The sequence below is a fragment of the Mchenga conophoros genome, linkage group LG18, assembly GCF_057382185.1.
Source record: "Mchenga conophoros isolate Kocher_MC1m ecotype Shallow Benthic linkage group LG18, M_conophoros_male_GT1.1, whole genome shotgun sequence".
In the NCBI taxonomy this organism is placed as follows: domain Eukaryota; kingdom Metazoa; phylum Chordata; class Actinopteri; order Cichliformes; family Cichlidae; genus Mchenga; species Mchenga conophoros.
Window position 1 is genome coordinate 25,715,789 of NC_140543.1, and position 70,643 is coordinate 25,786,431.

Here is a 70,643-nt window from a genome sequence, read left to right on the forward strand (position 1 = left end):
AAAACAAATCCATCTTCATAATGCAATCTAATGTGTGCTGTATTACAAAGTGAATTGTTTGAATGTGACAAACGAATGCCCCCATTTAAGTCTTACACACCGGGGTGACGACACCAGGTGAGATGTCTATTACACAGTATTTAGTACTGCCTTTGTTACACTGCATTTCCCGGTTACCACTAACAATGGTGTTTGAGTGGAACACTTTAATTCTCACACGTGTTCGTAACCCGACCGCCACAACACAGTAATGTGTGGGTAATTACCAGCGACTGGTCATTAGTCACAGCTAAATAGAGTTCTGCCAAAGCTGCCGCATCATCTGTAACCAAAGCAGCGCTGATAATACAGCAGTAGTGTAGTATTTGCATGTAATCAGAAGGAAGCCGTGTGAAACGGGCATTCATTTGTATCTTATTAACTGTGTAGCTGAGAGATGGATTTGCCTGTAGCAGATAAAGTATGATAGTGCAGTGCTTTTTTTTTTTTTTACTCCCCAGCCTCTGAGCAGTTTGATCCTCCCACTCAATAATCTCAGAGCTCGTCTTGTCCATTTGAAAATTCCTTTCCAATACCTTATGCCATGCATTCACATGTATGTATGGGTTGATAATATGTAACAAGACTTTTAAGTGCAGAAGATATTAGATTCGAGATGCACTGATATAGCAACTTAATACTGATAGCGACAGATAGTGGCCAGATTGACTGAAGCTATTTTCACCTATCCTTCTTCACAAGAGGTCCCCAGAGCAGATAGCGATGCACATTTGATTTGGTAGATTTTAACACTGTGTGCCCTTCCTGTCACAACCCCTAAGGGATTTGTGTGTCCCCTCATGATTAAACCAGGGGTTGTTTGCTTGGCAGAGCAATCATACAAATCACTACGCTACGGATCCACTATTAGCCAAATAGACTGATATTGATATGTCGGTGGCCAATATTTATTGTTGTGTTGTGTTACTGGGTATGTGGAGAAAAAAATGTAAAAAACAAACAAACAATAAATACATTTTTGTTTATATAGCTCCCAAATCCCAACAATAATCACCTCATGCTTCTTTATCTTGCAAGGTAATGGAGAGAAAACCTCAAGAGTCAGACGACTATCTACAAGCGAGCACTTGGTGACAGTGGAAAAGAAAAACTCTCTATTAACAGGAAGAAAGCTCCAGCAGAAGCAGTAGGCATTTGTCGTGACTGATTGGTGTAGAGGGGAGGCCAAGCAGAAAAACCTATTGTTTGCTTGCAATAAAAATGCAAATATCACCATCACCCGAGGTTCCGGGTGATGGTTGGTGTTGTGGTTAGCACTGCCACTTCACAATATAAGCTTCCAGGATCAAACCCATTTTCTTCACACCTAAGCAGAAGAAAACTGATGGATGGACAGTATCAGCCCAGAGCTGATGCATCCCCAGTCGAGATGGAGCTCCACGAGGAAAAACAAAGGACCACAACACAAAACTTTGCTATAAAATCTCACAAAACATGGCACCAGTGCTGTTTGTCTCCATTAGTTAATTTCCGAGTGATTTCCCACGTTCTGCCTCTGGTGCTCTCTCCTCGAGCCATGAGAAACAGAAATATGTGCTCCATCACTCCCACTGTGTGAGGGTGTTTTGGCTGCCAAGTGAAGAAATGTGAAGCAAATTCCTCATCTCCAGCGCCAGCCTTTACGCAATACATGATTCACTCCAGAGGCAAATATTGTGAATCGACTCACCTTTTTCTGCAAGTGTAAATCCTGCTCACCCATTTTCACCTGACCCACGTGCACATACTCTATACTGTATGTGAATATATAGATATATATGTACGGTATTTCTGCATGCATGTGTGCAGAAACCCCTGGTTTACAAAGTCTGCTTGTGTTTCAGCTGTTACCCCTTAAAACAGGGTTAGCACAGCTTCCCTCTATAATTGTGAGACTAGGAGTGTGTGTGTGGGCGGGAAACTAATCTGCAGGACAATAACAAGACCAGGCTTTATCAAGTGCCTTAGCAACTGCAGTATGCCTTTTTCTTGTGTGTGTGTGTGAAAGATCATGAACAGAAGATTAGTGGGTATATTTTAGATAAGGACAAATAATTTGACACTAGTGGGTCAGTTTTTCTTTCTTTGTTTCTTCTGTTTTTTGGTGTTTGCAAACCTGTCAGAACAAGCAACGCCTGCTTCTGACCGCTTTCTGAAGAGTTCACATGCAGAACTTTGAGCAGCTGATGTTAATGTGTACATTGGAGGATCCCAACCTTTAGACTGGAGTCTCATGTTGCCATTTCTTTCAGCGGATGGATGCACAGGTGACACGCCAGTCAGCACATAAATATTAAAACCGGGCCCTGCGTCCAAAGGTGCTCTGTGTTGACAGCAATTTAAAGACAGGGGTGGAACAGCTTGGCCCAAAACGCCGCTCCGCGCTGGCTCTCCAAGCCACCTCCCGTGCACCGTTAGGGTGATGCATTGTTGTGTGTGAGAAAGTGAGAGATGGAATAAGAATGAAAAAAGGGAGCAAGAGAAGGGACTGCAGCTCAGCTTCACTGCCTGCTCAGCATGAGCTATTTTTAGATCCAGAGAAACAAAGACGCAGAATCGCCTTTCATCCCCCCCCCCCCCCCCCCACACACACACACACCCACCCATCCACCCCCCTGTTAGCATGTTATTTCACCTCCAAATGTGGTGCTTGAAGACAGCCTGCACTTTGTAGCTAAGTTTAGATATAACCTCAAATAAATACAAACGCCTTTCCATCTGCCCTTGAGCATTTTTCCCCCTCATCCTGCTATATCTATGCACAAATTCTTCCTGCTGTCTTACAGAAGGGACCATTATTTTTAAGGACCAAATCCAAGGCCAGGGTATAATTACAGCAGCAAGCATGTGAGCTGAGTGGCAGGAAGGAGCTCTGTGGTTCTTCTGGGAGGTTGTCTTGTGTTACACTGTACAGTGTACACTGTTAATCAGCTGGACGATGCAGAGAAAGTCAAGTAGTGAGCAGTGACAGTATCAGATCTTGTGCTATAACTGAAAAGGGCAGACGTTCGCTCAATCGCTCAAAACCAAACGGGATGAGGAGAGATTGCAGTCAAGATGGCTCATCAGCTAGGGTCGGTGAAGTAAAATCCACCATCTGGTCAGGCTGTTGAGGAAATTACTGTTTAAAGGGAAGTGGTAAAAACAGGTTAAAAACCCTCCCAAAAAACTCTACAGATTTAATCTGCAAATTGTGTTTTATTTTCAAGCTTAAAAAAGCATTTGTGTACAAAATCTCTACTCATGGTTACTTGAAACAGTAAAAGCCTTATAAAATACATCACATGTGATTACATCACTCAAGATTTAGAAATTTCGCAGATTAAATTCTGAGCGAATGTTTGCTGTCACTCTTTCTTTCTTGCTATCTTTAGTCTTTATTTTTTAAGTGGATTTAATTGTCATTTTTGCTTTTAATGAAGAGAGCCAGAAGTTTAAAAAGCAATAAGATTCCCCCGTATAGAATAAAAGCAGGGATATCCCAGCGATGTGGTTTGCCTGATCAGCATGATCTTTTCACACACGTAATAATAAATATATCCCTACAAAAAATAAATAAATCACACTTTAACACCCATGTCTCCACCAGAGTGAAAGCATCACCCCTCATAATGAATTGAGTTACACGTTTAATGTTCAATCAGTGGATGGAGAGCCACCCTCCACGTTTATCTTTTTCCACTTTTTGAGGTTGCAGAGACACCTTGTGGCCACAATGTAGCTGCAACTTCTTTTTTTGTCTTGTCACAGCATTTGACTTTGAATTTGCCTAAACGTCCTGTAAATGGGGAAGCACTATGGTGCAGTGTGTAGCACTGTTGTCTTACAGCAAGGGTTCAAATCCACCATCTGTGTGGTTTTTGCATATCCAACCCGTATCTGTGTGGTTTTTATCCAGGCGCTCCAGCTTCCTCCCACAGTCACAAAGACATGCAGTCAGTGGTTAACTGTGATTGTAATAGGTGTGAATGTGAGTGTGAGTGGTTGTCTGTCTCTGAGCGTTAGCCATGTAACAGACTAGTGACCTCTCCAGGGTGTAGCCTGCCCCTGAACTGGATAAAGGAAAGTAAATGGATATAGACATATGTACAATATAAGGCCAGAAGCGTTTGAAGTAACTGCTGCGCACAAACATAGTAACAGGCCCAGTCAGAGGTCTGATCATTGTGCTGCCCAACACATTTTAAGGCATTGTAAAGGGAACTCAAATTACTGACCCAGGTATGGCAGGCATCCTGTTCACTTGGGGGTAAGAGTTTAAATAAGACGTAGCCAGCTGCTGTCCCCAGGAGCCTGGGCAGCATTTGGAAGAGCTTCTGCTGACAGTTGTACACCAAAGACTGGATTATCACAACAAGCCCCCCCATCACGAGCGACAAAAGGTAGGACTTCACAGAATTGACATGTTATCGCTGCGGTTTCAATTCAGCATAAGCTAATTCAAAAGTTGGGGCTTACTTCACTTCGGCTGTGAAAAGAAAGAGATTATCACGGACACTGGGGGAGAAACACAGGCCATGTGTGCTTAAAAAAAGAACCGGCACACAGCGGAAAGCTGACATTTAGCACAAAACGGATACAAAAGAGTTTGAATCTTTTACAGATCTGGTGCATGTGCTATTTATTTCTAAGCGATCAGATTTAGATGCAGTGCATTGATCTGTTGAATGGAGCACACTGTGATTTTCCTCCTGGAGTGGCCTAATGAATCATATGTTTTTTACTCAGTCGGAGGAACAGCGCTGCAACCTTCACAACTGCTGCAATAATAAATAGCTGATTTAGTTAACATGCAGCTCACTTTCCCCTGCATATTATACAGCATTACTCTGTGGCCCTCTGTAAAGCGCTTATACTGTACCTATGTGGGCTGCTGAGGGGCAGGACCAGCACTGGGACACATGATGGGAAAGCAATAATCACTGGAAGGACAACATGAACATACCTTTGTTGTCATCTCTTCACTGCCTCCGTTTTGTGCACCTTTGCAATCTTTCTAAATCTCTCTTTTCTCATTTTTTATTTTTTGGTCACTTGTGTTTCTTTTTTGTGGCTCCACAATTACGCGAGCTACCACGTGCCAGCTCTGTTCACTATCATTCAGTCTCGCTCGCGCTCACGAGATTGAAGCGAGGCAGCTGGATGAAACATGAACTAAGGACACACCCGTGAAAACATGAGGGGACGCTGGCTGATCGTATCGGCCTCTGGCTCAGGATGTTCATTAAAATGATAACAGGAAAGTGTGAACAATACGTTCCTGCTGCTGTAAGCATTTCCACACCAGCACTCGGTGCTGGAAAATCTCTTCAAGCACGCAAAAACTGTCACCCTGCAGAGCTTTGTGGGGTTGGACAGTATGCAGACCAAGTAGACTTTAAAAAAAAAAAAGCAGAGACATGAAGAAATTCGTGTTTTTCGAAACTGTCGACAGGCTCTTTGAGCCTCTAACACTATTTCACTGCAGTTTGAGACATTTCACATAAATAGCACATTTCCAGACATCTCTAGAAATATATTTGAGTTAACATCACTTTTAAATAAACCTCATCAGCTGCATTTTTGGTTAGCCTCACTTACCAGCGAGAACAGTCGAGGCCCATTCCTCACAGGCTGTTGTGCTGCCAGTGTAAATCAAACCTGCACTGAGCACAAGTCTCAGCTGCCAACACGTTTACAGCTTTCAAAGCCTTTAAAATGTTTTGCTTGACAGTTAAGTAGACACATGGAGTTAGGGGGTCTCTCTCTGAAATTGTGTGTGCGGGTGTCCACGTTTAGCTGAAATCAATACAGTTATGCACCGAGCTTGAGGCCCTCGAGGGGCAACGGCAGGGTGTGTGTGTGTGGGGGGCTGGTTAAAAGTAATAAGACACAGCGTAAAATTTGTGTGAGTGACTCCCTTTGTTGTGGGGATGCATGCAAATTCGTGTGGAGTGTTTGGAGAGAAGCGCATTTTGTTGATAACATTAATGGTTTCCTTCAGATGTCTTGTGTCACACTGGAGCTGTCTCTCAGCTACATTTCCCCTAAGCAGCTGGGAATGTGATACAATAAGGAAATTACTCATCTAAGAGGAACTTGCTGGCTTGTTTTCTAACTATTCTGGTCCCAGCATTCTGGCAGGGTTGTTATCCCCTCACAAACAAAAAAGAAAAAAAAAGAAAGAAAAGAAAGAGGCCGTGTTCATTCTGCTTCCATTTTGAGCCTTGAATGAAGCTAATGTTTTCTTTGGAGGGCTGTTGGGGCGTAAATAGAAGCTTTTTCTAAATAAATTCCAGCCTGCGGAGGAACTGATTTTTGATTTTCAAATAAAAGCAGTGACAATATGGGAAATTCACCCCAAGTTACAGCGTGCACATGCAGTCTTAATAGTGTTTTAAGAACTTAAAGATGACCAATTACTCCTAATGTCTCAGGTGCTTATGATATTAAAGAAGCTGTACGTACAGCGGCACTGAATGCTGCATGTTTTCTTGCAGTGGTAGGACCTGTGGAGGAGGCCCATGCAAGGTGTTGCTCTTGTGTCTCAATAGGTGCAAATGACTTTGTGTTGACAGTGTTCAGAAAACAGCAGGTAGGTTTTTTCTTTTTTTCTTTTCACGTGTGCCACGTCAGCATGAACGCCTTTCATCAGTGGCAGTCCGTCATCTTGTAGAATTCTTTGTGTTCAAAATGAGATGTTTACCTGGCGGGGCGTGCCATATCAAGTGCAGCATAATGAGGAACTGTTGTTCGAGGGCTATTTGAAGTAGTGTTTACTTTATCCGGAACGTAGTGCGTTTTGACAGCCAATATGCACCAGAGGTAAAGCGTGATTTGCGATTCTCACGTCTTACAAATCTCCCTTGGAACCACCGACTCGGGATTTGTGCTCTGTTTAGGACAGCGGTTCTTAACCTGGGTTCGATTGAACCCTAGGGGTTCGGTGAGTCGGTCTCAGGGGTTCGGCAGAGCCTCCACCGTGACATGCACGGCTCATTTTGAGCACCAATAAAAAACAAATCTATGTCTTGAATTTGAAAAAAATCATATTTTATTTTTCACTAAAGAGGGGTTCAGTGAATGCGCATATGAAACTGGTGGGGTTCGGTACCTCCAACAAGGTTAAGAACCACTGGTTTAGGATCTTAAAAATAAAACCGGCTGCACTCTTTCACAGGTCTTTCCAGCAGCCTTTCCATTCTGCTTCATCAGACACAGGCGGACGTGCATCACCATCATTGTCGTCGCCAGGAAAGATGTTCTTTGTGGCAGGGGCCAGAAATACAGCAGGATCGGGAAGAGGAAATGAAAGGAGGTAACAGATTCTCATCATTTCAGGCTTGAAAAAGTATGAAATGTCAAGAGGACTTCGATTGCCAAAAGTATTTCAGCTACAGCTTTAAAAAAAAAACTTAACTCCTTCTAATTTTCCATCATCAGGACAATTTACCAGAAATTTCGAGAGGTAGATATATTGGACAAGAAGAAGACGGTGACCGCTCTGAAGCCCGGAGAAGATCGGGCCATTCTTCTGGGACTTGGGATGATCCTCTCTTCAGTCATGATGTACTTTGTCCTGGGTATCACCATATTGCGGTCCTATGCAGACAGGTACAGGCCTGCTAGTGTTTGGAGGAGGCGGCTCTGATATTTCTTTCAGAAACATGTTTTATTCATCAGATGTGCTTGTTGGCAAACTGTTTCTTTGCTCGTTCAAGCGGGAAAAATGCAAAAATGAATAATTTATGAAACCAGATCTCCAGGAGCAGATTACACTTTCCAAACTGAGCTCGTTTCATGGCATAACATCCCGAATGCTGTCTTTCTTTCCTCTTCTTCTTTTTTGTTGTCGTAATAAATTGGATCTTCCTTTAAATGTCAACACAGCGTGTGGACGGAGGAGGGTGTGTGTATTGTTCTCAACTCCACGGTCACAGCAGACATGAACTGTTCCTACAGCTGTGGGTCAGACTGCTGGAGGATATCCAGATACCCTTGCCTGCAGGTCTATGTGAGCGTCAATAACACAGGCCGTGTCAGCCGTTTATCTCACAATGAAGAGACCCGTGATGCCAGCTCTGAAGTGAGTACGGTGCCAGAGAGAAAATACTGGGAATTACTGAACTGTTTCAAATGTTGACAATGGCTGTCAGATGTTGGCCCGGCGATAGATGCCCAATTCAGAAATGTCAGATAGCGTGTTGTGAAATAAAACAAAAGTAGCTCTGAGTGCCAAAAAACAAAAAAGTATGACTGGCTGATTGCCCTCTGGATGACCTCTGTGTCCCTCACTCCTGTCCTTGCAGTGTTTCTATGTGCCCAGGTGTCAGAAGGACAGCACAGCCATGCACGCCATGATTTTGAACATTTCTGAGCGACTGAAGGCGAACCAGCAGGTCCCGTGTTACTACGACCCCAGCGAGCAGCAGGAGATGACTCTCTTGATTCGCCTGTACGATCACAGCGCCGTCTTCCACTCGCTGCTCTGGCCGTCTTGCACGCTCGCAGGAGGGGCCCTAATCATCATGATGGTGAAGCTAACGCAGTACCTCTCCAGACTGTGTGAAGAGATAGGGAAGCTCAAGACATGAAAAAATCAAAATAAACCAAGAAATTGATGGTTTGTGAGGGACGCACGACATAAAGGAATTGCTGGGAACCAAATGAATGTTTTGTTGCATCTCGCAAACCGTTCTCTTCAGCTGAGACATTCAGAGCAGCTGATTTTCACCTCAGAGCAAGTGTATAAATGTGAATGAACTGTCAGCTGTATAAAGATCTGAGCGCGGTTGGGAAGATGTTAAAGCATGGTAAAAATGTCTGAGAGTGCTTGTTTACAAGTGTTACATACCCGACGAAAACGAATCAATATTTGAACCGATGGAGAAAAACATCGCTGTCTGAGCAGAAGTGTCTGTGGCTGATGATGTCGAACAATGTGACAATGATAGGAAAGCATTTTGATAAACATGTGCCGCTTCTTCTTTTGTTCATCAGTTGTCCAGTTTCTTCAGATTTTTTTAAGGCTACACTCCACAGCATACCATGATAAGTGAAGTTTTCAGCTAATAGCTTTTTTGTTGGTTGTATTGTTTTATGCCTGTCAAACTGTGTTTGGCAACTAAAGAAATGGGAGCAAATTGTGTGTTTTTGTGACAGACTACTAGTAACAACATGGCAGCGCTGCCAGGTTGTCTGTTCTGTGGTGAATGATTCATAGATGTTATGTGGCTTAACAAACAAATAGAACATTGTTTTGAAAATGTTCATGTACAAGGACTGGACTGAAAATGAGTGAAAAATCAGAGACATCATGACACAGCGTACATGTGCGCTGACTCAGCCTACCAGACTAAATAAATTGATTTTGTATTCCAGGATCACAATTTTTATTGATTACATCTCTATAATAATTTTCTATTTGAAATTACATCTTACATTGTGGTAGTTCGCTGGCTGTGTCTGGCTTGTAACTGTAACAAATGATCAATCCCTCAGCATTTACAAGGTAGAAAACAAATACAGATGCACCTCTGCTAAATGTTCACAGCTTTTTTATAATGAAAGAGAACCTGATTTTTAAAACCTGCATCACAAACACAGGCGGCTGCCTGACTGCATATCCATATGCTTGAATATGGCTTCTTCAATTATCAATTTTTCAAAGTTTTAAGCTGCTCACACTCTAATCACTCAGTAATCTTGACCATTTAATCTATTCCTTTGCTTATTGAATATAGACTGTTTGTTTTACAGATACTCGAGAAATGTGTGGAAATATAATGCCCTGAGTGTACATATATAATTAAATAAAATAGTGCTGCAATCGTATTTTGTAGGCTTGTTCACTTCACGTTTCTATAAAGGGTTTGGACTCTGCATGTGCAATCTGATAGCTTTTCTTTGGAGACATTTCATTTCAAGAAAACAGCGAGCAGGCAGTTTCCCGTCAATTCCCCAGTCTTATCTCATGACAAACTCCTCCACCAGCTCGGTCAGTGTGGGAAGGCGGTCCGAGACGATGAGCCTGTTAGCATCCCTCGAACAGGCTAGCTGTGTGGAGCTAGCGTGTTACCAAGCAGTGCAGTATATTTTCGGGACGGCACGATGACGAACAACAAGAAGTGTTATAGACTTACTCCACTACAGAATATTGACAACCTCGGTGGGAGCTAGGGACGTGTTTCCTTCTGAAAAGCGGTACTGTCCCGACCACCCCGTGTCACTCTTCGGATGGACTAAAGTAGCGCGGCTGCTTGGGAGTTCTGGAGCGGATGGGATTTACTCAGCTAGCCGCGGCTAATGATTGAGCAGTCCGACTAGCTTTACGGCTAACCGGTTGCCGTTAGCTGACACAGGTAAACCTAACATGTTAATTTTGTTGTTGTTTTGTTTTTTTGCAGTGTGTTTGGTTTTGCTGTTGATCGATAAAGCTATCCAGTTACTCACACAACACTGTTCACTCTTACCCTTTAATTACATTAGGGCCAGCGTGAAAATAGCGTGTGCATGAGGAGAGGTCTTCATACTGTATATGACATTGATCTTCTTGGTGAACTTGGCTAGCGTGGCTAGCTAGCTCGTCAAAGAAACATTATCTAAAGTTAAACCACCAGACAGCAGTACACATCCAACCAGTCAATGTGTATGTCAAGTTCAAGGCTTAGCTGTGTTAGCCGTGATAAACCAATATACGGGGAAATTTGCTAGCTAACAAGTTTGTTTACATGATTCTCAAAGACCTTTTGAGTCCACAGCCCTGCATCAGTTCATTTCTGTCCACTTTAACTTGAGCTAATTCAACACCAGCTGACACATGTGGTCGATTTTGCGCATCTGATGAGTTGACAATTTTTGTTATCATTGGATCAGTTTGTAACGTCAAGTTGTTGGCATATGTTGTGCTGCCGCTCTTGTGCTAACCGAGCCAAAGAAACATCTGTTATATAAGTAGCACACAAATACTAAAGAGTGACACTACAGGTATTCTACAATTATTTTTGTTCGCAATTCTTCTAAAATTCTTCATAATCAGTTAAAGTTTGATGTTTCCAACTCCCTTGGATATAGTTACATTTTTGTATATCCTGTCACTGAGAAGCAGCTGCCATAACTGTAGTGAAATATTTACCACAGGCGTAATTCTGCTCCTTTCTGTTTCTCAGTTGGTCGAAATTGCTCATCTGGTAATTACTGGGCTCAGAATAGAGAGGATCTGCTGGCGAAGCCATGGCTCCCAGACCATCATCGGGAGAACTATGGGGGATGCACTTGATGCCCCCCAGCATTCTAGTGGACTGCCTTCTGCCAAATGGCATGATTCTCACGTTGGAGTGCCTCCGGGAGGCCACACTTACTACAGTCAAGCATGAGCTTTTCAAAGAGGCCAGGAAGTACCCTCTCTACCATCTGCTGCAGGAGGAGAGCTCCTACATCTTTGTTAGTGTCACCCAGGAAGCAGAGCGGGAGGAGTTTTATGATGAGACCAGGAGGTTATGTGATCTTAGGCTTTTCCAGGCCTTCCTCAAGGTTATTGAGCCAGTAGGCAACAGAGAAGAGAAGATTCTCAACAGAGAGATAGGTACAGTTCCTGAGTTACTATGCAGTTAAAAACAGCCCATATTTATTTGGTTATACTGTGTGTTATATACACTGTATTGTGTTGTCGTTGGCTCTCCTTTTTAATACATAATAACAAAACGCAATTGCTTTTTTTCCCTTTCAGGTTTTGCTATTGGTATGCCTATATGTGAGTTTGATTTGGTGAAAGACCCTGAGGTGCAGGACTTCAGAAGGAACATTTTAAACGTTTGCAAAGAAGCCGTGGACCTCAGAGACAGCAACGGACCCCACAGCAGAGCATTGTACGTCTACCCTCCCAATGTTGAATCCTCAGCAGAGCTTCCCAGGCACATCTATAGCAAGCTAGACAAAGGTGAGGCATTTTACTCCGAGGTGGGCAGCACCCCTCACTGTGCTGGAACTGTTTTGCCAATGCTTTTGCCCTCCGTTTCATCTGTTACTTTATTTCCCTCAGGTCAAATCATTGTGGTCATTTGGGTCATTGTTTCGCCCACCAATGACAAACAGAAGTACACCCTGAAGATCAATCATGATTATGTACCAGAGCAAGTGATTGCAGAAGCCATTCGGAAGAAGACGCGCAGCATGCTGCTCTCCCAGGAGCAGTTAAAGATGTGTGTGCAGGAGTATCAGGGAAAGTACATCCTCAAAGTCTGCGGCTGTGATGAGTACTTACTGGAGAAATACCCTCTGAGTCAGTACAAGGTAATCTAATTAAATCTTAGCTTAGCTGCAGCTGATTCTATTGTACTTAGAGGGGGAGAGACAGATCCACCTCACATCAAATTATCATCCAACACAAATGTGTTCGACACTTAGGGCATGAAATTAAATTTCTGAGGAAATGTTCGGCCAGTCAAGTGTGCACGTTCGAGAAAAGCCCCACACACATCACACAAGTACAAAGTGCTGAGTGCGTCAGTTATTGCTGAGCTGCAATTATAAATTCTTGGAATTTACATTTTGATAGGCCCAGATGTGTACGAATGGCTTCAAAATGTCAAAATGACACGAGCGGCGTCAAAATGTCACAATCGCATCTACTTCAAAATGTCACTTTTATCTGTCCTCAACAGTATGTGCGCAGCTGTATCATGCTGGGAAGAATGCCTAACCTGATGCTAATGTCAAAAGACAGCCTGTATTCCCAACTGCCCATGGATTTCTTCACCATGCCGTCATATGCAAGGCGAATATCCACAGCAACACCCTACATGAATGGGGAAACAGCCACCAAGAATCTGTGGACTATCAACGGAACGCTAAGGATTAAGATACTGTGCGCCACTTATGTCAATGTCAACATCAGAGACATTGACAAGGTACAACTGCAGTACATTGTTGTCATCTTGTTTTTCTTTAAAGCTCATCTGGCTTGTTTCTCATTTGAGTAAAATTTATTCTGACTGTAATATTCCATCTCAGTAGCTTGGAGATTATTAAAAGATGTTGCACTGCGTCTAGCCGTCTCTCTCAGTCAGAAATGTGCTGAAAGAAATCGTTATCGCTTAGATTACTTTATAAATCTTTTGATTTGTTGCTGATCTAGATCTATGTCAGGACTGGGATATACCATGGTGGAGAGCAGCTGTGCGACAATGTCAACACGCTACGTGTGCCGTGCTCAAACCCCAGGTTGTGCATAATCAAAGTGTTTTGTACTCTATGATTTTACTGAGCTTTGTGGCACTAATGTGACTGATTCATATCTGTGGTTATGTTCCTGTTTGTGGCAGGTGGAACGAGTGGCTGACTTACGACATGTACATTCCAGAAGTCCCCCGAGCTGCCCGACTCTGCCTCTCCATTTGCTCTGTCAAAGGACGGAAGGGAGCTAAAGAGGTTAGCACTGAAATGTCAGCATTTTATATTAAAATCTTCAAGGTATTGTCGTAAAATTCGCATATTTTCTTTTTAAAAAATCCTGAAATTGAATCAGTCACGGCACAGTAAGTGAAGTTGGCCCTTATAATGGTCCAGTAGCCAAAGATGGTTGTTGACAGTAAGGCATTGTTAGAAATTAATCTTTCATCAACTGCTTCTGGGACCTGTGTTCGCCAGTCAGCCAACTGGAATGCAACTACAACTCATGCCCCGATCTACTCGACACGGGCACTTGTTAAAAAACACAAACCGAATTGATGGAAGTAAAATGTGCCAAAAAAAATGTTTGGGATGCCAACCAAGAAAAAAATGTAGCTGATCTTTTAAAATGACATGCTCTTTAACTATGATCGTGTCTGTGCCAAGGAGGGTGTAGCAGAGAAAGAAACAGCGTCGATGTTGCGTTGGTGTGTCATAGCCTGTGATTCAGTAGGCATTGTCAATCACGCAACCTCATGCATCGAACTCGACTGGTTTATTCTATCCGTGTCTCATCGTGTGACTTACAAGGGTTGAAAAACAGCCTCAAAAATGGTCTTTGCTCCTCTTGAATCAAACCTTTAATATGGAGAGTGAATAACAGCCTAATATAAACCAATCAGTGCCTCAGATGTTATCGAAACTGTTCTCAAAATTATTCTCTGCACCTCCACTGAATTTGGTGCAACAGAAATGAAGCACATTAATTGTAGCTATTGTGTTTTTCTTGTACCATCTCATTAGCCACAGAGTGGTTGTTTTGTTTTGTTTGCCCCCTCCGGGGTGAAAGAGGCCACGATTTAACACCTTGTTGATTTTGGCCAACAAGTGTGTTTTAATATTACAGCAAGCACTCGTGGAGAAATTATTCTGTCAGAAATGTATCAAAAGCACAAGTGGTGTATCTGCCCGACAGCCAAACAAACTAGCATGGTTTTAATTAAGAAGTCAATCAGTAATTGGCCCTTTTCCCAGCAGACCAGCAGCAGATGCGATTAAGTTTCATGGTGCGCGTGGTTTAAATGGATTTCCATACAGGAGCAGGGCAGGAGTTGGAGCTGTGCAGTCTGCCTGCTGCAGCTATTTTTTCTCTTCTTGCGGTTTTTTGTTTAAAAACCATGTTTCTATTAACAGTTATGATCAGCCAAACCAATGATGCACATGTACTTTGGACATTTCATTATCGTCTTACCTGTTCTTACCTTATTATCACCAACTTCCCTGTTTGTTTTTATTCCACTGCACCTGTCTGCTCCGTATCCACCAGATGTTGCCTTGCTGATGATTTTCACATGGATCCTTTTTACTCGTTTCCTGTAGGAACACTGTCCCCTCGCCTGGGGCAACATTAACCTGTTTGACTACACCCACACACTAGTAGCAGGGAAGATGGCTCTCAACCTGTGGCCTGTCCCACATGGCCTGGAAGACCTGCTCAATCCTATCGGTGTCACGGGCTCCAACCCTAACAAGGCAAGTGGCAAAACTTTCTTTGTTGTTTGCACTTCCAGTGTTTCTCTGTTCTGTATATACAAACATGTTGATAATAGTAGCATTGTATCTTTAATTTGCATAAACCTGAATGAATCAGGATGCAGTTTATAAACACTTGAGTTTTTGCCAGCATCTGAAGCTTTTCACATACACGCATTATGCATAATAATAACTTTTAAGCCTCGTGACCCAGTTATAGCAAAGCTGGCGACACCTTGTACAGTTTCAGTAATGCAGCAGCTGCTGCTTAAGATGCTCGATTTAAGCAACCAAGCTCCTTATCCCAATTAATTAATTACTCATTGACACGGGCGCCTTAATTTGATTACAATAAACACCTTGAATGACCTTTTCCCCTCTTTACCGTTTTCTAAACATACAGGAAACCCCATGTCTGGAGCTGGAGTTTGACCATTACAGCTCCCCTGTCAAGTTTCCTGATATGTCTACCATTGAGGATCATGCAAACTGGAACATATCCAGAGAGCTTGGCTTTAATTACTGCCACACTGGTTTGGTAAGAGTAAACACGTGTTTGTTGGTTTCTGTTTTGCTTTGCTGGTCAGATACATGAACACATTATCTGACGTGATTTTCATTGAAGAGCTGCCTCATCATAGTTCATGTGCACTCTACACAGAAAGTATGGGGGCCTATAAGGTTTATCTTTCTGTTAAATATATACACAGTTATATAATAAGGTCATTTTCTTCGCCTCTTGGCTCTGTGATGTGATTGAGAGTGGATATCCCTAATAATGTCATCTCAGGGACTCAATCAGGTGCAGCCAATCAGAAGAAAGGTTTTCCTTAAAGGGAGAGGAGCTGAAACGGATCGTTTTAGACAAAGGATGAACCGATGGGCCTCACCAAGGCTCAGTACAAGATAGACTTAGACTATTTTGAACTGTGAATCATGCAGTCACTATAGCAAATGTGGAGCTGGAAATGAGAATAATCATCCCGCTGTTATATGACAAGTGGCTCTAGAACCGACTCTGACCTCCTTGGTTTGTTTTGCTAAACTGTGTTATTTTGGTGTCATAGAGTAACAGACTGGCACGGGACAACCCCCTGACTGACGGCGACAATGAGCAGCTACGGCAAGTGTGTAACAGAGACCCGCTTTCTGAAATCACTGAGCAGGAGAAGGACTTCCTGTGGAGACACAGGTAATGATGTGTGCTGGTATGCTTTTATAAAGGGCTTTTGAGCTAGTACCCACTCGGGGCGATTCGTCTTTACTCTGCTTCAGTCTTTTTCCATTACAATTGAATAGCACCTAATGTGCCGACATCATTTGTATGCAACACAACAATGGAGGATGTAGAGGAGAGGGTACACCTGAAGCTCAGTGTATGGCTTTTTCTCAGACTGGGGTAGCACGATTTTGTTTTTTGTGTAGCCGTTGCCGGCTCTCACGACGCCACTGTCCAGTCTAATCAGTGGCATGCAGCCTGTTGATGTCACGTTTTCAGATTGACTCAGTTCGCTTGGATCCCTGGAAGAGTAGGCAATACAATACACCACCAGTACCACCTAATGGAAAACTCTAATGACAAAATGAGCAGTAGGACGAGTAGGTACTAGTGGAAGAGTTGGCCCCTGGTTATCAAAGCTGCTAGATTTGTACACAGAAGTCTTTAATGCTGATGGTGGAAAAAGTTATAACTTATTTGTTTTGTCACCAATTTTATTTTAGACATGACTGCATCAATATGCCAGAGATCCTTCCCAAGATCCTCCTGGCTGTGAAGTGGAACTCCAGAGATGAGGTTGCACAGGTGAGTGCGGGGTTTCTACAGCTCATACACCTTGATATCACTTTTTAACAGTGATTGAATATGCTTACTCAAGTTCTCGACCTGTTTTTGCACATGAGCCACAGCATGACTTTTCTAGACCCAGCAGGGCTTGATGCGAGAACCTAAATGTCATACTCAGATGGATTGAACTCGAGCAGTCTTCACCCTGCCAGCTCCCTAGTACAAAGTCTGTGTGATGTCAGATTGAGCCAGTGTGAGAATAGAGCAGGCAGGCTGGAGATTTCACGGGGAGTGAGTGAGTGTAATGTGTCCTGCCTCCTTCAGCAGCTACCTAGGGAACACTACACACCTAAATCTATAGGAGAACTTTGCAGTGGTGAGAATACAACTCTGACACAGAGAATCTGTTGTCTGCAACATGTATGAAGGGGCAACTTCTCATAGTCCTTATACAGCTGTGTATTACAGGGTTGTTCAAAATCTGTGTTCTGTATTTAGCTGCCTTTTCTCATTTCAGATGTATTGCCTTCTAAAGGACTGGCCTGCTATCAAACCAGAACAAGCCATGGAGTTGTTGGATTGCAACTTCCCCGATCCTATGGTCAGAGAGTTTGCTGTGAAGTGCCTTGAGAAATACCTAACTGATGACAAACTCTCCCAGTATCTCATTCAGCTGGTTCAGGTGTGTTTAGATCAAACTAAGCCGTGGGAGCCATTTTCATTCTGCCATGTTTTGCTGATGAGTCACATGTTTTGCTTGATGGACTGAAGGTATTTTCAATATATTCTCTGTGGCCGTGTCTTAGGTTCTGAAGTACGAGCAGTACCTTGATAACCCACTCGCACGGTTCCTGCTGAAAAAGGCGTTAACCAATCAGAGGATAGGACATTTCTTCTTCTGGCATTTAAAGTGAGTTTATTTAAAAGGATTTTCTTTCAGGAAGTTGGAACTGTTTGTAAGCGAAAGGTTAAAGTCTTGTTTGAGTGTTTGGCCTCGGGTACGGATGAATTTAAAAAACATACTTTGAAGATGCCTCACATTGGTTTATGTTTTAGGATTTCCAGGGAGGCAGAATGTATTTTCTTTGGGACAGAACCTCTTAAACTTTTTTTCTTTCCTTGTTTTTATGCGTGAAGGTCAGAGATGCACAACAAGACAGTGAGCCAGCGGTTTGGTCTGCTTCTGGAGTCCTACTGCCGGGCCTGTGGCATGTATCTGAAGCACTTGAGCAGACAGGTGGAGGCCATGGAGAAGCTCATCAATCTCACTGACCTCCTCAAACAGGAGAAAAAAGATGAGGCTCAGAAGGTAATCTGACAGCTGGCAGCTGTTTTGAATGTGATCCACTGAATCGTTTGGTTTAATCTTGACAACATCTGGACCGGCCTGGCCGCAGGGACACCACATTAGAGTGCAGTGATAGAATTTGGAGCTTTGCTTTTTCTCTCTTTTTTTTTTTCCCTCTTAATTGCTTGTAGTAAAATATTCAGCCACACTGGCATAAGATATTTCATCTTTTTAAAAAGCTTTTTGTAATCACTCATTCAGTGTATTTTTTGTTATCATTATTATTATTATTATTATTATTATTATTATTATTATTATTATTATTATTATTTTGCTTTTGGGTCTTTATGACATCAGTGAGAGTGAAAAACCTCAATCATCTCAGAAACATAGATAACAGAAGCCCCACCCACCTGCTGTTCCAATTTTCTGTTTGTGAGGGGTAGCCAATCAGAAGAAGGGATGCTGGACTTAATCAGCAACCTCCTCGTTTAAGACAGAGGATGACCCGAGGGACTCCACAAAGGCTCAGCATGAAATAAACAAGGATTATTTTAAACTGTGACTCATGCAGAGCAAACCCAGAAGAGTCAAATGAAAATATTTCATTGAAATGAGAACAATGGGTCTCTTATCCTTATAGTACTAGTTCCAGTTAAATATGGAACTTAAGGTTAGCAGTCGTTAGTAGTTAGTGAACTTAATATGTAGCTACAGGCTATAAAAATGTTTTGCTACTAGTTGCTATGCCAGTCACAGGGGTTAGCTTGGATGGCTTGGTCATGTATTAAACCAGTATGAAATGCCCAGTGCCCATCCAATCTAAATCTACCTGGTGCTTCTTAGATGGTTCAGCATGGCCACCAGAGGGTGTATGTCATTGCCTGAAAGCCCTCAGTGAAGGAGCATTACCTCATTGTGAGAGATTTTGCTGAAGAGAAGCAGCAGAAAGTTGACTGTGATTGCTGCATATGAACTTAGGCCAGCCCGTTTATCCAGTTGCTCAGCACCTGAGGAAACTAACTGTCACATTTGTTTAATCCCCTCTAAGGTTCAAATGAAGTTTCTGGTGGAGCAGATGAAAAGACCTGACTACATGGATGCACTGCAAAGCTTCACCTCTCCGCTGAATCCGGCACATCAGCTGGGAAACCTCCGGTACTTCAGCACTCTTATCTAACGCAGTCCGCTCAAATGGTTGGCATTTGATTTTTATTCCCCCTGCAGGTGATGCTTTCGCCCTCTCCTCTCCGAGGCTTGAAGTATTACCAGATGTGATAAGAGCTGAACAGTTTGGTTCATATCAAGCACATTAGGACCATTATGAACTGAATGCTTGTAGAGCTCTGTTGCTGTGATGAACACAACCACAATTACAGAGGGCTTTCCTCCTTTCCTTTTATATACATGTATGTGTATTTTTCCTGCTAAAACATATCCATGTCTTTACTTTAGCCTGGAGGAATGCAGGATGATGTCGTCAGCAAAGAGACCTCTGTGGCTTAACTGGGAAAACCCAGATATGATGTCGGAGCTGCTCTTTCAGAACAATGAAATCATCTTCAAAAATGGAGATGGTGAGTTGTGCCTCTACCTCCGCCTGTCTGTCCTCTCCTCAGCGCTGACACTCTCAGCACACACACACACACACAGACCTGCCGAGCATGCGCACAGTTCAGCCTGCGCTGCGTCGTTTCATGCTACATAAATACAACTATAACTGCGCTCTTAACGCAGAACTCAGAAGGAGCAGTGCTCGTATTTGACCCCCGCTTCACGGCAGCAGGTTGTGCTTTTTTGCTGCAGCGTCTGTGACCAACATGACTTTGAAAGCTCTGCTCCATAATGCATCATGGAGTTGATCAAAGCAGCTCAGCAGCTCATATTCACCTCACCGTTATCCACCTCCTTGTCTCTCTTTGCCTCTGCAGATCTGAGGCAGGACATGCTGACGCTACAGATCATTAGGATAATGGAGAACATCTGGCAGAACCAAGGCCTTGATCTCAGGTAGGCTCCTCACTTCGTCATGACAGCAGGGATGCAGGTATCCATTAACAGGCACCGGACCTTTCATGTTCTGCGAGCCATACTTGAATGCAGATTAGCAGGCAGACCCTGCCAGCCACCTCACGTCATTTAATATAAAGTCCATCAGTGCTGTCTTGATATATATATATTTTTTTCTTTATCGCCTTGCCTCTCATGTTTTCTACGCTTCCTCTTCCAGGATGCTGCCCTATGGCTGTTTGTCTATCGGCGACTGCGTGGGTTTGATCGAGGTGGTGAGGAACTCTCACACCATCATGCAGATCCAGTGCAAAGGAGGCCTAAAGGGGGCGCTGCAGTTCAACAGCCACACTCTACATCAGTGGCTCAAGGATAAGAACAAGGGAGAGATGTGAGCTCAGTAGAGATGTTAATTAATGTTAATTATTAATGCCAAGCCTTTTTTTTCTATTTCTACTTCCTTTGTGACGACATCTGCATAAATTTCCTAGACTGCCTCAAATGATTTTGCCTTTTTTTTTTTTTTTTTTTTGCCGTCTCAGGTACGACCAGGCCATCGATCTGTTCACACGGTCGTGCGCAGGCTACTGTGTAGCTACATTTATCCTGGGCATAGGAGATAGGCACAACAGCAACATCATGGTTAAAGATGATGGGCAGGTAATGATTACAGCCGCTTCTCTTTCTGAGTTAAACTTCATCTCTATACTTTAGATTTTTTGGTTTATCCTTTATAATTTAATGTGTCATATTTTCTGTGTTCTCAGCTGTTCCACATAGATTTTGGTCACTTCCTTGACCACAAAAAGAAGAAGTTTGGGTACAAGAGGGAGCGCGTCCCCTTTGTGCTCACACAGGACTTTTTGATTGTTATTAGCAAAGGAACGCAAGAGTGCACCAAAACGAGGGAGTTTGAAAGGTAATGCTTCACCCACAGCGACGCTGAAAGGGTGGATGAGGTGCTTTTTGAGTCCTCTTTTTAAACTTTTTTGTTACAACAAATGACTCAGCACAGCAACTAGTCTGTGTAAAAATAAAAATCTGAAGGTGTTAGGAGAGAAACGGAAGAAGTAAATAAATATAAATCAAATGGTAGGCACCACAGGCTTGTAGCAAAGACAAAAGATCAGACAGTCAAGCCGTGACAGATGTGGCCGCTAGTGATCTTATTGTAAACACACACCAAAGGTTTTCTGTCACTGATGAGATCTGAGAGCAACAAAGTGACTGAAGAGTTTGTGAAACAAAGATCCGGAGCCCAGATTCTCAAACTGTTTCCTGGCGGAATGACGCAAGCTGCTCAAATGTTCCATAGAAATTCTGGATCAGGTTTGTCATTTATCCAAGACATGGAAATGTTTTTCCTTGCAGCGTATGCAAGGATGTAGTCTAATGAAGCTGATGTCCGCAATATTGTTCCAAATTGGATGTCCCGAAAGAGATAAGGGGTCCATGTTCAAAGACTCTCCCAGTATCTTTTGCACCTCCTGCAAAAATGTCTAGGGAATGAATTTTTGGACACAGCCAATCACAGTGTGAATAGGTTCTAATTGAGGTCTTGCACTTCAAATGTAAGAAAGTCGATGATTCTTCTGTTGTCTTTGACTGCACACAGTGCCAGATTTAAAATAGCAGCAGTCTCTGGTGGGTAACTGGGGTGGGTAACAGAACTTGACCCTGCTCGTTTTGCTTCCCTCTTCAGATTCCAGGAGATGTGCTACAAAGCGTACCTGGCAATCCGGCAGCACGCCAACCTCTTCATCAACCTCTTCTCCATGATGCTGGGCTCGGGAATGCCTGAGCTGCAGTCGTTCGACGACATCGCTTACATCAGGAAGACCCTGGCTCTGGACAAGTCGGAGCAGGAGGCCCTGGACTACTTCATGAAGCAGATGAACGACGCTCACCACGGCGGCTGGACTACCAAGATGGACTGGATCTTCCACACAATTCGCCAGCATGCCATGAACTGAGGAAAGAATGGTGGCAGCAGCAGGACACGAAGAACCACAAGAACAATAAAAAATAAGCAAGTTGTTTCCCCTAACACACTAAGGCCTGGTGAATATTTCTGCCAGTGCTTGACTCTGAAACTTTGCCTGCCAGCGAGACTCAAAACGAGCACGCTCAGAAGAAATGCCTAAATGCTCCTTTTCCTTACAGACGTCTGAAATTTCTCTCCCTGCATTATGAACTTAAGAAGGTGGAGTTAAATTTCACCTGTTGTCTTCATAGGAGCTAAGCTAGCGTGGACCTGGACAGCATTGGCCTTTATGTGAACCAAGTATAGACAGGTTACATTTTATCTTTTTATTTTCAAAGCTTCTACAACCATCAACATTAAGAGAGGAACTTCATGAAGTGATACACGATGAGCACAGCTAGCTTTTTATAAAGAGAGATTGAAACCGAATGATTTCAACTACCTATTTTTGAACTGATGAAGGCGGGGCCAGGTGAAGATGGGGCTGTTGTTGCAGCGGGCAGCTCACCTGCCAGGTACTCTCAGAATTTTCCAATAAGATTATATAAACACTGAACAAACCTCAAAGTTTTTTGGGAAAACCTCAACTAAGCATTTAACACTATTTGAAGAAATTGCAATGATGACCTATTTGTAACCTACCCGTGTACAAATCATGTCCCGTCATATAAGTGACTTTTTGTACAGCAGTATATCCATATACTTGTATGCATTTGGTGCACATATTCCTTTTTGAATCTATTCTCTACTGAGCCAAAGTACTACATGCATAACTCCACTAGTCAGCAGTCTTATTGTTAAAAACAAACAACCCCCCCCAAATAATCACTACTATTCCAAGTCTTGTGTGTACTCTTAGCACTGATGTCTGCAGTATTTGTTTTTTTTCTTGTCTGTCAGTATTAGTTTGTGTCACATGTAGAGGCACAAACGTGTCATCTATTCAGTGCACATGGACCCGAGAAAACCTTTCTGATGACCAGCTGGTTAGGGTTCGTCTTTCTTTTTCTTTTCTTTTTTGGATGCCCCAAAATATGAATTTGGCCAAAAGCGTTTTTTGTTTTTTTTCCCCCCTTTTTGTTTGTTTTTGTATTGCGCTAGTTTGTTTCAGGAAAACAAAGTTTTTGCTCAATACGTTAGTTAGAAAAAACATTTTTTAAGGTCATCCTCATCACAGAGTCTCGGAACATTTAGCCAGCACCAGATTCATGTTGGACGACACTGACAGGTCGATAAACGTCAGGCTCGATAACTCGATATCAGCAGATCCCTGTTTTTTCCTGTTTGGTGGTTTTATTGTCGTTTAGCTAACACGGGTGGGAAACAAAGGATGTGCGGTGTTCATTTCGTGTGCTGTGCAGTTACTCTATGCAAGTCATAATACTATAACATGTACTGTATACTGATGTCGGGCACAGAGGGAAGCGCATCTTCCCCCTGGCGTGCTCGCACAGAGAACCGTCGGTGGACTTTGTATAGAAAGTGCATGGAAGAAGGAAAAAACCCAAAAAAACTCACTTAAGTTGCCGTGTAACAGTATCGTCTACTTCCCAGCAGAAAGAGCTGTGCAAAACACCTCTGCACCCTGCCTTTTACTTGTCCTTGAGAAACTTTGGAGCTTCGGTCTAAGCCATGTGTTTAAAAAATAAAACAAAAAACAAAACGTTTTTGCTCTCAATCACAGAGAGCAAAGAAAGAAATGTATCCGAAGTTATATTTTTGAAACCTTCCAAGTGTCTTCTTCCATGCCTGTGATTGTTGCCCTGTGCGTGGAAGCGTGGCCGGCGTTATCGCTGCACAGACTCTCGTACGCGTCCATAAGTGTTGTAGCTTTACTAAAGTGATGCCTAACAGGGCGGTTTCCTGGAAACGTTAAGTCTGTTAAAGTAAGCGAAGTTTGAGCGAGGACTTAAAACTGCTCAGGAAACTGTCGACTGACATGCACGCACTTCTGTACGGGATACAGAGCAGTGGGCCGGACCCGAACTGACAGAACTAACCCTCACATATACTTTATAGAAGCCCTATCTAAACCACGCTCTCTCCCTTTGTACTTGTTTTGTTTCTCACACTGCATTATGCATGACTATCTACTTTTTTTTTTTCTTCGACCTGATGTTGTCTACTTGAATTTCATGTATAGAAATGACCTTGTTACTTGTTTAAGGTACAACAAAGTCACAGTGAAGTTAACAGATACTGATACGTGTGCAAATGCTTTCCTTGAATAACTACAGAGGTAATATATTTTTGTATTTTTTAAATGTAAGCAATCTCATGAGTAACGGCTAACCAGGAAAAAGGCAAAAAAAAAAGTTAAAAAAAAAAAGGAGGAGTCACGTGTAACATTCACCATCCTCACGCAAAATCCAGCAAACAGCCTCTTGTCATCGAAAAGGATGTGACTGAAGGACAAGGACTTGGTGCTGCAGTTGGAGTACCATTCTCACATCAAGTGGAGGGAATTTTTGCCCCAAGTGGAAGTCTCTAAGCACAACGCGTACAAAGAAACTACCCTGCATGTTTTAAAATGATCCAGACCCATGCTAGTTATCTTTCCACCTGTATATGTCAGAAAAAAAACACCTCAAATACTTCTTTTTAGTCATCCTCATATCACCATGTCTGTATGCATTCATTTATTGTGCTGTTGAATAAAAACATTTCTCCTCGTGAATAAGTCTGTCGGTTTATTTTACTCGTTTAAAAATTTAGGTCATTTACAAGCCACTTTTTCATTTCCATGCTTACAAAAAAACAACTCCAGAATAATATTTACACAGTGAGCCAAAGCCATGAAGAGAAGCATTATAAAGGTTTCCATAGAAAAATACAAAAAAAGACTTATTAGAAGGGTCTGTGCAATATGGCACACTTGTGAAATGACTCCCATTAACATTATCTAACATTAAATGATTACGGTAAGAGTACCGTAATTGATACTACTGTGCAAAAGTCTTGAGTCATTCCTCATGTTTTTATATGTTGCTCAGAATTGAGAAATATGTGCATACATTTATTGAAAAGTAAAAACATGGAAACTGTATACAAGGTGAAGGTTGGCAGTGAGTACTTTATATGACTACCTTTATTCTTCATCACAGCCTGAACTCTTTTGGGCAGCTTTCTTGTCATTTTGTTAAGTAAATGGTCTGTATTTGTATAGCGCTTTACTTAGCCTTACCCTAAGGACCCCGAAGCGCTTTACACGTTCAGTCATCCACCCATTCACACGCTGGTGACGGCAAGCTACATTGCCCGGGGCAATAGCGGCGAGGCTGCCGGGCCCTCTGACCACTACCAGTGGGCAACGGGTGAAGTGTCTTGCCCAAGGACACAACGACCGAGACTGTCCGAGCCGGGGCTCGAACCGGCAACCTTCCGATTACAAGACGAACTGCCAACTTTTGAGCCACGATCGCGTAGTCCTCAGGAATAGTTCTCCAGGCTTCTTGAAGGACATTCAAAGCGTATCTTTGGATGTTTACTGTTTTTTGTGAGGTCCAGGATCTAGGGAGCGATAATGTTGCATTCTGCATTTTTCTATCCCGGTATACTTTCACTGCATTGGCAGTGTGTTCGGGATCATTCATGCTGATCTGTTCTACAAATTTTGTTAAGATCACCAACACCAATGGCTGAAACGCTGCCCCAAACCACGACACAGCCTCCACCGTGTTTTACAGAAGGCTGTAGACACCCACTGTTGTACCTCTCTCCTCCACTCCTCCATACATACTGACAATGATTTTAACAAAAAATGTCAGTTGCCACTGATTTTAAGTCCAGTCCACTCATTAAGAGAGGCATCTTAACACCCACCCTTCCACTTAGGTTGTTTCTTATTAGGCTTCAGTGAACAGTAGTGCCAGATGTATCTTTAGGTCCTGTGTCAGGTCTTTTCTGGATATTATCTCTTACAGACATGACTTTCAGATACAGTTCATCTGCTATAGATGGTTTTTTAAGGGCACACTGCACACCATGCTGAGTTAGGTCATGTTTTCTGCTACTGGCGCTTTGGGAATCACCTTGTTGGTGTAAAAATACTACTTCATGTTTGTCTCTGTTATTTTATACAGCTTTCTTAGAATTTTTCATCTAAGCAAATGGGTACAAGTTAACAGAGTGCCTAAAGATACAATTTAAAATGGTCTTTGTCAAGTTGTCTGTTGCATGTAGACACAACACTGGTTCATCCGTTGAGTTAGTTGCTTTTTTATGCTTGACTGATTTATAGGCCAGTGTTAAGTGGCTTAAAAACAAACGCCAAACAAAGAAGAAATCCTCTGGACATGTTCAGTTATTCAAGGATTGCACTGAAAATGAATGAAGAACAACAAGTGTCCAAAAAGAGATACTGTGAAAAAGCTTCAAAAAACCTGTAGATCTATCTCTCAAAAGCACTTTAAAAATAACAAGAGAGTCTGAATCCTTTGAAGTGAAACATAAAGACACGGGAAGTGCATTGAGAGTTTTACACAAAACTCCAGGATGAGAATTATTTTTAACCATGAATCATGCAAAGACATTCAAGCAGAGTCTGTTATTATTCTAAATATATTGTGTCCAGTACTCCCTCGCATATTATCATTGGACCAATAGAAACTCTCATCCAACTGTGACACATAACATCAATCTGTCACGAATTTCCTCACTTCTCTCAGGGTGCAAATAATCATCCCTCATAAACTGACTTATTAGCCAGCTTGCTATCTGGAAAACATTAAAAAGTATTAGTCAGTGACCCAGAGCCCAGGCTAGATAAATCAGTGTTTGGATTATCAGGAGAGCATTGGAATGCTTCTCTCCTGTAAGTGATCCCTGGCCCGAGAAAGTTGGAGCGCTACCTGCTCGACACTTAACAAATATTGAATATATGCCTAATTAAACATGAGAGGTACTAATTGGTGCTGACTGAGTGTGAAACATCATGAATGGTGTGGCTGGTCAAGCAGACTTTGTTTCTTTCTGCCAACATTTGGACATCAGTGTCTATTTAATAACAGAGGAAGGCACTTTTTAATAAGGAGGCAAAAACTGTATAGATTTTCAATTCTCACACTTCAGACCAACATTTTACTTTGACTAACCTTTTACAAATCAACACTAGATAACTTTATGTACCAGTTAAAAGGCTTACAAAAGCTCTGGACATGTCATGAGGGAGATTGTGCGCTGGACCTACGGAGCAGCCTGTACAGTTTGCCCTGAGTGTATCTTGAAGTCAGCCGGCTCCCTGCAGCTTCACTGATCACCTCTGTGGACAGATGGGCTAGACACTGAGTCAGTTTCACAAGGCCCACCAGCAGAGCTCCACCGCCCAGAAGTATACAGGGCCACAGCAGTGCAAACAGGACCATCTGCAAAGTGTACTTCCTGCGTAAGATGGCGTGGTTGGGGTACCTCGTCTGATCAGTTAAACATGCGGTGTTGTTCCCGAACAGACTGTCCAGGCTGCCGTTCACTTTCTGGACTTGATCCTGAAGTGCTTTTCTGTCCATTTGGCATTTGGGCATGTAGAAACACTGAGAGAGAAAAAGATAAGATTCAAGTGTAATTTTTTATCAAGTGACCTACCCCTTACAGTTGGCAGGACTGATTGCAATCAGTGCGACGAGCTGCAAGGGTCTTTTTTTTTTTGGTGTCTGTTAAAAAAAGCAAAGGGAATTTACAAGCCTCCGTTTTCTGTACCGGTGCCGAAAAATACTTCATAGCATCTCTCTGAATGGAGCAGAAGTGCAGTGTGAGAGCATCTCCTAATAATATCTACTGGCTTATTCACAAGGGCACAGGCATTAAAAGTGTTGCTGCTTTTCCATCCTGTCAGCTACTTCAGCCTTCATCGCTTTCTCACATGCATTCCCAGGTCCATGCTTAGATGGATAATAAAACACCTGAGAATTAAAATTAAGAATTACTAAACAAAGTAATCTTACATGCTGTGCTATATAGATATAAAGACCTAATATTCAGATTTAATGCTCCAGAGCTGATGTCCTCCTCCTGAGCAGTTCATGTAACAATTCCTAAAACCTGGAATTTTGTGTTTTAAATCCACACCTCGGTCGCGAGGAGAACAGAATCCTCATTTAAGTGGAGCACGGCCTCCTCGGTGGAGCCATTGAAGTAAACCGTCACCGTCGCCTTGAGGCACGGCACTGTGCTCACACCTCTGCAGTCCACCCACTCCTCCAGTATCTCACTCTTCTGCAGCACACAGCTGGCATTACCATCATCCCAGCCACTGGAAGACAACCAGCAGGGAAGCTTCAGAGAAGCCTTCAGACTTACATAATTCACATGCACACCTCAATGGCACTAATTAAAACAGCTGCATAAAGGATTGCTACTGCAATTTGTAGTAGCAAAATTAGTGTGGGATAGACTGACCCATCAACTTTTCCACAGGAGCAGGGTTCCTGCCCAAGTTTTTATAATTTCTTACTTCATCTATGTGGTTCAGTGCAGTTAGCCAATATTTAGCATGTTAACAGTTAAATTAAGATCCTGAACGTGGAAGCTTTAGACTTGCTCAGCATCGTCTGTCATTGGTCTGTCGGTCATTGTCCATTGTTGTGCTGAATTCTTCTGGGAACTCTCAGACAGGCAAGAAAAACTACTGGAATAAAAATCCCATGCAGGAATACAGAGCATAAGCATCATCAGTGATTCCTGTTATACCGGCTTTGTTATTCTGACAGGAGATTATGTGACACAACTGATGGTGAATGCCAATAAAACTTGTAAAAGCTATTGCAGGAGAATAGGGTGCAACAACAATCACATGTCATGTGTTTTTAAGTGCCTTTTATCAGTTTGTTGCGGAGAAATCTTTCAAAATGATTAAGAAAGCTCAGCAGAAGGAAAAATATACACCAGCTGTCACAGGGCAAGAGGCAGGTCACCACTCTATCTCAGGACTAACACGCAGAGAGACAGGCAACCATTCACACTCGCATTCACTCTTAACACACACGTCTTTGGACGCACAGACACGGGGAGAACAAGCCTTCAGTGAGGGGATGCATTTGTAACTGAGCCTGGAAACGAGACAACACTCCCCAGTGTACCTGTTAACAAAGGGTTTGATCATTGTGATGCCGACTACAAAGAACATGAGCACAGAGAAGGCCATCATGGTGCAGCCCAGCAGGATGGCGCGGTCCTCCCCGACGCTTGCACCTGGCACCTGTGTCTGAATCCCCTGTTCTCCGTGCCCGTCAGCTCCTCGGCTTCGATCGCGGTCCTGAGCCACCATAGTGTGGCAGAATTCCCCGGGCCTCACACACACAGACACACACACATACAGGGATTTAATTCAGAAGTGATTCAAACTTAAATGATTTCACGTTTGGTTAATTTTACACTCTTTAAAACAATAAATGACTTACATACAAAATGTATTTAAAGTAATGTAAGTGATAAAAATGAAATGAAATACAACAAAATGTAACCAATACTTCAAAAAAATGAGCCATGCTAGCAGCTCTGTAAGGCTGTGTTTGAAAATACGGGTGGTTTGAGCTAAACGCCACTTAGCATGGTAGCATGCCATTGTACCACTTGCTAATTAGCAATAAACAGGAAGCGCAGCAGAGGCTCATGGGAAGGTCATTAGTTTAGGAACTAGCTTATTTAGCTAGACATGAACACTGTAAGAGAAAAACACTGCCCATAAACAATAAATCAGTGATTAGAGGTCAAGCTGGAGGAATCATTTTAATTAGTCCTGTGTTAATAATGTGGGCCTTAGTATTTCCTTTAATCGGCAGTTTGTTAGCTGCACCTGTTCGCTGCTTGTTCATGCCTATCACACAGCAGCAAGCAATGCATCTAGCCATATAAACATAGGCTAGCCAGACTGCTGTGAGATGGAAAAACAACAGTATCTCAAATAACCACTCGTAAGCAGATGTAATGTAAGCCAAATGTAAGCAGAAGATCAGGACAGGTTGAATCTTGAAGCAGATTTGTTACAGCAACAGCAGAAGACAACACTGGGTGCTGCTCCTGTCATCTAAGAGCAGGAAACTGAGGCTACATTACAATGGGAAAACAGAAGACTGGGAAAATGTTGCCTGGTCTGATAGGACTTGATTTTTGCTGCAACATTTAGATGGTTGGATCAGAATTTGGTATAAATAACACAAAAGCATGGATCTAGCCTGCCTTGTATCAACAGTTCAGCTTCATGGGATATTTTGTTAACACAGTTTTGCTACTGACCACATCCATCCCTTTATGCCCACAGTGTCCCCGTCTTCTGATGGCTCCTTCTAGCAGGATAATGCACCGTGTCAGAAAACTCAAATCAGCTCAAACTGGTTTCTTGAACATTGCAGTGCACCTTTGGGATGCAGTGGAATGGGAGATTCTCATCATGGATGTGCAGCTGACAACCTGTGCGATGAACTAAAATCTCTGAGGAATGCTTCCTGCACCTTGTTGAATCTGTGCCATGAGGAATTAAAACGAAAGAAGACAAAAGTGGGGCTGATCTGGTACTAGCAACGTGTAGCAAGTGGCTGGTGAGTGTATACAGGTTATTTCTGATATATCATTCCCCTTCAAGCCATACATTTAGAAATACTCTGTGCTGTGCATGTGCTGTAATCTCACACATGCATATATGTTGAGTCGTTTTTTCTAAAATCTTGACTAGTCCTTTGTTTACAACAGTGCATATCTGTTACAGACTGCTGCAGTTGTTTGTATATTTATACAATATTTCTTTTTAACCGACGCCATTAACAGACCAGCAGGATGTCATGAAACTTACTGGTTTTGTAACCTGTTGGAGGCAGGACAGGATACAAAATATAGGCTTTTTTTTAAAACTTTACAAACAGAAGATGTACATTTTCCAGGCTTATAGTAGTAATCCTATGCCCAATCAGTGGAATGCAGTATGAACTGACTGATGTCACCACAAACTGGTTTTTATACATACCCAGTGAGCACCTATAGCGTGTATAATGTGAAGCTCTGTTTAAATTCAGCCGTGCTTTTCCTTCATAATGAACCCAAAAGTGTTGCTGCCTGGCCCAGTCGATTGCCGGCTCTTACCGTGTCTGCCGCCTGCGAGCACCGTGCAGGTTAATGTTAATGGGGATGCTGGATGACCTCCGGGGAGAATCTGTGTTCAACCACATGCCCACTCCTATCTGAGCTACCTCCTGTACAGTATATCCACCTAACAAGCTCCTCTCTATCTGAAAGTCAAATGTCCTTCTGCCAGCAGCTGATCATTTCATATCTCCAACAGGCTCCGGGGCACTGCTGTGACTGGCTGAGTGGACTCGATATCAGTTTAGTCACCGGGGAACTTCCTGTTGTTTACCAAGGCTCAAAGGTGAGTGCAAAAACACCTTCCACCCTCATATGTGTTTCTATAGAAACCACCACAGGTAAGGCAGGTAGGATGCTAATGGCCTCTCAGCGGGCCTGTGACACTCAGCAGCAGCCGTTTGTCACGGAAAAGCCGAGCCGGATGAATCCCTCCTTGATTACCGTTTCCACAGAATGAAACACACGCAGTGACGCTACACTGGTGAGTACACATGCTCTATGAAATCATTTTTCATTAAAAAAATTACAGAAAGGTCAACACTATGGCCAACAAATGCACGCATACATATATAGTAGATTCCTACCCAAATACATGAGTCCTGCGACTTTTCATCACTGCAGGGGCCTGGTGAGCTCGAAACCTCTCAGATTGTCTGGACGTTATTTGGCATGAGCACATGATGCTGAGCGAGTTTATATCTGCTATTCAAACAATCAAATGTTTTGTATTATTCATGGGTTGCTGAAAAACATATGGCGGTATTAACTTGGTGACAGTTCTGTTTAATACAGCGAGCCCAAGGCTAGGAACACCACAGCAGCTTGAAAAAAGGAGCTACAGCTCAACACAACAGACAGCAGTGTCATACCTAATTTATTCAGTATTGAATACATTGCAGCGTTAAGCTGAATAGTTTCCTCCGTTGCCCGCTCTGCTGTTAAAGCTCCATAAGCTATAGTCCTTGTTTATCTGATGTATTTCATTACTTTTTGTTTTATCACTGTGTGATTTATTGTGTTTTTGAACAGCTAAATTTAGCCCCATGCTTGTAAAAAGCACAATTCCTATTTAAAGACCTGTGCAAAAGACTCAAACCACCTCTTATTTCTTTATATTGTGCTATAGAAATAGGAAACAGGTGCAGGGATTTATTGAAGCATGTCCAAACATGCATGGAAACACACAGTATGTGAGGCAAAAACAGAGTTTGTACAATTCTAACAAACATGAACGGCAATAATTGGTGTGACTTTATGTTGGCTGCCTTTTTTCTTCTGTTCTTTGTCAACACGATCCCACACTGCTTGTTGAGGTCCGAGCTCTGGGGAGGCCAATTCATGACTGGTAGTGTTTCACTGTGTGTTTACTGCATTGGCAGTGTGTTTGGGATCGTTGTCATGCTAAAACATTATCAGAAGCTTTCCAGATTGTACTACATGATGGATCCAAATTTGATGGTGCTTTTCTGTGTTCATCAATTTGGACAAGATCTCCAACACCACTGACCGAAATGGAGCCCAAAACCATGATAGAGCTTCCACCATGTTGTACACACTCTATGTTGTACCTCTTTCCTGACCTCTGTACATACTTGAACCAAGTATTTCATATTTGGATTCACCACTCCATCTGTTGTTTCTCATTTTTAGTTTAGTTATTGTAAAATCTGGCATTACATGATAACCTCAGCCTTTTGTCCCTGTTTCTCTTCCTTTGGCTTCTTCCTTTCATTGAGATAATTTCTCATTAGGCTTCAGTGAACAGTAGATGGATCAACTTAAGCACCAGATGCATCTGTCAGGTCCTGTGTCAAGTCTTTGCTGGATTTCTTCAGCAGTTTCCTAAAATCCTTAAGGACAAACTGCACACCATGCCGGGATATGCCGAGTTTTCAGCTAATAGCTCTTTGGGAATCACATTACTACGCCAAAACTACTATTTTATGTTATCATTGGCATTTTTCATAGATTTAACTACAGAAATTGAACAGAAGATGTGTTTTTGCAACAGGCTTCAAGTAACAAAGTGCCTTAAAGATACAATTTGTCCTATTCTCTGTTATGTGTAGGAGCTTTTATTATGCTTGAATGATTCATGGGTCAGTGTTAAGTGGCTTAACAGAAAAAAAAAACAAAGCAAAGCAACAACAAAAAAAAGATTTACTATGAAAACGGTCAGTTCCAAGAAAAACGTCTTCTAAACGTCAGTAAGACAAAGGAGCTGATAGTGGACTTCAGCACTAAGCAGGAGAGGAACTACCAGACCCCCGTCATCAACGAGTGCCCAGTGGAGAGAGTGGACAGCTTCAAATACCTCGGAGTTCACATCACGCAGGACCTGTCATGGTCCTGTCACATCAACACCGTGGTGAAAAAGGCCCGACAGCGTCTCTACCACCTCAGACGCTTGAGAGACTTCCAACTGCCCTCCAAGGTGCTCAGGAACTTTTACTCGTGCACCATAGAGAGCATCCTGGCGGGAAACATCTTAACCTGGTTCGGGAACAGCACCATGCAGGACAGACGAGCTCTACAGAGGGTTGTGCGGTCAGCTGAGCGCACCATCCGCTCCGAGCTCCCTGACCTGCACTCAATCTACAGCAGGCGGTGCTGGACCAAGGCCAGGAAGATCGTGAAGGACCTCAGCCATCCCAACAACAGACTGTTCTCTCTGCTGAGGTCAGGAAAGCGATTCCGCTCCCTGAAGACCAACACAGAGAGACTGAGGAGGAGCTTCTTCCCGCAGGCGATACGGTCTCTCAATCACACCACCACACAGTACTGACCCACACATATGGTTCTTACACACACACTGGACTTTCTGGACTTTGGTTTTGCACAACACTGGTCACTATATTCTTAATTTCCGGTTAATACTTGTACAGCTGCTGTTATTGTGTATATATTTATTTATATTTAGATTTCTTCATACATTCTTATATAGTTCTATATTGTGTATTGTGTATTTTGTTGTACAGTTATTTTATTTTCAACTTTAATTTATATATTTATCTTTATCTTATTCTTCCCAGTTAAATTTACCCTTCATTCTAATTTGTGTTGTACAGTTATTTCATTTTTAACCTTAATTTATATTTTATTCCTTCCTAGTTAAATTTACCCTTTTTAATTTTTCATATTTATTTCCTATCTTATTCATAGCCTTTTCCTTTTTCGTTTTCTTTAGGTCACGAGCAGTTGTCCAAGCATTTCACTACATATCGTACTGTGTATGACTGTGTACGTGACAAATAAAATTTGAATTTAATTTAATTTGAATTTAAACTCTGAAACTCCTTCAGAAGGCCTGGAGAACTATTGCCCTGGCTCTTCTTTAGATGTTCTTCTTTAGTCTGCCTCCTTGGAAGAAAAGTATAAAGAAATGAGGAGTGTCTCAAGACTTTTGCATATTACTGTGTAACCAAAAGGGGCAGATAGGCCTTGCACATTTTTTCACAAGGTTGTGAGGTGCTTTTGATGAAACTGAAGCAAACAAGTTTAAATATGTATAAACCTCAGGGTACTTTACCTCACCGGGCAACCTGAGAACTTGCCTCGATCTCGCAGCGTGGTGCTACACCGAGGACTGGAGTCAAACAGAATTTCATCTTTAACATAAATGCCTAATGGAATTGGACTACTGCAATCATTTCATATTTGTTTGTATTGTTTCCATGTTTGCTGTGACGTGGTCCAGGCTTCGTTCGTCCTGAGCTTTTTCTGTAAGAAAAGCCTCCCATCGTCTTTGTTGTCCATCTCTAAGAAGTTTTGCTGTGACCTTGTAAAGCGCTGCAACAGATTCCTCTGATTATCTGGGCCGGCAGCTGTAATAGGATGCATGGTGTCTCTTGTTATCTGATTATGGCTCTGAAGAATGTTTCAGAGCAGCATGCGCAGATAGAGGTTGGCATGTAAAAAGAAGCAAGTCAGTGAGGACAATGGATAATAACCAAAAGAGGAATCTTACTTTTCTCACCACTGGACTGATATTCATGCTGAGTGGCATAGAGTACGGTAAGTTCATATCGAACTGGATATCATTTCAGGGTTGTTTTTGGCATATTAATGCACACGTCTCAACCCTTCTCTGTTGTTCCTCTGTGGTGGCCTCAGCTGTCATTCTTCCTACAATATGGAGGTATCTACAGATTTTGGAGGCTCCACCTTACTTCCTAGGTCTCGGTCTGTCTGCCTTCAGCTTGAGTGCACTGGTCACGGGCCCGCTATTTGGCATCTGGTCAGATCGAAGCAAAACTACAAAGTCCATTGTCCTTTTCTCAAATGTTTTCGAGATTGTTGGTAAGTAGTCAAGCCACGAGACATCACATGACTAATTTAGACTCTGCGTCACGCTTCTGTATGAAGAGACTCTGTGGGTCATCTTTTACGCATTTATTTTCACCTCATGCAACACAGAGAATTCCTTATAGATGACCGAGCTTACAAAAAATCTGATATCAGGTCATTCCTTTCATCTGAATGCAATCTAAATTTCTCTTTGAACGTAGCCTCCGGGAGGAAGAAAGTCAAGTGAATAGTGAAAGAGGCGCAGAATTGATTTAAACCTGCTTTCTTTCTAATGGCCAGCAGAAGGTGGCTTCTGCAGTTGCAAAAAGAAGTCTGATTGTAGAAAAGTCAAAGAGGAAATCACCCTACTGGTCCCTTCCCAAAATATTGATTCTGTTCTGAGTCTCATTTAGAATAAAAGACACAGTTAAGCAGGAAGTGCTTGCTAAATTGTGTTTGGCCATTTCCTGCCATGTGATTGTCAGTCACACTTCATCACGTGTGGTTTCATAAAAAGAAAAAAAAAGGCTTTAGTTATGTAGACCTATACTGGCTGGCAACCCCATGGCAACCACCCGCTGGGTTGTGTTGGTCAGTGTTTGCTGGAGGTTACTAGGTGAAATCGGTCACAAAGAGGGTACTGTACCAACAACGTCCTTGTGATTGCTTTTGTTGATAGCAGATTGCTGCAGTTGCCCCATAGCTTGCTGTTGTAAAACTAAAATAAGACTTGAAACAGAGAAGGTTCACGTGTCTTCCATGCAAACTACTGGTGACAGCAGCAACTTGCTAGAGACCAAAGCAACTGCAAGAAGGTTCCTGGTAGCGCACGGTATACCTCCATACCGCTTTGTGACCAATTTCATGCTAGTGCGTGCCAACCTCTAGCAACCACTCTCCAAGCAGTTGTGGTTGGTGAGTGGTGAGAGGGCTATTAACAGTGGACCTTTAACCTCCTGCAGCCACTGGCTAATCTGTTAGTTGATGCACATGTTTCCATAGTGACCATAGTTACCAGATAGCCACTGACTAGTCTCTAGGCTTGTGTGAAGGTACAGGCTTCAAAATGAGAACTCTCTAGCTGCCTCTGCGATTCAAATTTTTATCTACAGGATGCACACAATGGATTATGGGAATTTCTAAAATAACTATTTATTTGTTCTTTAAGCAAAGCATTATAGGGATGATGTGAGTCATTGTTAAGAAATTTATGTTGTCAACCAAACAACAAAATCACCTGAATGCTATTAGACTAACAGTATATTCTAAATAGTAGCTAAATATTAGTAAATACTAGCTAAAACCTAGCTACTATCAGCTAAAATCAACTAACTAAAACAGCAGTACCACATGATCGTCTATTATTGTTAATGTGCACTTTACTAGATACAGTGTTTTTCTATTGTCACCGAATGTGTTGGAATCAATGACTGTAGACCTTTTTAGTAAAAGAAAAGTTTTTTTTTATACAGTCATTGGTTGGCGTGTTAGCATGCTAACATTAGCCAACTAGCCAAAGTATAGAATAGTATAGAAGTTAATGGAATTGTTACAGGGTGAAGCCAGTACTTTTTTGGAAACATTTAAACAAAGATCTTGCCTCAGATGAAGATGCATTTCACAACAATTTTTTATTTTTTTTTAATTTCTTCTCAGGTAACTTTATGTATTTCATTGGATACTCAAAGTGGCTTTTGTTATGCAGTCGGATTGTAGCAGGTGACAAATGCACACACATGCACGCATGCATTACGTAAAACGGTTAACACTCAATGCATGTAATATATCATAGTTTGATATGTTTGCCCTAAGGTGTCGGAGCAGGAGCTGGGTCCTCCATCTTTGGCTTTTTGACTCGGAGCACTCAGCCGGAGGAGCGAGCTGGAATATTTGCCGCCATCATGGCTGGTCGACAAGCCGGTCTTCTTGTTGGTCAGTTTCTACCCTTTCCACTTATCCACAGAGAAATAGGTGTTATTTCACCTCTCACCACCCCTTCTGCCCTGTGAGGAAATATCAGACAACGGGAAGGATTTCGTGATCCTTTTTTCCCCTTTTTTCTTTTTTGATGTTTCATTTAAACTGTGAGCAGAAAAAAACATTCAATAAAATCACTAAGGAGCAGGCTACTGTTTCCACACATCTTCCATTTATCTCATCTTTAAAGCACTTCCTCCTGTCTCTACAGGGCCGGCGTTCAACCTGTTCCTGCGGCTGTGTGATTTCAAACTGGGGCCCTTTGTTGTGAACAAGTATACGTCTCCTGGGGTAACAGCATCCAGATAATCAGTAATCTAAGGTTCTGTGAAAGGCTCATGAATACAGAAATAACCTTCAGAAATAGTCGCTCTACATTCTGTGCTCACATATATATTTTTCCTCCTTTGTTCTCCTGTGAGTAAGAGGAATACAAAACACCTGCAGCGGTACTCGGTCCCGTAACAACCTGTATCGATCTGTTTCTATCTAAGTGTGCCTCAATAAAACACCTGTAGCGTGGATGAAGCTTAAATGAGACTTAACAAAGCTCTTATATGCCTGCTTCCATTTTTTTCCGCATAATATGACCCAGAATCCCTCTCTAGAGTTCACTCTGCCAGGCAGCGCTTCCATAGCTGAACCACTTTATCTCTCCTGAAAGCTTCCAGGGATTCTGGTCCTGTGAAAATATCTTTTTTTGTGTGTTTAAACTGTAAGATCTTTGAAGACATGTGGGTTTTTCCTCCATGCTGTCAGATCTTCATGTGCCTGTTGTGGATGCTGCTCCAGTTTGTCGTCCTGGCTATGTACTGGGATGTACCACCCGTTAGCTGCGAGGGGGGAGCCACGATGATGGAGATGAAACAGGAGGAGGTAGAGGAAGAGGTGCCGCTGATGGGGTCTGACGAGGAGCCGGTGCACACCTACAGAGCCCTCAACTCCGACCAACTGGAGACCTCCACCTCGTCTGACATGCAACCCGTCCACAGAGCTTCGGACCCCTTCCGAAACTTCAGCGCCAGCAGAGGTGAGCCGGCAGGTTTGACTGCCTGTCTCGAGCAATTACAGTCAGCTTTCCTCTGCCCCATTTTGCAGCGTTCAGGTAGGAAGAGGTGTCACTGCCAATGCACATGTTTCATATCTGCTCTATTGATTTTGCTTGTATTTGCTCACTCAGTCTCGCACACACTTTCCATTCTCCAGGTCTCTCTGAGGAATTTTCTGCAGCATGTCAGATCAGATTCCCGGTGTATTGATTGGACTTGCGTGTACATGTCTGGTTTATGTCAGAGCATGATGTCATGATGATGAACATGATGTCAGGTGCACTATTGGATTAGTGTCATAGTACGTTTACATGGCGATTGCGATTGTTTGCCACTACTCAATATCCTTTCTGTACTTTCTTTGACTGTGTGTGTGTCTTGGGAGTGAGTGGGTTGAGTACTTACTCATTTGTCTTAACCATGTTGTGAGGACCTAAAGCTTTGATCGTAGATTTACGCACTCACATTCTGGGGATTTATTTTTCTTTTGGGGACGTCGTTAAATTTAAGCTGCAGACGTGTTTAAAGCTTACGGTCGAGGTGAGTGTTGGGGTCAGAGTTGTGTTTAAGACTGAAGTAACTCTCCAGGAAATGCGAGTCGGTGTTGTGTCCTCTAAAGACACAACTGCGAGTGCGTGTGTTTGTGTGTATGTGCTGTATTGATTCTCTCACTCTTTGAAGACGTGGTAGAGGGAAGGATGGAAGACTTCCTTTTTTATTGACTGACTTGCTGTGGTTGACTTGTGGATGAAATGGAGACAGAATTGGTAATGTGGCCAACATTCCTCTTATTGATTCCTTTTTGTACGAAGAGAAGCTACAACACCAGAAACGCAGCAGGAGCGGAGGATGTTTTCTCTGGCACATGCAGTAGGAGTGTCTGTTAGCCCTTACAGCGTGTCTGGTATTCGCTCTCTTTAATTATTGATCTTTTCTGACTTTTTGTGGAGAAGCTTTGAAAATCAGGGCAGATCTTTCACTTTCTTTCATCAAATCTTGATTTTTCTGGTAGGTGTCGTGGAAAGAAAAAAGTACATAACAGCACCAGTAAAATCTCTGTGAATCTTTGCTTTTGGAACAAGGAAAACTACACAACTGCCTTTTTTAGTCCATGTACTTGTATTGTATCTGATCTGGATCAGATTTTACACATGCTTACACGGCACTGCAGGTTTGTAGCCTGCTCTGTTTCACGCTCTAGTTCTTCTCCCTTGAAAAGACTGAAACATTCAAAGATGTATTATCTGAAATATACTTAAGAGATATTTTGTAATCAAGAGTTAGATTCCACTTTCATACTGAGCAAAAAGTCCAGATGCAGGAGTGAATGCCTTCATTTGTTTAACATGTATAAAAATATAGAAATAAAAGAAATGCAGGTTTTACTCTGTGCTAGATCCTCTGCTAGTAAATGTCTTCCTGGATAACTAACAACAATGATATCAATGAAGTCAATATGTGGTTTAAAACAGTTCTAGGCTATATAGCTTCTTAGTTTTTCCAGTTAGATCAAGAAAGTATGATTAGTTTTAGGGTTGAATTTTGGGTTGATATTTTCAGGTTGTACCCCTCCTCTCACGAGTGATGAAATGTTTAGAAGTAATGGTAAGCTAATTTTAATGCCATGCTAGCTAGTCTCTTTCCTAAGCTAAGCTATACAATGAATAAAACGGTGGAACTTGCTGTTTTGCTTTGTCTACTTGTGGCGTCACCAGAAAACCATCTTTAGGTCAAAGCATTTTCCTCATAGATCTTTTTATTACTTATTTTCTGTGCAGCATCAAATGTAAAATGTATCGGCTGAGCAAGAGCATGTCTTTAAGGTCCAAAGGAAAAGCATCAAAGTGGCCACCTGGATTTTTAAAAAAAGTATAAATAAATCTTGGGCTAATTTGGATTGGCCGCTGAGCTGCTTTTATCCATAGATGGGATAAAAACTAGTTTCCGAGTCGTTTGCCGTTTGAATTGATGCTTTGATGTTTTTGCTGTCACCATTTTTTTTTTGGGGGGGGGGGTGTTTGAAGACAGAGTTGATGTTTGGATGAAGAATCAGGTTTTCAGCTCACTCTAGCAGGTTTGGTTACCAGTCTGCTTCCATAAACTTCATAGGATCAATGAACAGACAAACAAATCAGCTAATTAGTGTTAAATTAAGTTAGTGAAATAATTTCCCCCAGGGATCAATAAAGTATTCTGATTCTGATTCTGATTCTGATTAACAAAGATAATAATCAAATATTAGACTTTTACTCACCAAACCAGAAACACAAACTTCTGGGAGAGTTCGTACCACGCAGAAACACATCATATTAGCCAATTAAAATTGTCATAAAAGGCACCAACAGCACAAGCATGGAGGTAAGATCCAGCTCAGTGGCTTGAATTAGCAGAGGTGATACCTAGAAGACCCAAACTGCTTACAGTTGCTTGTGTCTGGATGCCTGTTGGTCAAATTGGCCGCGCCCCCAGCTTCTAGTATCCAGAGTCCTTAAAAAACCCCTCTCTGCTCAGAGATTTTGTAATAAGTGAAAAAATGCACAAACTATTTTTTGTTCTTTAACGATGCTTTCTACTGTCTGGATATTTTAACATTAGGATTGACCTTCTTTTAGAGCAAGGCAATTTTCAGCTCCAGTGGTTGCCCTTTGCTTTAATACCAAAGGCCTGGCAACCCTAGCAACCACTTTGTAACTTTTTTTGTCCATTATTAAGCATTTTTGATTCTAATAATCAGTCTGTAGATTCAGACTTTGGAATAAAAGCTGGGAAATCTTGGGGAAAAAAATCTGTCTCAGAACTTTCTGAGGTACAATAAATCATTTTAAAGCCACATCAGGTATTTACCTGCACACATACACATCCAGTGACATAAAATAATCAAACCATGTCAATAGCAGTGCAAACGCTGAACACAGAGAACTGAACTGTAGTGGATCACACAGTGTAATATCAAGCCAATTCTCCAGCCATCTGGCATCCAAATTTAGCAGCAAGCCCAGCTCGTTTTCCTCCTCTCCAAGCCCATAAGGAGGAATTTGTTCCAGGAAAAGCTGGTATCAAAATTTGGAATTTATTGAAAGCTTCCCCCCCCTTTTTTCCTGTGTAATCATGTTTTGGATATAAGATAAATATCAGAATCCATACTTCTCTCCATCAAAAGAAATAGATATAGAGCGTCTTGGACGACATGATCAGCACGACCAGGCGGCCAGGATTTGTCACGCCTCCTTCTATCTTACAACCGCTTTGAGATCGTCCAACTTTTCTTTTCTCTTAAAACTTCTTGATCTCGAATTAACTTGCCAGTTGAAACTTTCGATTTGAAGCTAGCAGTTGAAGATTTTTGGGGATTTTTCTCCCTGACTTCCCTATTTTATTTCTTCTGGTATCTCTCTCTCTGTCCTTCTCTGCACAGAGTTCCTGAGAGAAGAGGTAGTTGTTGTCCTCACGGCTCAGTTCATCACTCTCTTCAATCAGACGGCGCTGGAGGTGAGAGCAGCGACCATCGAGATCCATCAGGCAGCGATTCCAAACATTTCACACTATGTCACACTGTTTATCATCCAGAGTGAATAACACTGAGTCTTCTAAGACCTAAACTTTTGGGAAAATAATCAGTTAAATGCTGAAGCACATAATCAGCCTCTGTGTAAAGATCCATTCTCACCTCTTATTAAACTGACCTAACTGGATACTCTGGTTACCTTTCTTTACCTCTGAATGGACCGCTTTGCCTAAATGACTGGTGTCTTTCTAAAAATTCACAGACCATGGTGACCCCTCTTACGCAGCGCCACTTCAACTTTGGCGAGCTGGGCAACAGCCTCATGTACAGCCTGTGCGGGGTGGAGGTCATCCTGGGCTTCTTCTTTGTACGCTGGCTGAGCAGGAAGGTGGCGGACCGCGCCGTGCTGGCAGCGGGCCTGGTCATCTGCTGCACCGCCTGTATCTGGTGCCTCATCTTCCTCTGCAACCCCCGAGGTGCTAACCTGCCTGTGAAAAACCACACCCACAGACACACACACACAAATGCAGGCACACACAGACACAAAAATGCCTCTTTTTCTGAGCCAAATCCTTTCTGTTCCACCAGTGTCGGTGTGTAGAGCACAGCAGAGCCATATTGGGTTACACACTGGCTGAACTGAGTGTGCTCTGTAAATGATATCATTCAGCAGGATACCATAGAGGCAAACCGGATCCTGTATGTTAATGTTGGCCTGCGTCTGTTGCAGCTCGTCACGTTTATCGCTCTGATTACAAGTGACAGGTGCTGGAGCTGGGTAGTGCCTGAGTACATATAAAAGGATTAGAGTAATCAAATTTAGCAAAAATGCTATTTGTTAAAGCGTGGCTGTCATTTGTTTGCCATTTGTTAACCGTTGTGGTTAAAGCAACCGAACAAAGACATAAAACCTGAAAGAAAGACACCTAAAGAAAAACTATTTTATCCTTTGGGGCCACCGAGAGGCATGTTTGATTGGTGAAACTGTAATTTGATCGTAAAATGATAGACTTTCAGCTCATGCAAGAACTTCCAACAATTAGAGTCGGCACAAATTCATACAGGCATGTGCATGATGCAAAGCAGCAGAGAACAAAAATCAAGTGGTTGCCAGCTTGGCAGGGGTTTCGTTTTTCGGATTGAGCCGTCTCTGGTGTTGCCAGCCCATTTGTGGGAGAAACTTAAAAACTGACGGACGGACGAGCTGGGCAACCGAAGCATGATCTGCCACACTCTTTGAATGATCATGACTCCACATGAGAAATAAGAAGCTTCAGAACTGTCATATTTATTGGCCACTAGGTCTATCAAATATAGGTATGCGAGGGTTTATGTTGGATTGCGCTAAAGGTAATTGCTGAATTATGTATTCCATTTACTCTGTGATAAACTACTTTAATTTAGCGATCCTGTGATATCATCTTCCCACCCCTGCCAGGTGGTTATGGATGGGAGCTGTCAGCCTTCATCATCGGAGTGTTTCTGCAGCTGCTGGGGCTTCCCTTTGTGGCCGTGTCTCAGGTGTCTCTCTTCTCCAAAGTCACTGCTGAGAAAACACAAGGTTGGCTCATATTACCTTGGCACCGTGTGCTGGCTCAACACATTAAAACAACAGATTGTTGCTCAGCGCATGTGATGCATAGAAAAAAAAATTACACGTAGCGAACTTTAAAGCCATATTGTTATGTTTATATCTGAAATAAATAACCTAATATTTTGTGATCCCTCACCAAAAGGATTCAGCCAAGGTGTCAGACGCTCAGTTGGGGGCCTGGCCACAATCTTGGGTCCCTTGTGGGCTGGAGGATTGACTAATAATTTGTACATAATGTTGGGCATGATGCTGGCACTACTTCTTATGATCACAGTAAGTAGAACAAGGCGCTCAGTAACAGTGTAGTGTTACACAGACTGGCTATGTGGCTGTGTTCTGTCAGGTGTTTAGCTTAGCTTGGCTTAGCATGTAATCTATTATGTGGTACTAACACATATCTACTATCACTGATAAACCAACGGGATAAGACATGCCATATACAGTTATTTAACCGATACAAAAGAGAAACTGGAAAGTTTTGTGTTGTTCAAATTTTTATTCTTTATAGAGTGCTAAGCTAAGCTATAGCTTGTAGCGTTTACGTCATAGATCCAGACCTGAAATTCCTCCAGAAGTAGTGATGTAGCTGCTGCAGGACAGCGATTTAACTGCAAAATGACATAAGCGTTCAGCAAGCTTGCTTAAATAGAGAATTAATTTTGTTTTGCAATCACTTGAGTCAAGTCCCCTGTTGCAAGGAGACCTATTGCAGACAGGTTGCACTCTTTGGTGCAGAATAATTGATTGATTGCAGTGAGCTGGCAACCTCTACAAGGTATCTGAGAGTGATTGCAGTCAGTCTGAGGGGGACCATGATCATCCACCTGTGCAGTTGCCTTAGTATTAAAAGTGCGCGCCACAAACTTTTCTGTTCAGCTCAATTCTTTTTATATAGCACCAAATCACAACAACAGTTGCCTCCATGCACTTTTTATCCGGTTGTTCAGTCTGACGTCACTAGCCGTGTCTGGGTCTAAACTCCGCTGCAGGTCCATATATCAAACATCACTATGGCATTACTGAGAGTTGAAAAACTGTCTAAAGTCTTTCATCTTTAATAAAATGATCAGCGTTCTGCTCTACCAGGTGTAACAATTGAGTTTAACATCCAGGCATCCATGAAAACGGAATTTATGACATTTAACGGAGTTAGAAGTTAGCAGGGAGTTAGCTCGCTAGCTTCTATCTAAATACAATATAGCATGTCCTGACTGCAGGGTTTTGGAAAGAAATTAAAACGTACAGCTCTGTTATCACTTCCAGCATAAATGAAGACAGAAAACTAAACAGCAGTGACGTTTGAAGGGTTACTGAAGTTGGGCTAGCTGGTATATAATGATGTGCTACGTGACCGCTAGCGACACAGCTATGTTAGCATAATATAAACAAGCTAACTTTTTTTTCCACTCGATAAAAGTTAACGTGAGTGTTCTCGGTGGTCAGGAACAAATGTAATCGCATGGCAGGATGCTGTAAAAGGACCAAACTTCAGCCAGGAGAACAACTGAGATAATCCATTCACAATACGAGGTTAGTCATTCATATACTGCTGCATGGGCTGGGCTGTAGTTACATCCTAAGGTTTTAAAAACTGAGCTTAAATAAATGATTAGCGGTAATAAAAGCCGAGGGAGGTCAGCAGTGATCACTGACTGTTTTAGGAGCTTTTTGAGATCAAATAGAAGAAAATACATAACATTAAACATGTTAACAACACAAAAGCCATATTAAACGCAGACTACTTTAGGCCCGGAAGTAGGATTCGTCGTGTCATCACTGAACAACCAGATTGTAAGGTTAAGACCTATGTCTGTGAAGGTTCTCAGTCATCCAGGTCATCATAGTCTAAGGAGGTTTAAAAGAAAAGCGTCTGGACTTCTTTAGGTTTCTTGAAGACGTTTCATCTCTCCTCTGAGAAGCTTCTTCAGTTCTAAGAGCAATTGGTGGACAGTCCCAGATTTTAAGCCCTAAGTAAAGGTCCTAAAATAATACATAGAATACAGAAAAAAAAAATCCAACAATCAGATGACCCCTTATGAGCAAGTGCTTTGGTCACAGTGGGAAGGAAAAATTCCCTTTTAACAGGAAGAAACCTCCGGCAGAAACGGGCTTAGTGAAGGGTGGCCATCTGCCACGACCGATTGAGGGTGAGAGGGGAGAAAGACAAAACACAACAAACAACATCAGTGCATAAACCCTGCAATCACCAATTTTTCCTAGTTGCAAGAAGGTTGTTGCTCAATTTTTGCTATAGTGAGACTGAACCAAAAATGTTCCTTTTAGTTTTCCCTAGATTATATATATACTCCATAATCTGTTAAAAGCTCAAAATACGGTTTAAAACGCCTTTCTCCCCTTTAAACTTATATTTAATACAGCCATCTGTGCTTTGGATTATCCCATAGTTCATTTCGTGATTGTCTGGGTAGTGTGTCTCTCTAATATAGTCTTGGTCATTAGGCAGACTGACTGTGTATGGCTTTAAGAAAATCGCCTTCTGCTAAAGGATAGCTTACTTTAGCTTCACATAGCGTTGAGACTGAAAACAGACGCTACAAACTAGCAGGTGGGAAAGCTCACTGGAATATAACATGTTACATTCTACTGTTGTTTTTAAAAAAAAAAAGTAATTTGGTGATAAAATTCCAAATAGTTCTTTTGAATTTATGTTTATTCTGCATGCTAAACTAAGTTTAGCTGTGTGGTTAGCTGTAGCTTCACATTTAGCATAGACACGAGTGTGGCTTCAGACTGATCATTTAACGCTTACAAAATCTTTAATGGTTATTTTAATTTTAATGTCAGCAGAGAGAAAGAGCTCCGTTTTCTGTCCTTCATCTACCTTCCCTGTTTGAAACTAGCCGAAGCTACTGCTTAAAAAAATTTTTTTTTCACCAATCCAGTGTGAAAAACAGTAGCCACAGGCTGTTCTAGCCAGTAAAATCTTTAACTCAGCATGTCTTTGATAGCCTCTACTTATTACTTGCTTCTCTCTATTCTCCAAAGCCATATCACACTGTACATTTTCACAGGTTATGACAGCGCTGTCCTACGACCGCCTGACTGAGCCGCGAGCGGTGCAGAGTGCACAGAGCTCTGACAGCGGAGGATAGAGCTGCAGTCCTTGTGAAGAGCAGGAGAGGCTAAAGACGGACAGAGGGAGCGCCCTTCACCTCTGAGAGAATCAATACAGGTTTACTGCAGAGGGAATTGTATGAATGTGGAATAAAAAATGTTCAAAACACATGCTGGACCTCAGAAGCTGCTGTAAAGGTGATCACACTCTTTCACGGTTAAATAACACTGTTCGTTTCTAAGCTGTGCTATCAGATTCAATTATAATTGACCTTAGGTGCATATTTACTATCAGACTGTTAATTATATTTTACACAAGGGGGCACCATTGCTCTCATATTGAATATTCAGAGGCATAAATGAAGATGAAAGCCATTATTTTTAAACCAAACTATTTTTATTCCCCCGGTGTTTGTTGGAAAAAAATAAATAAATGAGAGAAAGAAGCAGGTTTTTCCGAGTGACCTTTGTAGCAAAGCTTTGTTTCTTGTCTTTCTTCCTTTGGAAAAAAAAAAGAGAGAGACGGAGAACAGATGACACAATGAGTCCAGAAGTGGAGTTGTCAACATCTGAGAAGCTCCATGTCAGTGCTGCTGATAGAAGAAGGTCAGACAGAGTGAAGATTTTCAGATTTGTTGTTTTGTTCCCTTCTAATGCTGGAATAAACTAGGTACTTGAATGTAACACAAACAAAAATGCAAAGCTTTGAATGAAAGTAAACCAAGCTTGTTTTGATCTGATCCTCTACGCCGGCTTGGCATTCGAGGAGCTCTGAATTAAAACCAAATTTAAAAAGGACTTACTTAATTAGTCGGCTCTATCTTCTTACTAAGGGGGGATTTAAAGTTTAATTGCCTGTGTTCATAATTCAAAACATGACTAGGTGTGAGTAGTGTACAGTCAGCTGTTCTTTCCTATAGCCTCCTCTAGGATGTGCTGCGTGCTACATATCTGCACTACGAGACGAGAATGCAACATCAAGGCATTGTAGATTCCCTTTGTAGCAATGAACATGGGTTTGGCCAATCTCTCTGTTTTTGCATAATTGCAGATAAGGCTCAGTAACCTTTCCAGTTTTCTTCACTCAGCATGTGATGTTTGGTTTTTCTAGAGGCTTTCTGCCTGAAATGGAAATTCTAATCTCTGGGACTCAAGGACATAATATATATAAGTACTTTCATGGCCTGATCAGCGCATTCAGGTACTTGACATTTTAAGGGAGATAAGAGGGAGCGTAGAATCAGGTCAATCCTGAATTTACTCTCCTTTTTTCCAGCATGATTCCTGCTATCCTGTGGGTTGAAAGAAATTCCTATACTGCAACATAAATATAAACAAAAGACATTTAAATCTGTTAAATATCTGCGGTTTAATAAACTTAAATTAGTCGAATGTGCTCTTGCTAATTTCAGAAGTCTAAGCTAGCTTAGTGTGGTCTTACCACCTTTGTAACAGGTAAACATTTCCATGGTGGCGTCATCGCATCACCAGGCGACAAGTTCTTTTGTCTTTCTGGGGCAACAAGCAGGAGAAACATTGACATCTTTTTTATTTAAGTGCTTTTTTTTCCAGCATCTGTGCCTTTATGTGATAGCATCAGAGCCGAGCTGACCAATAACAAGCAATACAGACATGCATCCACTCAACCCAAGGACATGTGAATAATGAACAGTCCTGCTTTTAAGACCGTCTGGACCGGCGCAGTCAACTATCTTCCACCTCAGCCTCTGCGGCAGCGTATAGAGGCAGAAGCACACAAAGGACATAAATAGAAAAGTCAGAGGCCTTGGGCTTTTATGTTAAATATACCAAAGGTGGGCACAGACGCACAAGTTCTCAAAATTTAACAGCTTCCACGGAACAACTGTTTGATGCGGGAGCAAACAATTATTTTTGTGAACTATGGATGAGAGTTTGTTGCTATGGAGATGGGATTTTTTATTTTTTTTGTGAGTGGGATAGAAAGAGGCCAAAAGATGAAGTAATGTTGTGTAATTGGAGAGCGGAAACCCTGGCTATTCTGGTTGTGGAACAGATGAAGGTGCCGTGGAGCTTTAGTGGATGCATCTGCATGTTGTAGTACCACATAACTATAAATGACTCAGTCTGCTTTCTGTGTACAAACTGTTTTCATGCCATGTCGAGGAACAATCAGTCTGCTGTGTGCGGTTATTTTAGCTATCGTGTAAAAATATCTTGCTGGATGTAGCCATTACTCCGGGTTTTTATGTTACTGCTGCTCTGTGGTGAACCGAGCTGTGAACAGTGAAGTAACTACAGTTTAATGTGTTACACTCAGTCTGAACCAATCGTGCCAGGTCTTTGTGGTTTTACTGTCATGACATTTTTCTCATGAATAAAAAGCTAAAAGAAAGTTTTTAATATACACCAGATCTCAATGAGGAAAAAAAATATGTTGGATATCTGGACTGATACGGACTGGATAATGTGTTAGGAGTGACAGGACTCCTACAGAGGGCTGAATTCAAAGATCCCTGAAAATCAAAGTGGAAAAACAATGCGGCAGGCTTGTCCATTTGACAGAAAATTAATTTGCAGCAACTTGAAATGGTACTTGGTAGTTTGTATGGTCCCTGCATACTTGTATGCATGGCTGATAGCGTCGGGGATGCTCTTAATGAGACAACAGATGGTGTCCTCGGGGATCTCCTCCCAGATCTGGACCAGGGCATCAATGAGCTCCTGGGCTGTCTGAGGAGCAACTTTGTGGTGTCGGACCAAAACAAAACGTCCCGGAGGTGTTTTGGTGGATTTAGGTCAGGCGAGTGTGGGGTCCAGGAACTGCCGCATACTCTCCCCACATGAGGCCGGGAATTGTCATGCACTAGGACCCACTGCACCAGCGTAGGGTCTGACAACAAGCACAAGGATTTCATCCAGATACCTAATGGCAGTCAGGGTGCTGTTGCCTAGTCTATAGAGGGCAGTGCAGCACTCCATGGATAAGCATCCACAGACCATCACCAACCCACCACCAAACTCTCATCTGTGAAAAGTACAGGTCACCAGTGATTGACCTGCCAATTCTGCAGGGAGCACAGGTCCACCAGAGGACTTCGGGGTCTCATGCCACCCTCGTGAAGCCCATTTTTCATATTGTTTGGTCAGACACATTCACACCATTGGCCTGATGGAGGTCATTCTGTAGGGCTCTACTTCTGGCAGTGCTCATCCTGTCCATCCTTGGACAAAGGAACAGATACTGATCCTGCTGTTGGATTACGGACCTTCTACGGCCCTGTCCAGCTCTCCCAGAGTAACTGCCTGTCCCCTTGAATCGCTTCCATGATCTTGAGACTGTGCTGGGAGACTCAGCAAACCTTCTGCCAATGTCACATATTGATGTGCCACCCTGGAGATGGTGGACTACCTGTGCAACCTCTGTAGGGTCCAGGTATTGCCTCGTGCTACCAGCAATGACACTGATCTTAGCCAAATGCTAAAATAATGTAAATCCAGTCAGATAAAATGTCCGTGGCCTCCAGCTGTAAAAACATTCCTGCTTTGTGGATTGTCTCATTGTTACCCCTCTAGTGCAACAGTTGTTAATTTCATTAATACCAAAGTAGCTAAAACTGATTAACAATCCCCTCTGCTACTTAACTGACCCCATCAATAACCCACAGGTTAAAGTGACTTGATAATGTGTAGCATAATGACATCACCCTTTGGTTTTGAAGGCTGGTGGGGAGCAGCGGGTCTGACTGTGTAACCACACACTCATTGGATAACGACGGTTTCATATCACTGATAAGGTTCCAGTTTGAAACATTGTGCGACCACGAGTAACAAAATAGATTTAATTTTATAATTCAATATAATTCATATTGAGTTAGTGAGACCATAACTCAGCAGGAAAGTGTTTACAGAGGTCAGAGCAGAAAGCCATTTCACATGTAGCTGTTTTCCAGTTGTACATAGTGCAACTCGGCGTGCTTTGACTCAACTCTACTGGGTTTCTCTCTTTTTCCATTACAATTGAGTGCCACCTAATGTGCATCAGGTTGCTATAACAACGCGGCTGAAAACCCTGTGAGGTCATATCTATGTGACACGAACACAACACTAAAACGGAGGATGTCGAGGCGATGGTATATCTAAGTATGGCTTTTTGTCAGGCTCTGAGACCAGGGTGCTGATTTTTGTGTTGCCATTGTCTCGTTGCCATTTCACTCATTGAGTGACGGCAGTGACTTGCCAGTCGGTGGCATGCTGTCTGTTGGTGTCATACCGGCTGAGCTGTTACTAAAAATTTTAGTGGTGCAGGTACTACCACTTAATCAAAAACCCTACAAACTTAGTCGGATCGAGCCGAATAAGTACTGGTGGAAAGGGGCTAATAGGCTAACCACAGCTATCGCCATCTGGTGGCCTTGAGATAGAAAGCAGATTTAAGTCACTTCAGAATTGGCTTCATATTTTCAGCGCAGAAGCTAAATCCATCTTTTTTCATCGTCCATGCTCCAAAACTAACTTCACAGCAGAAATAAACAGGTTTTTAATTTTTCTATAGCTTACTTATTTACTTACTGCAATAACCTGTTTGTGATGTTGGTTCTTTCTGTACTAGTTTGTAAAGATATCCTCCTGGGAATAATATTCACTGCTGTGTGGTAATGTTTTATTTTCACATTACTTCAGCAGGTATCTGTATATGATGCACACACGGAGTCTATGGAACAAGCTTGGTAACTATCCTTACTGGAGTTCGATGTTAGCTTAGCATACTTGGTTACTTCTGATAGCATGGATGATTAAGCTAGAGTCTGGGGGTTTAAGGATGTCTATATTTAATATACAGTCTGTGGATTTCATGGATTGAAAAGTGCCAGCTTCGGGCAGTATAGTAATGTGAAACCACAGAGTGAAGACAGAATATGTAATTACATGCATTACATGAACTGTATCTTCTATCACCTTTCTAATGCACACATTTCCATATGCAAGAATGTAAATTTTGTGGTGTTTTTGTATTATAATTTATTTGGTTTGGGGTGCTTTTTTAATTAACACATTAGTCAGCATAAGATGACTTTTTTTCCTCCTCCCCATAGAAATTTAAATGCAACAGAGATTTGATCAAATGCATCCACTCCACTTTTATCAAGGGAAAAATGTACAAACGGCTGTTTTTAGCATTGACCGGCTTTGAAGCCAAATTGACACTGTCATCTGACAAAGATAAAGGTACTCGGTCCCAAAGCAAAGAAAAAAAACCAAACACCTGCACCCGCATTCGAATGGAGATGATCTGTAACAATTATGTTAGCAGCAACAGGAAGGCAAAGAGTGTCTCTCCTCTTCCTGATGGTATTACGGCTCTACTGAAGATGGTCATTAATAGGTCGCAGATGATAAATGAGTTATTAGCTACGGAGGTGGGGGGAGGGGGGAGAAATCAGGCCAGATATATTCATTCCACAACTTTCTTTCTTTCTTTCTTTTTCCTTTTCTGGTTGCCATCCATATTTTTGTGCAGAAAGATTTGTCCTCGCAAATCATTTATTAAGAGGTTTAATTATACAGGAATGTATATATCCAGGATGTGATTCTGTTTCCTCGGAGGAGACTATCCATCAAAAAAATCTTTTAAATAGATGTCGGCGGTTGGTCTCCTGCCAGCTTGGCCGAAGATTTACAGTTTCACACACATTATTGTTACCGGCTTAAAAATCTAACTTCTGGATGTCATTGCCAGGGTGTGGCTCCTGTCCAATAATATGTGTGTGTGTCTCTGTCCCCCCCCAACACACACACACACACCCATACACACAGGACTAAAGGAGGGACATTTCTGGACCAATTATGCAAAGGTTTTCTTTATCTAATTCTCTGTGTGTGCAGGCATAATTAGATGAGAGCTTGAATCTACACCTTATAGCAATATCGAGATGGGCGACTAATGAGCTGACAGGGGAGTGGGAGAGGGGACATCGTGTGCTTGTGGCTCAGTATCGATGAATACAAATCACAATTCCTCATGTCTTTTTTCTCATAAGCAGCTTTAGACTCCAAAACAGGACTAGCTGGCGGGAAGGCAAATGATTTGATTTATTAGAGGCTACAGTCACTCAGGTAGCCCTCCCTACTCTGACACACACACAAACACACACACCCCGCCGCCCACACCCTTCCTCCGTCGCTGTTTTTTGTGTATTATGTACGGCTGGCATCGCCTCAGATACATTGAATCAATTGCCTCCACCCACACCAAGCATCCACCCCCAAACTCATATGTGAGCGTCAGTGAAATGAATGCCTTTGGGACATATGCGAGCTCTGACTTTTAAAGGCAGGCTCATTGATTGGGGACCATTGTAAGAGGAATGGAAATATATTCCGATAATTATCAAGCTCATTTATTTATGTGGCTTGCTTATGAGCCCCGTGTTTTGTGAGGAGACAGATTCTTTTTCCTTTTTTTTCCTCCTTCCTTCCTCTTTTCATCTGAGGAGCAGCATCAGACAGCCTCAGAGCTGACAGTAAATTTGCTCATCAACCAGTTTCGTTCCAGTGCGAGGTAAAAAATTATCCAATACTTCACGGTCTAGCCCTTTGAAGGTGGCGTTACTCAGCGGCGTGCTGTGGAGCCTAAAAATGTAATAGTGTCCAAACTAGAGATGCAAGCATGAAGAGATGATGAGAACCGGGGGGGTGATGGGGGCTCGCACGGAGAGTCGCCATATCAAGTAAACAAGGCATCCTCGTGCGTCGTCCCTCGCCTTCTCTCTCCTGTGGCCGCGCACAGCCCGGTCATGCTCAAGCGCTAAGGTCAAGGTTTACGCGCGCGGACCTGTGGGAGTTCATTGATCGCATCACCAGCATTTGTGGAGAATATTATGAAATGATGAGAACTTCATAGGAGGTCAGCGGAGGATCAATATTAAATCCTATCTCATTTATAATCCCGCTGAGGAGAGGCGCTCCGCGGGGCTTAGCTGCTTAAAGAAGACAGCGCTGACAATTTACTTTAATGTTCGTATGAATAAATGTAATGACACACAAATGCTTGGAGACGAGATGTTTTCATTGTCTGTTTGGCAGCCACTTTAATACTGTGTCAGTGTCAACAAATGCTCTATAAATACACTGACGAGGCTGGAGAGGCTTGACCGGAAAGCGTGCGCGCATGCACACACACACACACGTGCATGATCAAGGATGTATTGACGAAAGAGGCAATATGAAATTAAAATCAAATCATCAAATGTTTGTTGCATCTCCTGGCAGATTGATGCTGCGTTCTCAGCTATTTTTAAGGAGATTTGCCTTCTCTTATCTGGCATCTCCCACCCTCTTACACACAGCATCTTAAGATCGGGGATTAAACGTATCACTTAGAGGATTAACCCTTATCTCCCCGAGTTAGGAACCTGGCTGCTGATGGATGTAAAACTTGATGAGGGCCCCGCTTCACTGCAGTTGATTTTGAGACAAATTTAAACGGGCAGCTGCAGAGAGACTGCAAAACTTTTTTCTTCTTCTCCCACTCTCTCAAATTTTAAGGAATGTAACCTTTGATTCTGTATCTTCCTGAGCCAATTAAGCTGTGAGATTTGTTTGAAGTTGCTGATTGAAAGGAGAACTCGCCGGTTTTTCGGGCCCAAACGGTGAAGGGAGACCACAGGGGTCCGGGTTCCCAGAGCCTGCATGTGTAATCCAGTCTAACATGCATGCAAATCTCATCTGTGCCCGCACACAATGGCCTGTCTGTGTTGAGGAGGGAGGAAGGGAAGGAGAATCACGAAACGGAGAGGAAAAGCTGAAAGTGTGTCCTCCGTGCCGGAGCATATGCCACGACAGGTCTTAGGAGACGGAGCGCAGACAAACTAAGGTTCGCAGACTAGTAGGAGTCTTTGATCGAGGTTGATATTTAAACATCTGCATAATTAATCCAATATCTGCAGAGCTCTCCGAGGAGAGAGAAAAAAACGCAGCATCGCCCGTGGAAAAAAAAAGAAACAGAGAGAGAACATTGTAAATTCTTGGCACTGCTCTGAGTACAGTTCTTCTTCTTTCAGTGTAAAAACACAAGTTGGCAACCCGTATCTCAGGGGAAATTAAAAAATCTTTGTCTTATCCAGCCAATTAAATGAAATACACTTTTTTTTTGTACGTGGCTTGAGCTGGCCCCCGAAATCTATTTTAGACTGTGTTGTGGTTATACGCCTGCTATGCTATGCAGCTTGCCGCAGATGAGGCTGGAAACAAGGGCTATGGGGGTGAGAGGTATGAGGCTTTTTCTCTTTCTTTCCCAGTGGCACAGACTGAGAGAACTTACTTTCCATCTGTCTCGATCATATAGATTTATAGGATTAGGCCAAATGCTGTTTTAGTCCTCGGCAGAGGCTCAAGCCTTTCATGTGAAACATTGGATTAGATAGTCAGGGGAGCCCTTTGTTTCTGTGTGTCGTCTCCAAGCTTCCAATGGCTCCTGTCTCTGGCATCTTATTGTCGTGGCTGGGCCTGCTTCTGTATGCGCGGCACGCCTTAGAACTTTATTACATTTCGATAACTTTATATATGTGTGTCTTTATCCTCCCGAGCCATAGCACCTCTGCTCTATTGAGACCTCAGTGGGCAGACCATAGCTCAGCAGGGGGCCTTCACTCCAATTTGCTATCGTTTGTCACCATTTGTTCATCCTGACAAACAAAATGTTGGCCCTCTGTCCCCTCCCGTTTGGCCCTGGCACACATGGGATCAGCTGCTCCCCTCTTCTCATGACTCCATTGTAGCGGTATCCCTTTTGTATCCCGCCGAGTAATTCCCGCTCGGTGATGCTAGCTAGCTGGGCGCACACATGCGCTGGAAATAGTTCCCCCCGTCTAATTACCTCATTTCGTCTGGCATTAATATTGTAGCATGTTGCCGCTGCATTATTGATGGTGTGTTTGTCTCGGTGTATGAGACGTTAATTAAAAGATAAACTGGAAGCCGTGCCTGTGTGACAGTTTCTTTATCCCAGAGGTAGCAGAATTTCACCCCGTCTATTCTTCTTTTTTTGGGGGGATCCGTTCAGCTTCTGTCTCGCAGCCTTAACTTCATTGTATACTTACATGTCTCTATTACAGGCCATTAGACTTCAAGGTAGCGGTATAATGCACTTCAAGGCAAGTCTAATGATGAATTCCTGCTGGAAATGTGAATGCAGTTGAGATGTTCGAGGCAGATATGGGCTTTGGGCCTATCAGGCTCGGCTAATGCTGATTTCCGAGCATCGTATCACTTTCTAGCATCTCCGCTGAGGTGAAGCAGACTAACTAAAACATGTTAAATTGCTCCCCGGCTCCATAAAAACACAGGAAGGTCAGGCAGTTAAAGAGCTTTCTGTGGCTTCCTGGGAGAGTTAAGCCTCTCTTTGGATTGCTGGCAAATGGACAAGCAATAAACTTTAGTTGACTTCACGGTGTTAACAGCGAGGACCGACTCCAGTCTCGGGGATTTGGTTTCACTTTCCCCTCCCTTTCTCAATCCCTCCCTCCCTCCTCCTCCTTTCTGCTCTCTGATGTTCTGTGCCACCAGGTTTTAGCTGCGAGCTGTGAGATGAACCGACAGATGACCGTACCATTAGGCTGGAGTGGCTGGCTGGTTCTTCGGGCAATGAGGCCACAGCGACAAATAAGTTGGCAGAGATTTAGACAAGAGGCTCCTTGGCACAGAAGCCCAGGCTGCTTCCTTTCTGGCCCCCAAACGAGGGACGAAGAACAGATGTCGGCTTTAAAGCCACCGAGTTTCTCTCGAGCTGCAAATTTTGTCTTGTTTGAAGTGAACCCCGAGGCACGTCTCATTTTCAGCCCTCGCACCAAATCATATGCATACCTTTATTCACATCTTGAAGACCCTCATTACGTGAAATGAAGAGTGTCAGATATGGAAGAAGCTATTAAGGAATAGCAGCGAGCCCAGTGGTTTGTTGTAATTGGAGACACTCGCGCTGAGATGAGCTTTATATTACCAACGGCAGAGTAAACACACTGACCTTGCTGTTTTCATGTTTGTGGGCCTTGAGAACGTTTTTTTATTCTTCTTCTTTTTTTTTTTTTAGCTCTGCTTATGATTCATAGAAAAGGAATGGTGAGGCATAAATTCAGTCTCAGAAAAGAATGCCGATACTCTGGCCTTTGCCCACAAACCCGATCAGTAAAAGGATGCATGTGCAGAAACCTCAAAAGCTCTGAGATTATTAAAAATATTTTCTAATTGTCATTAAATCCCTTCCAAAATAGGAAAACCAACGGAGAATTGTGCCTCCTTGCAAGTACTGTATGCGTAGCAGTAGCCTGATATTACTTATTCCTCTGTGTCATAACTTAATTGTTGTTCAAAAACTATTAAAACACACCAGTGAGCCATGCTGTTGCACTGGGACGCGTTTTCCTTCATTATAACCGCCACGAACCCTTTGTTTATTTTAAGTCGGTCCCACATATGCTGCTGTAAATACTCACTAGGGCATTAAATCTAAAGGAAGGAATCTCTGAACGTGTGTGTTCGGGTGATATGATTTACTTCAGCCTTGGCAGGTATATTGCTGGAGGCCACAGTAAGTGCAGTGTCGAGTTTTAAGTCATTTGGGTGGGCTGTTCTCAAATTTAGGCTAAAAGTTGGGTTTTGAGTACACCCAAAGTATCTTTACACAATCTGGCTTCACTTTCCCTGACATCAGCCATCAGATGAAGCCGTTGCACGAAGGTGGTTATAAACTCAACAGGCTAATCCAGGGTTTATCAGTCTAGCTGCAGCACGTTCACATGAAAAGGGTTGGCACTGGCAGGATGTGACCAATCACAAACATGGATAAGTGTGCTGGCAGCCGAGCGGCTGATTTTACTAAAGGAGATAATATGAGGAAAATATGAAGAGCTTAAACACATGATACATACTGACAAAGTGAAAGTGTTAGTGTTCAAAGAGCTATATGAATGTTTGTGCTTTGGTCAGTAACACTGGACAAGACCTACTACACTAATAAAGTTTTTTTTTGAAACCAGGAAGGAAAGCCAGCAAAAACGCTGACTGTGCATGTAAGTGTCTGAGGATCAATGCTCTGTCGTCACAGCATTTGAAATGTGCATTTGATAGAGCTTTCTTGTCATTTCTTTAAGTCGTCTTCAGGAATAGTTCTTGAAGCTCTTCTTTGGATGTTTCTGCCTTTTGTTCTGTTCTCTGTCAACATGATCCCACACTGCTTCAGCAATGTTGTGCTCTGGTTCTGTGGAGGAGAAGGCATGATTGATACGCACTGGCAGTGTGTTTGGGGTCATCTTCATGCTGAAAAATGAAGCCACCGTGGATCATATGCTTTCCACATGGTTCTGCATATTAGATCAGATTCAGACTGTATGTTTCTGTGTTTGTAATTAGATCAATAACAAATCCAACATCTAACACCACCATAAAAATGAGTAAAAAAGCAGCCAATTTGCAAAGAAAAACTCTGAAAGAACTATTTTTGCAAAATTAGAAGAAAGTCTGGCTCTCCGGAAATATTATATAAAGAATAGAGGAACAGCTCAAGATTTTTGCACAGTACAATATATTAAAGCTTAGAAAAAAAACTGCAGTGAAATGATTAGTGTCAAAGAATCGATATTTCTTCTTGATAAATTGGAAATAGAAAACTCTAGATCCTGTTGCTATCTGTGCACAGACACAGGAATCTTCCAGGACTGGTGATGTTATTTTCTGGACAGCTGACTGATCTCTAATCTGGAACACAACCTGCTGCCAAGAAGGTTAAACCTGGAGCTTAAGTTACCATGGCGATGTACCCTGGTAAGAGGTGAACACTGAAAACCCAGGTTTAATCCCAAAGATACTCAGTTAAGTCGTGTTTTTTTAAGAAATCTTTAAATAAAAAACAATGTAACTCTTTTCTCTGCTCAGTCTCAAAGGAGGTCGACTGCTGTGGTGGCGGGAGGCTGAGGTGAACGACTTCAGTCCCTCGTTCCTGTCGCCTTTGCTTCTCGTGGGAGCTGCAAACTTGCAATTAGTTGTTCCACAGAGCCACTGCACTAATACAAGTTAATCCACAGGTGAAAAGTTACTCATTAAAAGTGGCCTCTTCAAATAAAACCCTGTAAAGTTCAGCGCTCAGCCGCTTTAGCAAATTTCTGACCTTCTCTTAGCTTTTATTGTAGCACACTGGCAGCTACGTGTCTGCAGGCGCGCTAGGGGCACCGTTAGGTTGTAATTAGACGGTGCTTTGAGCTAAATGCTAAAAACAGTAAGAAGAACGCTAACATGCTGCAGGTATCATGTTTTCCAGATTCACCAGCTTGGTTTAGTGTGCTACCGTGTTAGCATTTGTTAATTAATGCTAAACACAAACTGCTGAATGCTATTACATTTGCAGGTCATAAACTAAAGGACATGTTGGACTAAAGTAATGAGTATCAGCTGCCTTGTCCTTGAATAATTTCAACACAACGGTGTTAGGGCACAATACAACATTCATCAGGGGATATTTTCTAGTAATAAAAACTATTTGTTAAACTTAAGATCCGTTCAAGCATCTAGGCCCTCGAGATGATTATTTATCACTGTAAAATCAATTATTTCATATAAATCTTCCACTTTGATCACTAGATTATTAGTTTAAGTGACTGCAGTGAATTCTCCCCACAAAATTTATTTTAATTGGAAGCAACACACTGATAGTTTTGTTCCCTTTCAGCTGATTTACACTGTGGATAATTTTATTGGTGTTCATACTCTCCCAAGGGTATCCTTGTCCCTCTTTCACAGGGAGGTTATAGGTCACGCTCAGTATTTTGACTCAACTTGTAAAAAGAAAAATGTTCCGTGTCTTTTCTGATCACCTTTCAGTAAAAAAATCTGAATGTTTAATAACTTTGAATGCCGTGGCTGTCTTTCTCCGAGGATCCAACTGCACTTTAACCAGGATTAATTATGCAGCAGCAGATGTAGTTAAGAGCGGTTTTCCAAAGCGCTTCACACAAGGCTTTATAACAAGCACGTTATAGTGTGTGAAAAATGGAAGCGTGGAAAAAGCAATTGTAATTTACATTAGCTGCATCCCTTGTGGGCCATGCTGATCATTTCCACTCACAGGTCACTTCACTCCTCACAGATTTTGGTCCACATTGACCTGATACCATCACACAGTTGCTGCAGATTTGTCAGCTGGAGAAACATGAAGTGAATCTCCTGTTTCGTCACATCCCAAAGCTGCTCTATTGGTCTGATATCTGGTGCCTGTGAAGACCATCTGAATACAGTGAACCCATTGTCATGTTCAAGAAAGCAGTTTGAGATGATTACTTTTTGACATGGTGCATTATCGTGCTGGAAGTACTCAGTGTACCCACAAGTGTGCCCATAAGATGGGTAAATTGTGGCCACAAACACAAACTGCAGACAGCAACAATGCTCAAGAAGATATCCTCCACACTATCACACCAGCAGCATGCTTTCATGTTGTTTAGACTAAAGTTTGAACCTGCCATCCAAAAGTGTAAGAAATCAAGTCGCATCAAACCAGGCAACAGTTTTCCAATCTTTAATGACCAGTTGTGAATTAGAGCCTCAGATTTCTGTGTGGTCTTCTGCTGCTGTAGCCCATCTGCTATGCTCTTCTGCATACCTTAGTTGCAACGAGTAGTTATTTGAGTTACTGCTGCCTTCCTGTTAGCTCAAAAACATCTTTCCATTCTGCTCCCACATTAACATTACATTCACGGGTATCTGATCTTTTTTTGGACTATTCTCTCTAAACCGTGGAGATAGTTGTGCGTTCAAAATTAGTTAAATCCCCTTTCTTCCTCTAAAGATTTGATTTCAAGATCGGGATTTGTGAGATTTGAACTTCAGCGGGTCATCTTGACCCTGTCTCGTGCCTAAATGTACTGATGTGCTGCCGTGATTAAGGATTTGTGGACTGTCAAAAGTGACTTTAACGCCGACTGTTCTGACAGTCCTGTTTATTGCACTCCCTGGTCAGGTTAGCCAATCTCTGCACATTAGAATGAACATAATCAACATGGTCAACGTTTTTATTGGGTGTTATTTCAAAATATTATAGATTCGAACCCCCCCAATCCCTATGGGGTTTGCTAAATTATATTTATCTAGAACTCCTCTCTGTCTCTAAATGTTGGAGAATTCTGTGTAGGATTAAAAGTGTCTAATGTGGACCGTCTATTTCAACTTTCTGGACTGCTGTATTTTGCCTATGACTGGCAGTTTCAAGTGGACATCTGCCAAACAGTTTATAGAAACTCTGCCCTTGGTGTCAAAATTTTAGAAATTTGGCCATAAGTGACATTTATGGTGTTGTCAACCCACCTGAGGTTTACTTTTCCCACTTCTGGTGATATTCCTCCCTCGAACATTTGCAATTACCCTCTGGTGGTGTGGTCAAGTGGGTGCTATAAGAAACAAAAGCTCAGGACAGAACAGTTATCAGGTCTCTATTTAATGGACCACTCTGCTGCGATAATACCCAAATGTTATTTTCCTCATGAAATGGCACTAATTATATCAGAAACAATTCCTGGAAATCTGGCTTGGTGCTCATGTTGTTAAAACCAACATTTGCTATGTGTGTGTTTTTTTTAGGTAACTTGCGAGTAATGTGAATAATAAGAGAGAATTTGTCTGTGTTAAAGGGTCCTTTTTTTAAGATGAGTGCAATCAGTGACTGTCAAATAAAACACTTCAAAGCTGAATTAACTGAGGTGTTTCGGCCTCCGTTTCATAACCATCCAGCATTTTCTAATCAAATCGCTTTCATCAAGAGCTCATCTAGTTGTTGCAAACTATGTTAATGTGTTAAAACGAGCAAAAGGATCCACCAATGTGGTTGCAATCAGCACAGACTTTCATTACTGTATGTTGGCGAATAATGGGAAGGCGCAGCAGAGGAAAAACAAGCCAGCAACAGAAGAAAAAAAAAATCTCCCTTCTAATTAAATCAAGCGTACTCTTCACTTCACTAAACTTCCAGATCTTGTTTTGATCCCGTGGTGGCCGCTGGTAACCTGCACAGGATGTCTGAAAAATAAAGTCCCTGAATTAGATTAAACTCTGCTTCTCGCAGTTTTCATCAGCGTCCTTAAATGGAAATCACTCGAGCGAAAGGTTCGGTTTGATGCAGACAGAAGGTCCACTACTCTGAGGCCTCAGACTGGCAACTGCGGCAATGAGATGCAGACTTCAAATAAAATAAAATAAACGTAGCCAGCTAATCTCAGAAAGGCTTAAAAACAAGTTAATTAATCGTGTTTTCACTTTTTTGTGCAAGGAGGGAAATGCTAGATTGATCCTCATTCTCTTCTAGAAAATATAGAGCGTCACATTATGAAAAGTCATTAAAAGGAGAACATTAAAATGTTATTTAGAGCATTTAATCAAAGTTCTGTCCTCTAATAAGCAGCACATCTGCCTATGAGGAGTGTTGCTATAATTAAGCATCTAAAGCCTGGTTTTATTTAAAACACTAACTAATTATTTATCCATCTGTTACAGGCAATCAGTGAGAAGAAGTTTCCAGGTTGTAGAAAACATCCCTCTGTGGCAGGTGTTCATCATGTATCTCTGATAACAGTCAGAAATGCTGCTTTAACATGTGTTTCTCATGCGTTTATCTTTGTGTTCAGTCTGAGGATATGGAAGTCAGTCATTCATCAAGTCTCCAATCATCTACGTAAGCTGTCAAACAGTTCTAGCGCTCAAAGTGACGAACCCGGCGTTCAAGGCTGGATTATACGTGGGAAATGTAGTTCACGTTATTTTACACCCAGACAGAAGATGACAGGGAATAAATGAACACAATGTTACAATTTTTAATGGGATTCTGATTTACTTAATTTTGTCAAACCTTTTTATTTTTAATGTTTAGCTGTACGTTTTCACTCATGACTACCAGACTGTCTATTCTTTACAACACTTTTGTGTCAGTACTTGAGTCGTCTTCTTCCACTTCCTGTTGTTTGACTGTTTCTTTGCTGCTCTGCAGGTTGTGCTCATGTGTCTCATATTTGCAGAAAAAACCCCTGCATTTCAATGTAACTCCTACAGCCTGCTAATACATTTATTAAATTAAAATGTTTTGTTCCTACTGACCTTCATCGGGCATAATGGGAATATCTGTGTATTCCCACACATCCACCGGAAAACCTTCAATCATCCAGTTAGAGGTTACTGCCTAATAAACCCAATAAACATCATGTGATGTGATTAGTCGGGTGATGATATTAGCAGAAACATCAATGTGAGTAATTGTGAGTCACATTTATACAAGTTTAAAAATCTTCTTCATAACTACAAAAACCATCATCGCAAAAATCAACACCTCACAATGGATCAGGCAGAAATAAGAATATTAGATTAGTTATAACATCTTACAAATAGTATGAAATGATCAATATAATGAACATGATGCCAGGTATCATTCACAAATTAGTACAACTGCCAGAGGTGGGACCAAGTCATTGTTTTGCAAGTCTCAAGTAAGTCTCAAGTCTTTATCCTCAAGTCTCAAGTCAAGTCTCAAGTAATGTCAGGCAAGTCAGAGTCGAGTCTCAAGTCACTGGTGTAAAAGTCCGAGTCAAGTCACAAGTCTGAAACTTTGAATTTCAAGTCCTTTCGAGTCTTTAAAAAAAAAAAAACGAAAAAATAATGTTGCAGTTATGCTAAATGTAAATATTAGACCATGTAATTTTAAAATCTGTGTTTTTCTCAACACATGACAAAATAGTGAACTTAGAAAATATACACAAATTGTGAAATTGCACCTCTTTAAAATGCAGCTCAATTAAACCTAGCTCCAAGAATAATTTTCACCGACAGTTCTGAGATAAGCTGCATGTTATTCTTGGATGCGGTTGTAGGACCAGCTTTAAAATCGCATGACAAAAATATACACATTAAAAAAAACTGTATCACCAACGTAGCCTGGACAACATTTGCTAGTTAGATGAAGTCAGCTATCTCATCTTAGCATATTTATATGCATATTTATAATTATACGGTTCTTGGAGTGAGTGCATACACTCATGAAGTTTAGTAACTTCAGGTCACTGCAACAAGCCCAGGTACAGTTTACCGACGGATGGGTGCAGGACCTTGAAATGCACCGTGTAGAACGAAAGACCATCGTACGTATCATAAGTTTACCAGTCTCACAAATCGTCATCATAAATACACATTCCTTAACCGTTTATTAATAGGACCTTTGAGCTCAATGGTAATTAATTAGCAGTGGAAATAATTTCTGGTACGAGTTACAGAAATGTAGCAGTGACAATAATACTGTATGCTGTAATCGTACTGGGCAATTAGTGATACAAAAAACCTGTTTTACCCTGTGAATAAAAGTATATGTTTTTGTCAATGTACCATAATAACAGAAGCGAAACGCAATATTGTGTCAGGACAATTCACTATTTATGCACAATAAATAAAGGAGCATAGCGCTACAATTTCTGTTCAGCGCCAGACTTGCTTGTAACCTATATCACCAATTATGTTAAGAAAATGACGTATTAACTACAACAGCAGACTGACCTTCATGTAAATGCTTGGAGCAGACTAACCTGTGAGCTGGAGTGTTCTGGGACGTTATATTTGGTCTTTGAATGGCTGCAATCCAGGCCATCGGAAACATGGCTTGAACAATTTCTCTTCAACGACGTAATCCGATAACAACCGATCTCTTTACCCGTCGGCTTCCCGTGGCTGTCATGCGACCGGCTATTGCAGTTAATAATACAACGGCTTCTTGACATTTTTGTGTTTCTTTTTATCGCTGTATAACTGATTTTAATTGAAAGCCTGCGTGCGCTAGTACCGCTTGCCACGAGTTCCCAGAATCCTTTGCGGTTCTACCCGTGAATGACGTCACATTTTCAATCTCTATATAATATGCATGTTAAATTTTATATTTGGGGTAAAATATCAAGTCTTTTCAAGTAAACCGGTTCAAGTCCAATTCAAGTCCCAAGTCATTGGTGTAAAAGTCCAAGTCAAGTCACAAGTCTTAGAACATTATTTCAAGTCAAGTCTAAAGTCATAAAATTAATGACTCGAGTCTGACTCGAGTCCAAGTCATGTGACTCGAGTCCACACCTCTGACAACTGCTACGGTACAGTCGATTACATCAACTACTCAAGAATAAGTGCCGAATATCGAGACCAATGCAAACATAAGTCAGGTGATACATGGGGACAGGGCTGGACTGGTGATCTGGCATTTGCCTGGTGGGCCGATGCACTTTTAGGACCATTGATCAATTGAAGGGCCACTATGCGCTGGCCTTGTATGCACTGATAATAGCCCATTCGTTCATTTTCATTACTGGCGCTGGATTGGCCAATCAAATCTCTTAACGAGCTGGCCCCTCCCCTACCTTTACCGCACTCATGCACCTAATGGAACAGAGTAGAAGAGGTGGTTGATAAATATAGACAAACAACAGCAAAAAAGGTGGAGCTGAAAAGCAAAGAGATAAACTAAACTAAAAATAGATGCAGCAAAATGTTTCGAATGAACCTGCATTGATAGCTGTTGGGGCTGCAGCTGCTGCGCCGTCAACAGTACTACCAGAAACAACTAGAAACAGGCCCTGCAGTCACAGGAGGCTGCTGTTGTTACAGTTAGCTGCAAGGAAGAGATGGGGGTAGGATAATAGATGGAGTGATATCATAAGGAAGAGAGGGGATTTAGGTAAAACGAATGGCTACTTTGACCATGAGCCACTGCTAATAGCTAAAATGTAGCTTTTAATGCTGCAGTGAGACGGTCCAGTGTCCATGGGAACATAATTTTGGCACATATTTAACCTCATACATTTGGAGACGAATAAGGAGAAGTGCAATCCTGAGTCATCTTAAACACTACAGTATGTTTTACTCTAAAATTGATGATTTAGAAAGGCAGATGTAGCCACTATGATGCCACCTAACTGGTTTTGAACTTCACATTTTTGACCACCAACGTGATGCTTTTTAGAGCTCGAAGTTTTTAGTCGTGACTCATCAGCCAACGCTCTCCTGCATGGTTAGCGATATACGTCCATGAACTGCATGGGTGCAATGCACACACACACAAACACACATATCAGCTATTAGTGCTAAGACTGATAAGATATTAGAATTTTACCCCCCAAAACTGAAGCACAACCCAACGAGCTACAACATTAGTCGCACAGTGAAGCGATCTATTTTAATGGATGTGGTGGAGCACACCAGTCGATTCCCGCTGCCTGTGTTCTGTCGGTCAATGCAGCCACGCCCACTAAATCAATAATCCAGGTGGAGGAGTTAAAAAGAAGAATAAAAGAAAGAAAATCACCGCACTCATAGTTGTTATGAAGGGGAAGCTATCCATGGAGATCTACGCTGTAAAAATGCTTCTAATGGTTAAAAGTTGGACATTTTAACATGGGAGTCTATTGGGAGTGACTTTTTTAGGAGACAGCCTCAAGCTTTGGGTTTATTTTTCAGTTCTTGTCTCTTGGTCTGGATAAAAGCATCAGCCCACTGAATCAAATATGAAAAGCTTAATGTCCAACCAGATGATGTAGATACAAGTGGCAGATTCCAGCGTACAGTTACTTGCAGTGACCTCCAAGATCAGTGGCACCGGCTTGTTCTGTGATTAGTAGATTGACATCGTTCCCCCCACTGACCCTGTTGCAAAGACTACAAAGCTTTGTGTTGTTACTGAGAGGAATATTGCTGACTGAAAGCTGCTTCTGAGCCCTCACAGGTCCTTGAGCTCTCTGAAGTTCACTCTTGTTTTACCTTCAGTTTCTCTCACCTTTTTTGGCACACCGACAATGGATTTCTTTTTTTTTTTTCCAGGCAGTGTTTCCACGGGTACCCCAGTTGTTTTGCTGTCCACGGTTTCAGCTACCTGGGGAAAGATATAAATGGCTGCTGGGCAAAACAGAAGCGCTTTCCTCTTCCTGTTCAGGTAGCACAATAAAGCCTTCATTATCTCAGGAGACTTCAGTGCCCGTTAGAAAGACAAGTGAATAGTTAAAAGGAGGCTTATAGATGTTATTAATTTATAGCCACTACACCGTCGAGTGACATTTACTACATAAAGTTGAAGTTAAAATAGAAATCTTGCCTAGTTCCTAATCAGCATTTACCATTTATCAAGATGAATATAACAAGGTATTTTTAAAAAAATGTGACTACAGAGCTCCAAATGTTAACAATTTCTCAAAATCTTCACATATGAAAAGCATCTTTACCTCCTCCAACACATGTCTGTACGCACAGTCTGGCTTGTGTTGTCTCAGTTACTGTTTCTCCTTCTGATTGTTTATACCAAAACCAGCAGGAAAGTCTCCGCTTCTCCTGGCCTCCTAAAATCTGATTACAGAGTCTGTATTCCTGCCAATACTTTGATGACAAGAAGACAAGAAAACATGGTTTTTTAGACTCTTATGGGGGGGAAACAGACAGTGTCTGCTTTTGCAGCATTGTTGAGAGAAACTTGTAAGCTATCAACAGTTAGCATCAAGATGTCCTCCAGACTGGCCATCGCTGATATATTTCATTCAGTAAACTGAAAGAATAAACAGCAGGCGCTGCTACTGGACTGAATATCTGCCATAAATATTTCATTTTAAAGATGTGAATTAGTTTAATTGGGTTCACTGAGACAGATTTAACAGGTTTTCTGGGATATTACTAATTGGACTTTCCTTTAATAACAAAAAAATACATCATTAACTGTGAGCATGTCTTGCATTATGCTTTTTAACTTATTAGGACTGATTAGATTAGTTAGTTGACCTATACACGCACACATCTGTACGATGATTTTTAAAGAGATGGCTCTTTTAAGACTACGGCGTCTGTGCAAAAGTCTCGAGCCGCTCCTCATTCCTCTGTGTTTCGCTAAAAGAATGTGAAAGAGGTGCAATAAATCTGTGCAAACATATAATATATAAAGAAAAACAGAGTTTGCCATTCCAACAAACTTGAGAGTCAATATTTGGTATCATCACCTTTATACTTCAACACAGCCTGAACTCTCTCAGGCAGCTTTCTTGTCATTTCTTCCAGTAGTCTTCAGGAATACTCCTCCAGGCTTCTTCAAGGACATTTAAAGCTCTTCTTTAGACGTTGGCTGCTTTTTGTTCTGTTCTCTGTGAAGATGATCTCACACTGCTTCAGTAATGTTGAGGTTTGGGTTTTGGGGAGGCCAATCTATGACTAGGTCTTGATGCATGTTCAATCATCCAGGTAAGTAAGTCCCAAAAGGTTGATTCTGTTCATCTGGACCAGATGTATTACATGGTCGATCAAAATTTTGATGGTACTTTTTTATGCATTGAATCATACCTGTTATTAACCCCTGTCTCTCTTCCACAGCAAGTCTTCTATCCTGTCTTCCTTCTCTCACCCCAACCGGTCGCAGCAGGTGGCCCCGCCCCTCCCTGAGCCTGGTTCTGCCGGAGGTTTCTTCCTGTTAAAAGAGAGTTTTTCCTTCCCACTGTCGCCGAAGTGCTTGCTCATAGGGGGTCATATGATTGTTGGGTTTTTCTCTGTATGTATTATTGTAGGGTCTACCTTATAATATAAAGCGCCTTGAGGCAACTGTTGTTGTGATTTGGTGCTATATAAATAAAATTGAATTGAATTGAATTTTATGTTCACAATTCCATGAGTTTCTCCAGCAGCACTGGCTGAAATGCAGATCCAAACCAGAAGCTTCTCAGTGTTTTACAGATTGCTGTAGACCAAGGATGGGGGAACTCCAGGCCTCAAGGGCCGGTGTCCTGCAGGTTTTAGATGTGTCCTTGATCGAACATAGATCATTTAAATGACTAAATTATGTCCTCAACAGGTCTTGAAGTTCTCCAGAGGTCTGGTAATGAACTAATCATTTCATTCAGGTGTGCTGACCCAGGATGGTATCTAAAGCCTGCAGGACACCAGCCCTTGAGGCCTGGAGTTCCCCACCCCTGCTTTAGACACTCGCTGTTGTACTGTTTCTTGACCTCCATCATACATGTTGACAATGCAGTCCACTATTTCTGTAATTTGGCATACCTCAGCGTTTTCTCTTTGCTTTCCTTCTTAAAGAACATCTTCTTGACAGCCACTATGACTTTCAGAGACTTTTTATGAGCTCTAGATGTTGTTTTAGGACACACTGCACACCACGCAGAGGTATAGGAGTTTTCATCTCTTTGAGAATCACCTTGTTGGTGCAAAAATGCCATTTTATGCCCGTCAAACTGTGCTGTCTTTGGCATTTCTCATAGATTCAACAAAACAAATGGGAACAAATGATGTCTTTTTACAACAGGCTGCTAAGAAAGCACCTAAAGATACCATTTAAAACGGGTTCTTTGCCAAGTGTGTACATAAAACTGGTTCAAACTTTTAGTTAGGTGCCTTTTTATGCTTGGATGAGTGATAGGTCAGAGTTAAATGGGTTAAAAAATATCGAAACATTCCTCTTAACATGGTCAGGCAGAAGGAGTGCACTGAAAATGAGTGAAAAAGCAGCCAATGTCCAAATAATAACATTGAAAGACCTTCAGGCATCCTGGAGAACTACTGCTCAAGACAAGAAAGTCTGGCTCCTTGGCAGGAAAATATGGAGAAATGAATGGTGGCTCAAAACGTCTTGAACAGGTCGTATTGTTGGTATTTTCTTCCTGGTCCAAAGTGTATGCTGTAATAATATATTTGCTTGTTGGTTTGTGCCTCTAAAGGGACACATAAGGCTATGTAGTGCATGATCACAACAAACAGAAGACTGAAAAATACCAAGCAGCTGTGGCACAAATGCAAAGATCATCATGATTAGTCTGCGTGAACATGACGACATCTGCCAGCCTAAAACGTATAGCCCACTGTCAAGTGAAAACAAACATGCACTACATGCTAGAGCGAAGCAGGAGCTGATTTAAATAATTTCCAGGGATTTGTGTAAAAACATGAATCCTGCCCCTGTGGATTCCCAAGAAGAAGAAGGACAAATTTATTGTATTTTACTCTTTCCACTTTGCCTTCTGGCTGTATAGTTTATTTTTTAAGGGTGGGAAATTTACATATTCATTAGCATAGTGAAAAGCTTGTTTTAGTGAAGTCTGCTTTTGAGTTTGTTGTGCTCGTTCATTTAGCCCGAGTCAGTCTGGCTGAGATTCGGGAATCGCATTTACAGTCGGACACTCCTTCACAGAGGAAAAAAAATTGTGCAAATGATGCAGCAAAACAATCTCTGCGCGTGTTATGAAATGCTCAATGCAATACCACGCTTTATTGCAATATAAAGGGCTAAACATTTGGGATTAAATCATCCACTAGAGTGGTAGTGAAAAATGAAGGCTTTCTTTCTTTCTTTCTTTCTTTCTTTCTTTCTTTCTTTCTTTCTTTAGCGCTTCGTCAAGACTTGCAGGACAAGGTGTTGTTTAGCAAAGAACAAATCCTGAAGTCCCTCTTCTTCATGCTTTTCTCTCGACTTTTCATTATCCTTACAAATCTCCCAGTGTGCTAACAAGCCGCTACGCTCAGTGAGTGAACAGACGGAGCTCAGGGGGGGAGAAGAGGATCAGAGAGACTTGGAGCTCTTGGGTTGGTGTGTGCTTAGAGATTCACATCTTTTTTTTTTCCTTTTTCTCCCCCCACACATACAGCTGGGGCTCAATTAGTGTCCATTTTTGCTAATTAAGTACACTCCGTCTGAATCAGTGGTGCAAAAACGTTGTTTGTCAAATCATAGGCTGTATCCGGCTTGCTGCCCCTGAGGCAGGCTGGAGGCCCTTATACTGTACATTGCTCTTTCTCTTCTTCTTGTTTTTTCTTTTTTATCTGTCTTCATGTGTTCAGAGAAGAAGAGAAGAAATGAAGAATTCCCCGCGGTTTTCCAGAGCTGGTACATACACATATATATGTACCGGCCTTGTTGACACAAACTCAAACTTAGTAAGTTTAAAAGGAAAAAAAATTAGGTGAAAGGAAAAAGCGTTGATGTTTAATTTGTCTCTTTACCTGATCCCGTTTAAACTAGAAGCCGAACATCCGTTTCCGCGTGACGTTCGTTACCGTGGCAGCGTGC

At 42.0% G+C, this 70,643-nt stretch overlaps 4 protein-coding genes across 6 annotated transcripts; 3 read left to right on the plus strand and 1 right to left on the minus strand.

The window, feature by feature from the left end:
• Nucleotides 1–4,350: 4,350 nt before the first annotated feature.
• On the plus strand, nt 4,351–9,882 carry kcnmb2a (potassium large conductance calcium-activated channel, subfamily M, beta member 2a). Its single transcript, XM_085253671.1, has 5 exons — nt 4,351–4,421; nt 7,199–7,336; nt 7,462–7,632; nt 7,909–8,104; nt 8,328–9,882. Exons 2-5 carry the CDS (start codon nt 7,278–7,280, stop codon nt 8,610–8,612), a joined length of 711 nt encoding a protein of 236 aa, XP_085109797.1. The 5' UTR covers nt 4,351–4,421; nt 7,199–7,277; the 3' UTR covers nt 8,613–9,882.
• Nucleotides 9,883–9,980: 98 nt separating this feature from the next.
• LOC146553935 (phosphatidylinositol 4,5-bisphosphate 3-kinase catalytic subunit alpha isoform) lies at nt 9,981–24,684 on the plus strand. The gene is made up of 21 exons (XM_085253670.1): nt 9,981–10,379; nt 11,187–11,602; nt 11,747–11,956; nt 12,059–12,309; nt 12,681–12,926; nt 13,154–13,239; nt 13,341–13,446; nt 14,788–14,940; nt 15,344–15,478; nt 16,008–16,132; nt 16,663–16,744; nt 17,244–17,408; nt 17,533–17,636; nt 17,864–18,035; nt 19,066–19,172; nt 19,470–19,591; nt 19,946–20,024; nt 20,245–20,415; nt 20,567–20,684; nt 20,792–20,943; nt 21,727–24,684. Exons 2-21 carry the CDS (start codon nt 11,251–11,253, stop codon nt 21,995–21,997), a joined length of 3,207 nt encoding a protein of 1,068 aa, XP_085109796.1. The 5' UTR covers nt 9,981–10,379; nt 11,187–11,250; the 3' UTR covers nt 21,998–24,684.
• Nucleotides 24,685–27,167: 2,483 nt separating this feature from the next.
• Nucleotides 27,168–29,646, minus strand: kcnmb3 (potassium calcium-activated channel subfamily M regulatory beta subunit 3). Its single transcript, XM_085255854.1, has 4 exons — nt 29,403–29,646; nt 29,082–29,291; nt 28,072–28,255; nt 27,168–27,536 (listed from the first exon to the last, which is right to left on the minus strand). The coding sequence occupies exons 1-4, from the start codon at nt 29,564–29,566 to the stop codon at nt 27,168–27,170; spliced, it is 927 nt and encodes a 308-aa protein (XP_085111980.1). The 5' UTR covers nt 29,567–29,646.
• Nucleotides 29,647–34,996: 5,350 nt separating this feature from the next.
• On the plus strand, nt 34,997–47,246 carry mfsd8l2 (major facilitator superfamily domain containing 8-like 2). Of its 3 annotated transcripts, XR_014889438.1 has the most exons (12): nt 34,997–35,094; nt 35,194–35,379; nt 37,024–37,086; nt 37,180–37,299; nt 37,556–37,635; nt 38,104–38,374; nt 41,809–41,882; nt 42,161–42,374; nt 43,337–43,459; nt 43,635–43,765; nt 46,525–46,765; nt 47,084–47,246. XR_014889438.1 is itself a non-coding variant. In XM_085254001.1 (11 exons), exons 1-11 carry the CDS (start codon nt 35,019–35,021, stop codon nt 46,603–46,605), a joined length of 1,419 nt encoding a protein of 472 aa, XP_085110127.1. In that variant the 5' UTR covers nt 34,997–35,018; the 3' UTR covers nt 46,606–47,001. The 3 variants fall into 3 exon arrangements, 2 of the variants coding, with proteins under 2 accessions (XP_085110127.1, XP_085110128.1); XM_085254001.1 differs by lacking the exon at nt 47,084–47,246 and having other exon boundaries at nt 46,525–47,001; XM_085254002.1 differs by lacking the exons at nt 34,997–35,094; nt 35,194–35,379; nt 47,084–47,246 and adding an exon at nt 36,422–36,555 and having other exon boundaries at nt 46,525–47,001.
• The last annotated feature ends 23,397 nt before the right edge of the window (nt 47,247–70,643 follow it).

Bases quoted from the DNA above. Each gene is read 5' to 3' on its own strand.
- LOC146553935 (XM_085253670.1), top strand. From the start codon at position 11,251: ATGGCTCCCAGACCATCATCGGGAGAACTATGGGGGATGCACTTGATG. The intron at 20,416-20,566 runs GTGAGCTCAGTA...TTGCCGTCTCAG, and splicing joins GATAAGAACAAGGGAGAGAT to GTACGACCAGGCCATCGATC. The intron at 20,685-20,791 runs GTAATGATTACA...CTGTGTTCTCAG, and splicing joins TGGTTAAAGATGATGGGCAG to CTGTTCCACATAGATTTTGG.
- kcnmb3 (XM_085255854.1), bottom strand. From the start codon at position 29,566: ATGGCATGCTACCATGCTAAGTGGCGTTTAGCTCAAACCACCCGTATT. The intron at 28,256-29,081 runs GTACACTGGGGA...GTTGTCTTCCAG, and splicing joins ATCAAACCCTTTGTTAACAG to TGGCTGGGATGATGGTAATG. The intron at 27,537-28,071 runs GTGTGGATTTAA...TTTCTCTCTCAG, and splicing joins CTGTTCTCCTCGCGACCGAG to TGTTTCTACATGCCCAAATG.
- kcnmb2a (XM_085253671.1), top strand. From the start codon at position 7,278: ATGTTCTTTGTGGCAGGGGCCAGAAATACAGCAGGATCGGGAAGAGGA. The intron at 7,337-7,461 runs GTAACAGATTCT...TTCCATCATCAG, and splicing joins GGAAGAGGAAATGAAAGGAG to GACAATTTACCAGAAATTTC. The intron at 8,105-8,327 runs GTGAGTACGGTG...CTGTCCTTGCAG, and splicing joins CCCGTGATGCCAGCTCTGAA to TGTTTCTATGTGCCCAGGTG.
- mfsd8l2 (XM_085254001.1), top strand. From the start codon at position 35,019: ATGGATAATAACCAAAAGAGGAATCTTACTTTTCTCACCACTGGACTG. The intron at 37,300-37,555 runs GTCAGTTTCTAC...CTGTCTCTACAG, and splicing joins ACAAGCCGGTCTTCTTGTTG to GGCCGGCGTTCAACCTGTTC. The intron at 41,883-42,160 runs GTGAGAGCAGCG...AAAAATTCACAG, and splicing joins TCAATCAGACGGCGCTGGAG to ACCATGGTGACCCCTCTTAC.